A 72,089-nucleotide genomic window follows, 5' to 3' on the forward strand; every position below is an offset into this window, starting at 1 on the left:
ACCGGTTTAGGGAGACAATCACAGACTGAGAAAACATGCTAGCATGCGGTCGACAAACTAAAAGCAAAACCTTTCTCAATAAAGCATAGCCAACTGACATGACATCCTGACAGAGAAATCATAAGCCAACATAAATTTGTATCTTTATAGTTTTTTTTAAATATACCAGCTGTTTGTGTATGATGAAGAAAAGCTGACATTTGTTGGCCCAGGTCTGTTGGATAATGGATATTCAATCTTTAACTCAATTAAACTTTATAATAATTTGAGGTATTATTTTTCTTGGTAAACAGGTTTCTTATATTCAATAATTTGCATTACATTACTATGATATGAAATGAATTTATTAATAACCAAGCCCCCATCTTGTAATATTGGGAGTTTTTGAAAGGTTAAGATTGCCAGCAGAGTTCATAAGGCTGACACAATGGCAGGAGTGATGCTTTCATAGAAAGATCAAGAACAATCCACACACGCAGGAAGGAAAGTCAAGGGTGGACATTAGGATGATTGATCTCCCCAAGGATCTGACCTTGGTGGCGCCTGGATCTTAAATAGCCAGTGGGTGGATGTGTGAGAAATGAATCCAGAAGATATTGTTGCTGCATCATTATTATCTCCTTCTTCTGTTTCTTTTTCAGCCCTTCTTACTTAGGTACTGGTGATTGTCTTCTCTTTTAAGAGAAACAATGTGTTATGTCTGGAAATAGGAATTTAGATTATCAACAAACAAAAGCAACATTGCCAGTAATCAACAGTAGCGTGTCAAGGGTGTATTGGAAATGTCAATGCCTACAGTCTTTGCAGTCAACAATTTATTAAGTATTTATAGCATTTCTTCACAATCATAAACAAGAAAGATAATTGTCCTTGTCCTACTCCGGCCAGCGTGACATGAATGAAGCAGACACCAAGTCGGGTTCACGCAGCAACTTTACTTCAGGCTTTTTCTTTTACAGCTCTCTTCCCCAGCAGCTTCTTCTTAGGGCAAGGGCTAAACTACTCTTATTCTACTACTACTGGCTTCTACCTAGGGCAAGGGCTAATCAAACTCTCTTCACTACTACTGGCTTCTTTTACAACAGCTAGCTTCTACCACTTAAAACAGCAGCTTCTACTACTACATCCTTCTCACAGCAAGGGCTAAACTCTTCTCTGTACTCGTGCTTACTCACCTCCTTCTAGGTCCACCCCACCTCATCCAATCAGAATTCACACATGCTCCAGGCACGAGCTTAGGTCATTCACAGATAGGCTGACAGGCCTGGATCACAAGGAACTGTACAGCCTGGCAGGCAGCCCACACATGCAGCCTCACTGTGCATGCTCGGGCAAGGCAGTAAACAAGTGGGTTTCACAGGGCCTGCAGATACACCCACTTCCCACAATAATGATAGAAAGAAGGAACCCAGTGTTCTCCACGGGACCTGAGACAGAATTATAGATGTTCTTCTTTGTATCTAGAAAGATTCTGATAGGTATTTTAAGAACTGATTGGTAATAGTAAACTTGTGATTGGTGGCCATGGTTTCTTTTACTTTGGTTCTTAAAGTCTTCTTGTTAATAAAATCTGTAAGTCATGCAAGTCACTTTCTAACACAGGCATAATGAGGGTGAGAAGAAATGTTCAGGTGTGTGTGTTTGTGTGTGTGTGTGTGTGTGTGTGTACCTTGTGAAATGCAATGAGCACTCAGAGCAGGATGCACAGAGCACAGGAAAAAAATTGTAAACAACTTACAGAGAGGTCGATGTTACAATAGAAAATTACTTTAAGTATACTAGTGACACCAAGCTCAGCATTTGTGTGTGTGTGTGTGTGTCTGTGTGTGTGCGAATGTGTGTGTTTGTGTTTATGTGATGTGCTGTATGTGTTTGTGTATATGTGGTGTGCTCCCTCTGGGTGTGTGTGTGTGTGTGTGTGTGTGTGTGTGTGTGTGTGTGTGCTTTTGTGTTCAAGCATGCATGTGGAGTTCAAAGACAGAGAACAAGATTTTAGGGAATATAAACATTTTAAGAGGGATTAGATATTGTCAGGTTCTGATATAGTATTAACCTGTGACCCTATTCCTTAGGTTTCTCCCATAGATACAGTAGATCGGCTAGTATAAAGAAAAGATGTCACAATGGGAATCTATCTAATGATTCCCTGGTATTAAACAGTTGGTCTTGTAATTGTCAGAAGCTACGGGCAAAATGAGTTTGAGCCACTTTAAGGAGAACTTTGGCATCTTCAGCCACTGTATCAAGGAAATGAAATTGTAGGTAATAGGTTTTCCTGAAGTAAAGACCTGCTGCAGGAGCCCACCATTAGCTGAGGCAAATTTCTCCACACAGTTCAAAAGCAGTTCTTCTAATGTTTCCTCCTTACATTTCAACAAATTAGGAGATTTAAGGTTTTTTTTTCAGCAGTTCAACAGGCACTTGGGCATCCTTAGCCATGAACATTAGGGATTCATCATCGACTCCAAAGAGGTCACGATAGTAGTCTAACCTCTTCTTCAGCCTCTCCTTATCCAAGTCCTTTAAAATGCCCACTACAGGAACAGTCGCCAAAAGTCCATCCTTCATGGCCTGCAACCAGATATACTGCTTAGTAGAGTTGTACTTTTTTTGAATGGCTGCCTCAGTTATATTAGGCAAGGAAAGCAGAAAGTTGTGGCGCTTTTCAGCAGGAAGGCCTTAAGCAGGGTGTCCATCAGGACTGGAAAATCATAGTCAGACAAATTGTGGTTAGATATCAAGAAAACCTGAGGTTCATCAATTTTACTCCCCCTAAATGTATCCAGATAGTAATTTCGGACCTGATTCATGGTGTTTTCTCTGTTGAAGTTATGTGGTTTGGATTTCTTTTCATTGTCTAGATCACAGTCCACCTTGCTTCTCACGAAGTAGTAATTCTTTTTCATGATTCTGATTGCTTTGGCGAGGTCTAGTTCTAACTTTGTAAATCGAAGGAAGAAACAATAATGAAGAACTCATACTTTTTGAACTCTACTTTTTCTAGATAATCTTTTGGTTGAAATTTCAGAGTTCCAATACCAGGCAGGTCCCATAATGTCAAATTTCTAACTTTGGGGTGTTTGTATGAAGACACCTTCATGGTTGTCTCTGTCACCCCCACTTCAGCTGCACTTTCCTCTTGGTCTTTAACCTCTCTCAAGGCATTGATGAGGCTGGACTTCCCTGCTCCAGACTCTCCTGTCACTGCAATATTTATTGGGGTATTATCAATATTTTTAATGCATCACTAATTACAGAGTTTGCCCTCTGAAAGTCCCTTTCAAGCATAGCTCTATTGAACAGGTGGTTTCCTCAGAAATGATTTTGGTTTCTTGCTTATAATTCCTAAAATATTCAGTGAAGCTGGACTCCAAATTTCCTTTGTCCTCATCCTTAGGTATATGAGAGAAGAGTTGACCCATGATTATGAGCATAAAGGCACTGAAAGAAGAAGAAAGAGTAAGATGCAAAAGATTGAAAATGCCTTTGTGCTTCTCACTGTTTTCTCTATGTCTCAGACTTAGTTATGTTCTGATGTTGAGTAACATATATATGCCAGGGGGCATGCCAGTGGGACATTTTCTTTCTTTCTTTTTTCATTCTTTAATCTTTTTTTTATAGTCTAGTCTTTGTAAGTTCCTGGTCTGCTCTCAGACTATTCAATATTCCACACCTCCTCCCCAAGACCCAGTCTCGAAGAGGATGTCCCCACCTCCACCCAACCAGACCACCACACACATACAGCAGAGAACTGCCAGAACTTGACTAGGTGAGAGAAGATGCATCTAAGCCCCAAGGGACTTGAGGCCCCAGGCACTGGGACATGCTATTTTTTTTTTTTTGATTGAGGATTGATGTGGGAGGTCCTTCATTGTGTGCCTTCCAAAATGTGGGAACTTAATCAACATACTTCTAGATTTTCAAACTCAAAACCAAGTAAAAATGAACAATAATCAACATCACTGTTTAATCAACGCCAAATCTGTAATGATCACATAAATATTTGTCTCTTTTTTTATTTTATTTTCAAAAGATGTCAGTAAGTGCAGGTAATACATTTGGTTGAAATAATTTTTAATTTGCCTAGAATTTCCTTTCCTTCTGTCATTTTCATGGATTGGAACTCCTCTTGAAGACTGTAAACTTGTAATAATCTAAAACTTGTTTTCCCTTAAAGTCCATGTTAAAATCCATTTATCAGTAAAATATTTAAGTGTCCTCATTCATCATTTAGATCCACTGTTTTCTTTTAAACTGTTTATTTCATGAGAAGAATCCAACTGTGCACTGCAGATACATAGGGCCCTTGTTAGAGTGCTTGCTCAGTATCAGTAAGGCCCTAGGCTCAATCCCCAAGTCTTGGGCTGTCTTCTCATGTTAGGACTTTGTACATAGTGAGTGCTTCCTTTTCTTGATGCTCTCCCGATAGCTATCTGGTTATTAATTTTATTACCTTTCTGTAGGCTCTATTTCGGTTAGGCAAGATTCAGGAAAGGACATAAGCTGTTCTCAACTCTTCAGTTTTTCCCTCCCATCCTTTTTTTTTGCCTAGCTCCTAGTTTTGTGATGCAGACTCCAATATAATAGGCATCTGTAAGGTCTTCCCAAGGAAGATGAACACAGCAGACAAGAAGGCTATGGCAATAATTAACTAGGAAGCAAGATCAACCGGAGACACAACAAACCTCATATACGTTGAAGAGATACTCTGCTACCTGACCCATCCATTACAACCATCCTAGGGAGAGGAGTAAGAGGCAAGCAAATCTATTGAATAAGTTTGTGTGTGTGTGTGTGTGTGTGTGTGTGTGTGCATATATACATATACATACACACACACACACACACATACATGCATATTACCAAAATCAACATCCAGATCATCTCCCTTAGGTCTATCTCAACTTGAATGATAGGCTGTATCCATGCAAAGCCAGTTCTGCCCAGCTCCCACCAAAGCCCCTCTAGCTTCCAAGCTGAGGATTTCCATTGTCTGGGCATACTCCTGAATGCCTTCATTCCTATGAAATCTTAAGAGAAAATGGATGAGGGTTAGAAGTTCATGCCCACTTACCAGAAACTCCTGTGTCCACTGGATTTGTTTAATGTAGTTCAGCTGCAGGGAGCACCCTTCACTGTGCTCCAGGCTCTTCACATGAGACCCACCCCTGCTTTATCAGGAAGGCAGCAGATTCAACTGAGCTATATAGGTTGTACACATCCTTCTGGCTTATGCCCCTCCCCTCTTTGTGTGTGTTGGCCAATCATGGAGGAGCATAGATCTAATTACTTTTCAGAATTTCCTGCATTTCAAAGACGATGAAAGTGAAACAAAAGAAACAGCTGTTTTTCATGCCAGAAACACTTAATTTCTTGGCAGAAAAAGAAGAGCAGTGTTAAAATAACAGTGGGAGACATGGAAACTGATACGGCATGAAGAAGCAGTTTACTATGTAGGCTGAATTGGAACTCTTGAGTTCTTCTGATCCCTGACTCCACAAACGCAGCCTAAGCTAAAGTCACACAACACATTGTCTGGGAGTCTGTGCAGGTGCTAATTTTAGTCTCACTCTAGACACAATCTGTCTCCTCCTCTTTGACTACAACCTTATTTCCCTACCATTGTAGATTTACATTCCTTAATTCTTGTTGTCAACTCCTCTTCCCTGTTGGGATTTGGTCTGCCTAGGGCTTGACAGGTCTTACACATGCTGTCACAATCACTGTGAGTTTAAACATGTAGCTTTCCTGCAGTATTCAACAGACACTGTTTTCTTCTATTTCCACCAACTCTGGCTCTTATGGTCCTTTAACCGCCCCCTCCACAGCCATTCCTGTGCCTTTGGAGGGAGACCTATGTATATTTCAATTAGTGCTGGGCATTTATTGATGTCTTATTCTCTGCACCTTGGCCAGTTGTGGATATCTGTATTGATTATGATCTGTTGCATATATGAGCATCCATAAGGCCTAGGGATGACTTAATCTATAGGTATAATGGCAAATCATTAGAGGTTGGTTTGATGTATTCATTTAGCAGAATAATGGAATTAATTTCTAACTGAGGGCATATGACCAGTATAGTCTTAGTTTCTTGCCCAGATATAGGCCCAAGTACAGGTTTCATCTTTGGGAGTAATAGTAATTCCAATCAGGAAGTATTTGGTTGCTACCATGACATTCTTGTCACTATTACATTAGTGATTGCCTTAGTTAGGGTTTTACTGCTGTGAACAGACACCATGACCAAGGCAAGTCTTATAAAGGACAACATTTAATTGAGGTTGGTTTACAGTTTCAAAGGTTCAGTCCATTATCATCAAGGTGGGAATATAGCAGCACCTAGGCAGGCATGATGCAGGAAGAGATGAGAGTTCTACATCGTCATCTGAAGGGAAGACTGATTTCCAGGCAGCTAGGATGAGGATCTTAAAGCCCACACCCACAGTGACACACCTAGTCCAACAGAGCTACATTATCTAATAGTGCCACTCCTTGGAATGAGCCTATACAAACCATCAGAGTGGTTATGATTTATCTGGTCATTACTGAGGCTCACTCAGTTCACACCTGGGTATTTATTTTTCATTTTCATCTCTGGAAGTGTGGCTAGAAAATTCCATCACTGTGAAAGCAAACCAGTACCTATAGAGCCAATATCAGTAAGTCAGTGTCAGCTTGATTTCCTCATGCTCTATAACTCAGGCACATAGTGTTGTTCACTAATACGGCCTTACCATTAAGTTCTGCAAGGTAACCAACAGTACTGACAATGTCTTGTAATGGCCAGGGATGACTTCACTGGCCAATGGGTACAAAAAAAGCTCAGTAATTCCTGGGTCTGGGCTTTTTATTAGTTACACATGATGTCTAGTACGAGCATTATTGTCCAAGTAGAAAGTGACTCCATCTTCTTTTGAAGAAATATGTATATTGACATATTTATAAAAACCTTCTACTTTAATAGGTTACATATAACATTTTGAAAATCTGATGTTTTTATGTATCTTTCCTTCCCCTTCTCTACTCTTCCTTTCCACCTCAATTTAATCGGTCTTTACCTATAATTATCTTTTAATTCTTATCTTTCCTCTCTTGGAAGTTCCACTCCTTATGTGTGCATGTGTGTGAGTGTATAGTGTGTGTATATTTTGGAAATCCTGTGCAGTAGTAGATTTCCATTTGGAAAAGTCTTTACTTCCCTCCAACTCTCCTTCGTCTACCACATCCTCCCCTTCTTCTCCAATTTAAATCTTCCTATTCTGTTGTTCTCTTTTAACCTTTCCTATCAGAGTGTCCTATCTCCCCTCTATTGAAAGTCCCACTCCACAACTCCATAGTAATGTCAAAACTTCGGTGGGTATTCCAAATGGAGCACACATATCTAAAGAGTGAAGACTCAAATACACAGAAAGAGAAATGAAATGGTTCTTTCCCTCTCTCAGAATGGGGCTTCCAGCCCCATTCACTTCCCCATGAATTTGACAGTTTCAGTTTGCTTCACAGATTAGTAATATTCCATTTTGTACAGTGTCACACTTCATTATCAATTCCTCAATTGATTGGCATCTATATTCTTCCCATTTCTTGACTTGTATGAGAAAAACAGGAATGATGGCTGAGCAAGTAGCTCTGTAGTAGGAGATAGAGAAGTTTGAGAATATTTCCCAGGGCAGCATGGCTGGACTGATATGGGAAACCCATTTCCCTTTTTGTGGAATTTCCACACAAATTACCTTGGTGGCTGCACAGGTTGGCACTCCCCTTTGCCTTTATGAGTGTACTCCCCCATTCACCCCCACACTCCTGCCCCACTGCTCCAACATCCACCTACGCTGGGACTTCAAACCTCCACAGGATCAAGGGTCTCCCCTCCGGCTGGTGTCAAACAAGGCCATGCTCTGCTATCTGTGTTTCTGGAACCATGGACCCCTCCCAGTACACTCCTTTGTTGATGGTCTCATCTCTGAGAACCAGCCAACACTGTTCTTCATATAGGGTAAGATTCCCCCTCCCCCAGCTATTCCAGTCCTTTTGCTAGCTCCTCAACCAGGGTCTGTGAGCTCAGTCTGATGACTGGCTGTGAGCATCTACATCTGCATTGGTTAGTTGCTTGCAGAACCTCCCAAGGAACAGCCAAACCAGGTTCCTGTCAGCAAGTGCCTCTTGGCACCAGCAACAGTGTAGGGGGTTGGTGTCTGCAGACAGGAAGGATCCCAAGGTGGGGCAGTCCACAGATGGTCCTTACTTCAGTCTCTGCTCTATTTTTGTCCCTGCCTTTCTTTTGGACCAGGACATTTCTGGGTTAAAAATTTTGAGATTGTTGGGTGGCCCCATCACTCGACTGGGGACTGTGCCTATCTGCTGGACATGGTCTCCATAGGTTCTATTGCCCCTTCACTGAACATTTTAGCTAAAGAGATCCCTTTTGGCCCTGGGAGCCTCTGGCTTCTCTGGTATCTGGGACCCTCCAGTGGCTACCTCCATTTCCTCACCTCCCCTACTACATATTCAATTTCCTGACTCTCTGTACCTCTCTTCTATCTCCTCCAGGACAGGATCCTGATCCCTTTTTCCCTCCCCCTCCTGTCTCCCCCCCTCAGGTCCCCCTCTCACTCCACCTTTCACAATCATCCTGTTAGCCCCTCTAGGCAAGACGAACATCCACACTCTGGTCTTCCTTCCTTCTAAGCTCCATATGGTCTGTGGGTTGTGTTGTCGGCATTGTGAGCTTTTGAGATAATATCCACTTATCAGTGAGTACAAACCATGTGTGTTCTTTTGTGTCTGGATTATCTCAGTCAGGATAATATTTTCTACTCCTATCCATTTTCCTAAGAATTTAATGAAGTCTTTGTTTTTAATAGTTGAGTAGTACTACATTGGGTAAATGTACCACATTTTCAGTATCCATTCTTCTGTTGAGGGATATCTGAGTTGTTTCCAGCTACTGGCTATTATAAATAAGGCTGAAATGAACATAGTCAAGCATGTGTCCTTGTTGTAATTTGGAACATCATTTGGATATATGCCCAGGAGTGGCATAGCTTGGTCTTCCAGAAGAACTATTTTCAATTTTCTCAAGAACTTCCAGATTGATTTCCAAAGTGGTTTTACCAGCTTATAATTCCATCAGCAATGGAGGAGTGTTCTTCTTTCTCCATATTCTCACCAGTATCTGCTGTTGCCCGAGGTTTTGATCTTAGTCATTCTCATTGGTGTGAGGTAGAATCTCAAGGAATTTTTGATTTACATTTCTCTGATGACTAAGGATGTGGAATATTTCATTAAGTGCTTCTCAGCCATTTGAGATTCCTCACTTGAGAATTCTCTCTTTAGCTCTGTACCCCATTTTTAATAAGGTTATTTGGTTCTTTGGAGTCTAACTTTTTGAGTTCTTTGTATATATTGAATATTAGCCCTCTATCAGATATACGGTTGGTAAAGGTTTTTTTTTTTCCCAATCTGTTGGTTGATGTTTTATCCTATTGACAATGTCCTTTGTCTTACAGAGGTTTTCAATTTTATGAGGTCCTGTTTGTTGATCATTTATCTTAGAGCATGAGCCATTGGTATTCTGTTCAGGAAAATTTTCCCTGTGCCCACATGCTACAGGCTCTTCCCAACTTTCTCTTATACTAGATTCAATGTATCTGGCTTTATGTGGAGATCCTTAATCCACTTGGACTTGAGCTTTGTGCAAGGTGATAAGAATGGATCAACTTGCATTTTTCTACATGTGGACTGCCAGTTGAACCAGCCCCATTTGTTGAAAATGCTGTCTTTTTTCTACTCAATAGTTTTAGCTCCTTTATCAAAGATCAAGTGACCATAAAAAGTAACATATAGAGACAAACCTATCAGAATTATACCAAACTTCTCACCAGAGAATCTAAAAGCCAGAAGATCCTGGGCTGATGTCATACAGACCCTAAGAGAATAAAATGCCAGCACAGGCTACTATTCTTAGCAAAACTCTCAATTTCCATAGATGGAGAAGCAAAGATATTCCATGACAAAACCAAATTTAAATATCTTTCCACTAATCCAACCCTACAGAGGATAATAGAAGGAAAACTCCAACACAAGGAGAGAAACTACACCCAAGAAAAAGCAAGATGTTAACCTTCTCACAACAAATTGAAAAGAAGAGAACCACACAAACATAAGTCCACCTCTAACAACAAAAATAACAGGAAGCAGCAATCATTGGTTCTTAATATCTCAGAAGATGGAGAGATCACCAGTACTCAGCAGGATTAATATAGCAAAACTGTCCATATTACCAAAAGTTATCTACAGATTCAATGCAATCTCCATCAAAATTCCAACTCAATTCTTTATAGAGGTAGAAAGAGCTAAACAGAAAATTCTCAACTGAGGAACCTCAAATCGCTGAGAAGCACTTAAAGAAATATTTCACATCCTTAGTCGTCAGAAAAATGTAAATCAAAATGTCCCTGAGATTCCACCTCACATCAATGAGAATGACTAAGATCAAAACCTCGGGCAACAGCAGATACTGGTGAGGATATGGAGAAAGAACACTCCTCCATTGATGATGGAACTATAAGCTGGTAAAACCAATTTGGAAATCAATCTGGCAGTTCTTTAAAAAAAAAAAAAACTGAAAATAGTTCTTCTAGAAGACCAAGCTATACCACTCCTGGGCATATATCCAAGTGATGTTCCAATATACAACAAGGACACATGCTCCACGATGTTCATTGCAGCCTTATTTATAATAGCCAGTAGCTGGAAACAACTCAGATATCCCTCAACAGAAGAATGGATACTGAAAATGTGGTACATTTACCCAATGTAGTACTACTCAACTATTAAAAACAAAGACTTCATTAAATTCTTAGGAAAATGGATAGGAGTAGAAAATATTATCCTGACTGAGATAATCCAGACACAAAAGAACACACATGGTTTGTACTCACTGATAAGTGGATATTATCTCAAAAGCTCACAATGCCGACAACACAACCCACAGACCATATGGAGCTTAAAAGGAAAGAAGACCAGAGTGTGGATATTTCAGTCCTGCATAGAGGGGCTAACAGGATGATTATGAAAGGTGGAGGGAGAGAGGGACCTGGGAGAGAGAGAGGAGGGGGAGGGAAAATGGGCAGGATAGTATACTGGAGGGACAGAAGAGAGGTAGAGAGGGTCAGGAAATCAAATAAAAATATGTAGTAATCAGGGCTGAGAAACTGGGGGTAGCCACTGGAGGGTCCCAGACACCAGACAAGCCAGAGGCTCCCAGCACCCAAAGGGATATTTTTAACTAAAATGTGCAGTGAAGGGGCAATAGAACCTAAGGAGATGACCTCCAGTAGATAGGCACAGTCCCCATTCGAGGCATGGGGCCACACATCCATCTCGTTTTTAACCCAGAAATGCTCTGGTCCAAAGGAAAGACAGGGACAAAAATAGAGCAGAGACTGAAGGAAGGACCATCTGTGGACTGCCCCACCTTGGGATCCTTCCTGTTGCTGTTCCTACACTGTTGCTGGTGCCAAGAGGCACTTGCTGACAGAAACCTGGTTTGGCTGTTCCTTGGGAGGTTCTGCCAGCACCTAACCAATGCAGATGTAGACGCTCACAGCCAATCATCAGACTGAGCTCACAGACCCTGGTTGAGGAGCTAGCAGAAGGACTGTAGTAGCTGGTGGGGGTTGCAACCCCATATGAAGAACAATGTTGGCTGGCCAGACCTCCAAGTGCTCCCAGAGATGAGACCATCAACCAAGGAGTGTACAGGGAGGGTCCATGGTTCCAGAAACACAGATAGCAGAGCATGGTCTTGTCTGACATCAGCAGGAGGGGAGACCCTTGATCCTGTGGAGGTTTGATGTCCCAACATAGGTGGATATGGGAGCAGTGGGGCAGGAGTGTATAGATGAATGGGGGAGAACCCTCATAAAGGCAAAGGGGAGGGTGGAGAGTATGGATGAGATGGGGTATTGTGGAAGGGTATTAGGGAAGGGAGATATCATTTGAGATATAAATGAATGTAATGATTAATTTAAATTTTTTAAAAATAAACTTCAAAAAAAGGAAGTTCTTCTGTACTACCCATTCTATCAAGCTTATCCTGTATTGTCTGATTAACCTGAATACGTAATCTTTCTATGGAAATTCAACCTATCAGTCCTTTATTTAATTTCCCATTTTCTCCTGTAATTTTACTTTATATTTGATATAAGACCACCATCCTTTCCTTTCACTTTTATAGTATTCTGTGGCCCCATTTAGCAACACACAAGCATTGCTTAAACAAGGGCAATCTTCTTTCTTTTTCTACAATAACAGAAAAAGTCCTAATCAGATAACCCTGCTCAGAAAGCCAGACAGTTCAATGAGCAAAAACGTTTCTCTTTGTCTTTGTCATAAACTCTTGTTTCAATATGATCCCTATCTTTATTATAGTCCTATAAAAGGTAGAACATCAGAATTCCTGAAACTGCTTGCTTTGCCTTCAGGAGGGTACCACTGACGTGGGCATTGGTTGTATAGCCAAAATCTTTTCTTGTCTATGTTATTTCCAGGTTTCTGAAGCTGGACATCCATGGAAAGAGTGACATGAAATCCTAATGATTCAGTTATGGTTTGTCAACTCCTGAAACTTCCTAAGGTTTTCTTCTTTAATGTTTTTTCCCTCAAATCCTATGTGTCCTGCTTACTAATTCTGCTTTAAGTAATAGGTTGTGTGGAGAACTCAATTTACTTCACAGCTGATTCTCCTAGGGAGCCCCTATTAATTTTATTCTTATTAACACCCACATTGATAAGAATTGTTACATTTTCCCAAGCCCTAACCTCCAGTGAGGGCCCCTTAACAGCAAGGAATTCAAATATGAACCATGTCAGAAACACAAGCAAAAGTTGTGCAGCAAATTTCTACCAAGGGCAGTGATTGGTCAGTACAGTTGTCTGATCACAGGACCTTTGTCAAGCAGTGCCTGAAGGACACTTGGCATGGCCATTGGCCCTCTCCTACCCAGCCTATGATATGGTAGCTCAGTTCTACACAGAGCAAGTGACTGCAGGGAACACACGGAAGAGACTCCATGGCCTTTTATATACTAAATTGGAAATAACCTATTTCTTTTTTATTTTGCTTGCTAAAATCAAGTTTAGCCTACAAGCTAAAGAATACTACTTCCTTTATTTTTCCCTTTTGGCTTTCAAAATTGATTTCATGATTTAGCTTAACAACACCTTAATGTCCCATCCAGCAGGACTTAGTTATTCCATGTGTTGAGGAGGGCCAAGGCCTGTAAGAGAAATGGGTGGAGAAAAGGGAGCGATACCAAACAAAGAGTTGTCAAGGTCTGTTTAATGGAGGCTAAGAGCCTGGTTATAAGCACACAATGAGAAAAAATAGGGAGGGGTTGAGGCGTACAATAAAAGTACAGACAAAGGGATGGACATCTAGGGTAGATGCTGATTGCAGCCTTCAAACATCTTGCAGTTTATCTTGGAGTGTCTGCCCTATCTAAATAGTCCCAGGCACCAAAAGGAGACATGAAGGAGGAGGTGATGCTGGCTTTATCTAAACAGCCCCAGGCACCAAGTGGAGACATGAAGGAGGGGGTGGCATAACTCCCATCAAAGGGTCAGCCGGATCTTCAGGGTGAAAGTTGTTGAGGGTCTGGTTTCCCACAGTTTGGTCTGTCACATCTCCCCCCTTTTTCTTTATTAAAGTTAGGGGGTGGCCATGAAAAGAGGGTCAGTGGGGCACCTGTCTTAGGCCTTTTTGTGGCTTGAACCCACGTCTAGCACTGCAGAAACTAGACCTTTTCAGGTCCTAGAAGGGCAGGGCCTCTGTCTTAGGCAATGCAGGTTGCAACCACTCCTGGCATCAAGTCTTATTCCTATGGCTTAATCAGGCCATTGGTAGTCGTGATGGGCAGCCAGGCAGTGGACCCGCAATAATCCTGTCATGGAGTTACCCTTCAGCCAATAGGCAGTGTGCATCTGACCACAAGATCCCATCATTGTAACTCCACAGCTTATGGCCCTCAGCCACTACTAGGATCTGGAGGTCACCCCCTCCATAATTGTCATTTCTACAGCTTATGCAACCAAGAAGGCTCCATTTCTGCAGCAAGGGTGGAAAACTGAAGGCCAATGGCTGCCCTCTCTGCATTGTTGGAAGAGAGGTCTTCCGCTGAGTCTCGGATGTCTAGTCGATGGTAGTGGATTGCAACTGTTTTAAGACAGAATCAATCTGTAACTTAACAAAACTGGTTAATCTGTTAAGAGCCCAAGGGCCAAATGACAAAAGTAACAGAATGCCCATGAAGGGTCCCAAAAGGCTGGGAAGCAAGGTGGAGAGCCAGGGTTTGATTACACACGTCAAACAGGGGTGAGGGGGGAAGCATCTGGGGTCCCAAAAGACGCCAATACCAGATATTTGGCCAAGAGTCAGCCCTTCTTTAGACTCCAGATGCCATCTCAGAAAGGAAGTATCATTGGTGGCAATCGCCTCCCCAAAAAGGGCTATTCCTTCATGAAAAGGAGGCTGGGATGAATAACAAATCCAACAATCCCTAGCAAGAGTAGAATTGGCCTCATGAATGGCTTGTAAATAGGCATTAATCATGGTAACAGTAAGTTCTGCCGAGGAGGGTGGGACTGCAGGGAGTATGGGTTGAAGGAAGGTGATGGGATATTGGTATAGTCCTCAAAGCCAGGTGTGAGGTCTTTATACTCCTAGGGCAAGGGCTTTCACACTGAAGTCATGTTCTAATTAGGGAGTTCCACTCTAGCTAACCATCTCATGAATAATGCAATACTCTAAAACCACAGCCTGATCTACTTCCTAAACCATTGTAAATTCCTGTATATGGGAGCAACTTGGCTTTTATTCTAAGTGATAGTGTGGGGGGACTTCTACTAATAAGTAATGTAGTCTGCCATGTATAACTATAATAAGAATTCTAAACTTACATTGCTGAGCTTGCCCTGAGATTTCTAACTCTATGTAGTAGATAGTAAAGCTTGATTTCTTCCATATCTGTCTTAAAATACTAGAGGCAATTCTGAATATCACTAAATAGTCAACATTCTTACTGAATTCCAACCTCACAGTTGGCTCAAGGACTACCTAGGGCATTGGTGAAGACCAGGAAGCAAAGTTCGATTTTGCTTAGATATTTGGCAAGTCATTGCTTGTAGGCACCTATAACAAAACAATAATGGAAGGAAGCACCACAGATTCATTCACAAGGACAAAATTGGAGCATACTTGCTATGGAATGCCACAGTTCCAGGAGACTAAGTTTCCACGAAATTCTTTGCCTCAGTACTGCATCCAGGCTTTTGGCCTGTCATGCGTGTCACTTCTGGAATGGATGTAGCAGTTCTGCCTTTTTTTTTTTTCTAATATTTTTTAGATGAAGTTCCATAATGTCCCACCTCGGAAAAACTCTAAAGATAAGTGGAAACACAATTACTAATAAAATAATGCCAATATTAATAGCAAGTAGGATTACATATTGAACCCAATCCAGGAGATTCAATGCATTTAGGTTGCTTTTTAAATCTCTGGCCAATTCATCAATTTTCCAAGTGTGCTAGTGACTTTTGTTAATATCTGAAATTTCTGCCTTTGTAGCCTTAATATTTGCTATATCCTGATCTATTGCTGAGACTACTACTTCTAAGACATTAACCTTTGCCTCCAATTTTTTATCTATAATAAGTTGCTCTGACAAAGCTATGGAAATATTCTTATGCATATCATTAACAAAATGAGCAGTATGCAGCTGCTGATCAAAAGCTGTGGTAGATATTGAAGTTAAAGTTGCAATTAAAGCAGTACATCCTAAAATTGCTCATTTGACATTTTCCAAGTTTGCATTCCCAGATTTTTAAACCAAGGATCATTTCCTAACTCTAACAGGCAGCAAAACATAAGCAGGTCTCTTTAACAAAACAATAACAGCAGATTAATTAGGATCTACACAATTAGTTAATTGATAAGAATTACAATGAATATGAAAAGACTTGTCAAGATTGGTGATCTTAACTCTTAAAATTATCTAACAATATAGCATATAGGTAAGGTACACAAGCTTTCACAGCTATAGGGGAGTTGGCCTGAATGGCCAAAAACAGTGTCTCTGATGAAATCTTGTCAAATACACTGTAGCAGTCCCTCTGCCTCACGAGTCATCATTTTTAGTTGTCCCCAAGTTGACACCAGGTCGGCTCTCCTTGCTGTAGCCCATGGCAGAGATAGGAAGTTTCTTCATCTTGTTTACAAGTGGCTGCTCTCCTTAATTCCTCTTTCTCTATGTGCTCAACACAGCTTTCTTGTCACCACTGTCACGGCACTCAGGAACTCACAGGTCATCCTATCACATGAATCATTCTGGAAGCTAGCATGCTTCTGCAGTGTGGCCTCCCTTCCCCCAGCCTGGAACTTGCTTGCTCAAGGGTGGAGCTACCGGCTCACTCGTCCTGCCACGCCTACTGTTGGAACCTGCCTTTGCCGCCTGGAGGCACACACGTGTTCGCCCTGCTACTGGACTCTGAGTTACTTGGCGGGATATTGGGTTCCCTCCCCCTTCCTTTATAACTGAGTGTCTGGAAATAGTAAAATTGAGCCTTGATCAGAACTTGTTGTCTTGGCTCCATTGTTTCTTCCGCCCCCGTCTAGATTCCTCTCTTTTCAGCGAACTGCCATTCTCAGTTGAACCGTTCGTGTTGTGGACTGCGGGAAGGCCACAACACTGCAGCATTCTGTGGAAAAAAACAGAAACATCCCCTCTATCCCCCATATTGACTTTCTGATCAAGATCATGTCATGTGCCAATAAGTGGATCCTTTTCATCTCACCAAGACATGATTATGTCTAGTTTTAAGATACTATAAGGCATTTATTAAGTTCTTTGACATCCAAATTTAAAAATTCTTAAAAATAAAAGTATGATTTAAATAATGTGCATGGGGGTATAATTTCCCCTTTTCTTTCTTTTTTAAGAAGAAAGAGTTTTTAAAGTTCCAATAATACCTTGTCTTTGAGAATTATTAAATTGTTGACAAAACATCTCAAATACTTGACTCTTATAGTCAGTTTTAATATAACGTGGGCAGTGACTAATTACACTTTCCATTGTTTCTCTTGAAGAGCAGTTGTAACTGGAATGCTTGAAAAGTTATTACTAGTCACATGTGCATAATTTATTTATTTATTAATCAGAAATGAGAGCATTCATTTGCAGCACTTGATTAAGTCCTCAAGAATTAACACCATTCTGTGGAAACAGGAACTGAGGACACCAAGAGCAAATCTTTTACAATTTGACATGCACATTCTCCAAAAAATACGAAAATATTATCTTAAACCATTACTGTTTTGAATATATAAAGAACGAGATTATATAGCCAATCCTTCTTATGTAACACCTGTAGTCTGCCTGAGATATAAATCTAGCATGGCATTGCCTTAAGAGGTCTTGTCCAGGCAATCCAGAACAATTTATTAAATGTCTAAAGGCAGTCTTCTTAAAACAACAGCATTTTTACTCATGAGTAATATATGCATAAGCAATTGCAAATTTGAGAATTAATAGCATCTGACAGGCGAACAATCTTAAGCAATTGTAAGCTCTGAAATATAATATTGACTATTAATATACAACTTAAAGTTTGATTGTTCAACATTTTAAAACACCATCTACAGCACACAATTTAATTATCTGTGTTGAAACAAGAGGAAACTCAAAAGAATAAACGTGTGATCTAATTCACATATACCTTTTTTCCCATAGAGGGTTTGTTTTTAACCACAGTAATTGGGATGTATGCATGAATTTATAGAAGGTACAGAAGCATGCATAAAAACAATTTCTAGAAAAAAGCACCTGGGAAGCTAGGGCGCAGGGTCGGCAGACACTCGCCAGCTACCCACAACACCCGCCACAGGATCTTAAGACTTCTGGTGAGTGGAACACAGCTTCTGCTCCAATCCAATTGCGCGCGGGACCTGAGACTGCATTAGTTAGGGAAGCAGAAACCAGCCTGAGTAGGGCCACAGGCCTCATCCGGCTGGATCAGCACCAGGGGAGCTAGAGCGCAGGGTCGGCTGACACCCGCCAGCTACCCACGACCCCCGCCACAGGATTTTGAGACTGCTGGTGAGTGGAACACAGCTTCTGCTCCAGTCCAATCACGAGGGACCCGAGACTGCTCTGGTTGGGGAGGCAGAAATCCGGCCTACATAGGGCCACAAGCCTCTTCCGGTCAGAAAAGCACCTGGGAAGCTAGGGCACAGGGTCGGCAGACACTCGCCAGCTACCCACAACACCCGCCACAGGATCTTAAGACTTCTGGTGAGTGGAACACAGCTTCTGCTCCAATCCAATTGCGCGCAGGACCTGAGACTGCATTAGTTAGGGAAGCAGAAACCGGCCTGAGTAGGGCCACAGGCCTCATCCGGCCGGATCAGCACCAGGGGAGCTAGAGCGCAGGGTCGGCTGACACCCGCCAGCTACCCACGACCCCCGCCACAGGATTTTGAGACTGCTGGTGAGTGGAACACAGCTTCTGCTCCAGTCCAATCGCGTGGGACCTGAGACTGCTCTGGTTGGGGAGAGAGAAATCCGGCCTACATAGGGCCACAAGCCTCTTCCGGTCAGAAAAGCACCTGGGTAGCTAGGGCGCAGGGTCGGCTGACACTCGCCAGCTACCCACAACACCCACCACAGGATCTTAAGACTTCTGGAGAGTGGAACACAGCTTCTGCTCCAATCCAATTGTGCGCGGGACCTGAGACTGCATTAGTTAGGGAAGCAGAAAACCAGCCTGAGTAGGACCACAGGCCTCTCTTCCTGCTGGACCAGCACCGGGGTACCGCCAGCTACCCACGAACCCAGCCACAGGATTTTGAGACTGCTGGTGAGTGGAACACAGCTTCTGCTCCAATCTTTAAACAGTGACAACGACAACAACTAACCCCAGAGATTACCAGATGGCGAAAGGTAAATGTAATAATCTTACTAACAGAAACCAAGACCACTCACCATCATCAGAACCCAGCACTCCCACTTCGCCCAGTCCAGGGCACCCCACCACACCGGAAAAGCTAGACAAGGATCTAAAAGCATATCTCCTGATGATGATAGAGGACTTCAAGAAGGACTTTAATAACACACTTAAAGAAATACAAAGGAACGCTGGTAAACAGGTAGAAGACAATAAAGAGGAAGCACAAAAATCCCTTAAAGAACTGCAGGAGAACACTGCTAAAGAGTTACAAATCCTTAAAGAAAAACAGGATAACATAATCAAACAGGTAGAAGTCCTTAATGAAAAACAGGAAAACACATCCAAACAGATGATGGAAATGAACAAAACCATACTAGACCTAAAAAGGGAAGTAGACAGAACAAAGAAAACCCAAAATGAGGCAACACTGGAGATAGAAACCCTAGGAAAGAAATCTGGAACCATAGATACCAGCATCAGCAACAGAATACATGAGATGGAAGAGAGAATCTCAGGTGCAGAAGATTCCATAGAGAACATCGGCACAACAATCAAGGAAAATGTAAAATGCAAAAAGATCCTAACTCAAAACATCCAAGAAATACAGGACACAATGAGAAGACCAAACCTACGGATAATAGGAGTGGATGAGAATGAAGATTTTCAACTCAAAGGACCAGCAAACATCTTCAACAAAATTATAGAAGAAAACTTCCCAAATCTAAAGAAAGAGATGCCCATGAACATACAAGAAGCCTACAGAACTCCAAATAGACTGGACCAGAAAAGAAATACCTCCCGACACATAATAATCAGAACAACAAATGTTCTAAATAAAGATAGAATACTAAAAGCAGTAAGAGAAAAAGGCCAAGTAACATATAAAGGCAAGCCTATCAGAATTACACCAGATTTTTCACCAGAGACTATGAAAGCCAGAAGATCCTGGACGGATGTTATACAGACACTAAAAGAACACAAATTCCAGCCCAGGCTACTATACCCAGCCAAACTCTCAATTAACATAGATGGAGAAACCAAAGTATTCCAAGACAAAACCAAATTCACACATTATCTCTCCACGAATCCAGCCCTTCAAAGGATAATAACAGAAAAAAAACCAATACAAGGACAGGAACCACGCCCTAGAAACAACAAGAAGGTAATCCCTCAACAAACCTAAAAGAAGACAGCCACAAGAACAGAATGCCAACTTTAACAACAAAAATAACAGGAAACAACAATTACTTTTCCTTAATATCTCTTAATATCAATGGACTCAACTCCCCGATAAAAAGACATAGACTAACAAACTGGCTACACAAACAAGACCCAACATTTTGCTGCTTACAGGAAACTCATCTCAGAGAAAAGGATAGACACTACCTCAGAATGAAAGGCTGGAAAACAATTTTCCAAGCAAATGGCATGAAGAAACAAGCTGGAGTAGCCATTCTAATATCTGATAAGATTGACTTCCAACCCAAAGTCATTAAAAAAGACAGGGAGGGACACTTCATACTCATCAAAGGTAAAATCCTCCAAGAGGAACTATCAATCCTGAATATCTATGCTCCAAATACAAAGGCAGCCACATTCATTAAAGAAACTTTAGTAAATCTCAAAGCACACATTGCACCTCATACAATAATAGTGGGAGACTTCAACACACCACTTTCACCAATGGACAGATCATGGAAACAGAAACTAAACAGGGACACAGAGAAACTAAGAGAAATTATGAATCAAATGGATCTGGCAGATATCTACAGAACATTCTATCCTAAAACAAAAGGATATACCTTCTTCTCAGCACTTCATGGTACCTTCTCCAAAATTGACCACATAATTGGTCAAAAAAGAGGCCTCAACAGATACAAAAATATTGAAATTGTCCCATGCATCCTATCAGATCACCATGGACTAAGGCTGATCTTCAATAACAAAATAAATAATAGAAAGCCAACCTTCACGTGGAAACTGAACAACACTCTTCTCAAAGATACCTTGGTCAAGGAAGGAATAAAGAAAGAAATTAAGGACTTTTTAGAGTTCAATGAAAATGAAGCCACAACATACCCAAACTTATGGGACGCAATGAAAGCATTTCTAAGAGGAAAACTCATAGCTCTGAGTGCCTCCAAAAGGAAATTAGAGAGAGCACACATTAGCAGCTTGACAACACACCTAAAAGCACTAGAACAAAAGGAAGCAAATTCACCCAAGAGGAGTAGACGGCAGGAAATAATCAAACTCAGGGGTGAAATCAACCAAGTGGAAACAAGAAAAACTATTCAAAGAATCAACCAATCAAGGAGCTGGTTCTTTGAGAAAATCAAAAAGATAGATAAACCCTTAGCCAGACTCACTAGAGGGCACAGGGAAAGCATCCTAATTAACAAAATCAGAAATGAAAAAGGAGACATAACAACATATCCTGAAGACATCCAAAACACAATCAGATCCTTCTACCAAAGGCTATACTCAACAAAACTGGAGAACCTGGATGAAATGGAGAAGTTCCTAGACAGATACCAGGTACCAAAGTTGAATCAAGATCAGGTTAATGATCTAAACAGCCCTATATCCCCCAAAGAAATAGAAGCAGTCATTAATAGTCTCCCAACTAAAAAAAGCCCAGGACCAGATGGGTTTAGTGCAGAGTTCTATCAGACCTTCAAAGAAGATCTAATCCCAGTTCTTCACAAACTATTCCACAAAATAGAAACAGAAGGTACTCTACCCAACTCATTCTATGAAGCCACAATTACTCTGATACCTAAACCACAAAAAGACCCAACAAAGATAGAAAACTTCAGACCAATATCCCTTATGAATATTGATGCAAAAATCCTCAATAAAGTTCTTGCTAACCGAATCCAAGAACACATCAAAACAATCATCCATCCTGACCAAGTAGGTTTCATCCCAGGGATGCAGGGATGGTTCAATATACGGAAATCCATCAACGGAATCCAGTATATAAACAAACTCAAAGACAAAAACCACATGGTCATCTCGTTAGATGCGGAAAAAGCATTTGACAAGATCCAACACCCATTCATGATAAAAGTCTTGGAAAGATCAGGAATTCAAGGCCCATACCTAAACATGATGAAAGCAATCTACAGCAAACCAGTAGCCAACATCAAAGTAAATGGTGAGAAGCTTGAAGCAATCCCTCTAAAATCAGGGACTAGACAAGGCTGTCCACTTTCTCCATACCTATTCAACATTGTACTTGAAGTCCTAGCCAGAGCAATTCGACAACAAAAGGAGATCAAAGGGATACAAATTGGAAAAGATGAAGTCAAAATATCACTTTTTGCAGATGATATGATAGTATATATAAGTGACCCTAAAAATTCCACCAGAGAACTCCTAAGCCTGATAAACAGCTTCGGTGAAGTAGCTGGATATAAAATTAACTCAAACAAATCAATGGCCTTTCTCTACACAAAGTATAAACAGGCTGAGAAAGAAATTAGGGAAACAACACCCTTCTCAATAGTCACAAATAATATAAAATATCTTGGCGTGACTCTAACTAAGGAAGTGAAAGATCTGTATAATAAAAACTTCAAGTCTCTGAAGAAAGAAATTATAGAAGATCTCAGAAGATGGAAAGATCTCCCATGCTCATGGATTGGCAGGATCAACATTGTAAAAATGGCTATCTTGCCAAAAGCAATCTACAGATTCAATGCAATCCCCATCAAAATTCCAACTCAATTCTTCAACGAATTAGAAAGTGCAATCTGCAAATTCATCTGGAATAACAAAAAACCTAGGATAGCAAAAACTCTTCTCAAGGATAAAAGAACCTCTGGTGGAATCACCATGCCGGACCTAAAGCTCTACTACAGAGCAATTGTGATAAAAACTGCATGGTACTGGTATAGTGACAGACAAATAGACCAATGGAATAGAATTGAAGACCCAGAAATGAACCCACACACCTACGGTCACTTGATCTTCGACAAGGGAGCTAAAAACATCCAGTGGAAGAAAGACAGCATTTTCAACAAATGGTGCTGGCACAACTGGTTGTTAACATGTAGAAGAATGCGAATCGATCCATTCCTATCTCCTTGTACTAAGGTCAAGTCTAAGTGGATCAAGGAACTTCACATAAAACCAGAGTCACTGAAACTTATAGAGGAGAAAGTGGGGGAAAGCCTTGAAGATATGGGCACAGGGGAAAAATTCCTGAATAGAACAGTAATGGCTTGTGCTGTAAGATCGAGAATTGACAAGTGGGACCTCATGAAACTACAAAGCTTCTGCAAGGCTAAAGACACCATCAATAAGACAAAAAAACCACCAACAGATTGGGAAAGGATCTTCACCTATCTTAAATCAGATAAGGGACTAATATCCAATATATATAAAGAACTCAAGAAGGTGGACTCCAGAAAGTCAAATAACCCCATTAAAAAATGGGGCTCAGAACTGAACAAAGAATTCTCACCTGAGGAATACCGAATGGCAGAGAAACACCTGAAAAAATGTTCAACATCCCTAATCATCAGGGAAATGCAAATCAAAACAACCCTGAGATTCCACCTCACACCAGTCAGAATGGCTAAGATCAAAAATTCAGGTGACAGCAGATGCTGGCGAGGATGTGGAGAAAGAGGAACACTCCTCCATTGTTGGTGGGATTGCAAGCTTGTACAACCACTCTGGAAATCAGTCTGGCGGTTCCTCAGAAAATTGGACATAGTACTACCGGAGGATCCAGCAATACCTCTCCTGGGCATATATCCAGAAGATGTCCCAACCGGTAAAAAGGACACATGCTCCACTATGTTCATAGCAGCCCTATTTATAATAGCCAGAAGCTGGAAAGAACCCAGATGTCCCTCAACAGAGGAATGGATACAGAAATTATGGTACATTTACACAATGGAGTACTACTCAGCTATTAAAAAGAATGAATTTATGAAATTCCTAGCCAAATGGATGGACCTGGAGGGCATCATCTTGAGTGAAGTAACACAATCACAAAAGAACTCACACAATATGTATTCACTGATAAGTGGATATTAGCCCAAAACTTAGGATACCCAAGATATAAGATACAATTTGCTAAACGCATGAAACTCAAGAAGAATGAAGACCAAAGTGTGGACACTGTGCACCTTCTTAGAATTGGGAACAAAACACCCAGGGAAGGAGTTACAGAGACAAAGTTCGTAGCTGTGATGAAAGGATGGACCATTTAGAGACTGCCGTATCCAGGGATCCTTCCCATAATCAGCTTCTAAACGCTGACACCATTGCATACACTAGCAAGATTTTGCTGAAAGGACCCAAATATAGCTGTCTCTTGTGAGACGATGCCGGGGCCTAGCAAACACAGGAGTGGATGTTCACAGTCAGCTATTGGATGTATCACAGGGCTCCCAATGGAGAAGCTAGAGAAAGTACCCAAGGAGCTAAAGAGATCTGCAACCCTATTGTTGGAACAACATGATGTACTAACCAGAACCCCGGAGCTCTTGTCTCTAGCTGCATATGTATCGAAAGATGGCCTAGTCGGCCATCAATGGAAAGAGAGGCCCATTGGACTTGCAAACTTTATATGCCCCAATATAGGGGAATGCCAGGGCCAAAAGAATGGGAATGGGTGGGTAGGGAAGTGGGGGGCGCTATGGGGGACTTTTGGGATAGCATTGGAAATGTAATTGAGGAAAATATGTAATAAAAATATTAAAAATCAAAAAAAAAGAACTATAAAGACACAAGTTAATGTTGGCTTATGATTTGAGTGTTTCCATGATATCATTGGGCAGATCGATGTGTGACCACGTCCTATGATCTCTTAGATACATGCTGGAATATTATCAGATTGCCTCACTCCAATCTCTAAATCCTTAAAAGGAATACAGTTAACCTTGGATAAGATTTTCCCTCGGGTCCAGGCTGTTCAGTCAGTTGTGTACCACCTGCCTGAACACCCATTCTGACCCAAAGATGCTGTATTTTTCCACTGCTTTAAACCAACAAGCATGAACCTAGGTGGAAAGGACTTACATTGTGATTCTCCTGATGCCTACTGCTGTTAAGGTTGCAGAGTTTCCTGACTGTTGGAATCTGCACCATGATTGTTTGTTGGCTCACAATTTTATTGTTTGTTTTCAACCTAGGCAAAAATATTAGCCAGAATTAATCAAGAAATGAGAGAAATAAGAACAATTGTTCTGCAAAATACAGCTGCTTTACACTGCCTGTTACTTAAAATAATCTTAGTTGTCAGCAATTTACTGGAGTGTGCTGTTTAATATCTCTGATTTTTCTCATACTATTGAAAAACAAACTGATGACCTACATCAAGAAACAGATCAAAACCCCTCAAACAAGTGATTGTTGGTCAATATGACTAAGATGGTTCTCACCTTTAATTGGCCCTCTAATATTATTTCTACTGGTTATCATAACAAGGCCCTGTATGCTCTAATGTGTTACAAACTTGATCTTCCTTTAGGTAAGCAATGCTACAATTACTGTTACTCTTTGCTAGAACCATTGCTAGAATCATTGCTGGCTTTACTAAAGGCAGTCACTTATCAAGGATGTGACAGTAACCTATAACTCAAGGGGGAATGAAGAATGGCCTGACTCCATTTGATAGGCAGGAGCCATTATACTGTATTGTTAATGATAAGTTTCTATCACTGTTTCCTTGACCTACCACAACCCATGGCCTTGACTTGCTTTAAGGAACAACCAAGTTAGGGGGAACACCCTCCCTAGTTATGCACCAGCCACTTGGTAATGGCTGCTGATTTTGGTTTGCCTCGGTTTTTTTTTTTTTAACTGTTCTGTACTGCCCTACTGCTCCATTGTCTTTGATAAAACTTCTTTGCAAATACGCCTGACTTTACTCGTCCAAAGGGACCTGTCTTAGATAGGGAATCCATCGCTGTGAAGAGAAATCATGACCAAGGCAACTCTCATAAAGGAAAATATTTAAATGGGGGTGGCTTATAATTTCAGAGGTTGAGTCCATTAGCATCATGGCAGGAAGCATGGCAGCACCTAGGTAGGCACATGTGGTGCTAGAGGAGATCAAAGTCTGACACCTTGTTCTGAAGGCAACCAGAAAGAGACTGGCTCTTCTGCAGTCTGCCAACTGGAGGGTCTCTTCCATACAGGAAAGAGCTTCCAAGCACACCATAAAAACAGTGCATGCACTTTCTCTAACAAGGAGGATATTCCAGAAGATGATAGAAAAAGGAGAATTCAGAAGGAATGTATACTATGCAACACAGTGAACCAGCAAATAACAGCCAGAGTCCCTCAACCTGCTGGAGAAATCAGGGTCCCAGTACTCAGTTAGGCAAGGAGTCAGCAAGTGGCAAACAGACATAACACAAGAAAGTGCTGGATTTGAATGTAATTTCTCAAAGCAAGCATCAGACTTATATTGCAGAAGAAAAAAAGGAAGTTGGGTGATACATTAAAGTCATCCAATGCATGACTCTTTACCAAAAATAGAGAAATGTATACATAAAAGCTGACAGGAACCAACTGGAAAAAATCAGTGTTTACAACTAGGATAAAAATCAGCCTTACCTAAGGTCAGCTTATTCTTAGAAGCCAGAGGCAAGGGCTTTATGCCCTTGCCATAGTTCCAATTCTAGTCTATTGTATAATCCACTTTCTTCCTAGGCCATTGTAAATTCCTTCATATGGGAGTGACTCAGCTGTTATTCTATTTACTCTAGTTCCTCCTTAGAACACAACCCACTTTCTGTCTAGGCCACTGTAAACTCCTGCATATGGGGGTGACTTAGTTGTTATTTTAAGTATCTGTAGGGAACCTCCATTTATTTGAGGAGCCCACCAACTTTCTTCTAATATGTAATGTAGTCTGCCATACATGACTGAAATGAGAATTCCAAGTTTACTTTGTAGAACTTGCCCTAAGATTTCTACTCTAATCCAGTAAACTGCAATGCCTGATTTCTTTCACTATCACTTTTTCAACACTGGAGGCATTTCTTCTGAATTAGTAACATTCTTATAAAATTCAAAACCCAAGGTCGACTCAACATTGCCTAGGATATTGGAACACTGGTGGAGGCCAAGAAGCAATGTTCAATCTAAATTAGCTATTTTTCCAATTATTCCAAGGAGGCACTTATAATAAAACAATACTGAAACAAAGCATGCAACATCCTTCACCAAACTTTCACAAGTACATATCTGGACCACATTGTGTTATGGGACTCCAAAGATTCCAGGAAACCAGTTTCCATGAAACTTTTTGCCTCAGGACTTCGGCCATGCTTTTGGACTTGTCATGCAAACTCCACTGGAGTAGGTGTGGCACTCAGCCATGTTAAATGCTGCTGTATTCACAGTAACTAGAAAATAGAAACAACATAAATATCTTTCAACCAGTTAGTGGATGATAAAAGTGTGGTGTTTATACACTGTGGAATTCTATTAATCTTTTTTTTTTAATGAAATCATCGACATTGCAAGTAAATGGATGGAAGTATAAAAGATCATATTGAATAATGTGATACAGACACAGGAAGAAAAATGCTGCATGTTCCCTCTCTCATTTGGTGACCATTACCAGTTTAGTTGTCTGAAAGAAAATGGCCCCCATAGACTCAGGGAGTGGCACTGTTGAAAGTGTGACCTAATTGGAGTAGGTGTGGCCTTGTTGGAGAAAGTGGGTCACTGCATATTTCTGTTTTCCCTACATGATTCCCATCATGACAGCGATGAAATAACCCCTGAATTGTAAGCCAGTACCAGTTAAATGTTTTCTTATAGAGCTCCCATGGGCATGGCATCAACTCACAGCAATAGAACCCCTAACTAAGACAGGCTGTCTTCCTTATATTGGCCATTGAGACGTGACTAAAGGGTTGGCGGTGTAAATGATCAGTAGGATATTTTTTCCTTCAAGGGCCAGGTCCTTCATTTCATCCCTGGATATCACCAGATGAAGAGGAAGAAGGAAGAGGAAGAGGGAAAGGAAAAAAAATGTTGAGATCCTCATACTATCAGAATAATCCTCACCAGCAAATCCTGAGTTAAAAGAACCATGACAAACACTGATCTTCAGTGTCCCCAAACAAAATTGTGATATGTGTGTGTTATAGAGAGAGATTTATTTTCGTGTGTGTGTGTGTGTTTACATGCACCTTTGTGAGTCTATCACCACCATGTGGGTACAGGGGACAGCAGAGGTCATAGAGAATCAGAATCTATGGAATTGGAGTTACACATGGTTCTGAGTCACCTGTTAGTGGTGCTAGAAAACACATCCCAGGTTCCTCTGCAAGAACAGTAAATGCTCTTAATGGTGGAGCCATCTCTCCAGTGCCTACAACATGTATTTCTACTAGTGTTAAGCTAATAACCTGACCTTACTTGCTATCTATCCAGGAGATCTTTCCTGAGGAGCACATTAGACAACAGACTGGATTATGATTAATCACAGACATTGTCCCTCACTTGATTCGAGGAAAGGAAAACAAGTTTCAGTAAAAGCTTTGCTTTGTCCCCAAAGGTTGGTTTTATCATATGGAAAGCTTTAATTAATCAGTGCCTGAATATCAATAATTTTTAAGTGATGGAAAATACTTCCTCTGTGCTGGCTAGTTTTGTGTCAACTTGACACAACCTATAGTTATCTGAAAGGAGGGAACCTCAGTTGCGGAAGTATCACCAGAATATCTAGCTATAAGCACACAAGCCCATGGGGGCATTATCTTAATTAGTAATAGATGGGGGAGGGCCCATCCCATTGTGGGTGGGAATACTCCTGCATTGCTAATCCTGGCTTTAGTGATGAACAGTGATGTGGAAGTATAATCCAGTTAACTCTTCCCTCCTCTGGACTCCTTGCTCATAGTGTTTCATCACAGCAGAGATAAGCCTAAAACAACATCCTATGTTGTCTGTGCAAATGACTTAATTGTTTAGAGTCTCAGTTACTTTTGTTGAAATGTTAATAAACACCACCCACTCCTGGATTTGTGGAGAGTTGTAGCAAAGGGATGGGAGTGTAGATCTCCATGTGGGCAGTCCTGATGAGCTGTGTACCTTCAGCCACACTGACTTTCCAACCCTATCTTCTCATTCCCAGTGGTCCAGTTCTCTTTCCAGTCCACTACTATAGTGTGAATGACTGAAGAATATGACACCATAATAGTTATAGGGCCAAATAGGGTTATAGTAAGATGGCAAAAATGGGGGGAGGGATGAGACTAAAACTGGCAGTGGCACAAGACCCAGGAATTATGCTATGTCACTTCAACTCAGGATGTGTTTGTGGAATCAAGAGTTAATTGTGAGGTGTGTGTGAGTTGAACCACCAAAAACACCTTGGGGAGGAAAGGAGTTTATTTGGATTTATACTTCTATATCACTGTTAATCACTGAAAGAAGATAGGATAGAAATCTGGAGAAGGAGCTGAAGTAGAGGTCATGAAGGGCTGCTGCTTACTGGCTTGCTCAGCCTGCTATATTATAGACTCCACGACACCCAGCTCAAGGATGACACCACCCACAATGATCTGCACCCTCCCTCATCAATCACTAATTAAGAAAATGTCCCACAGGCTTGCCTGCAGCACAATATTAAGGAAACATTTTCTTAACTGATGTTCCCTCCTCAAATGACTTTAGCTTATGTCAAGTTGACATAAGACAATCTAGCACAGGGGTAAGAAGAAAATGAGTTCTAAGGGGCCATGGAGGATCTTTCTATCTAGGCAGTTAAGTTGTTTGTGGAGCTACTGTCACTTGCTAGAGTGGTGTTAATACAGCTTTGTTTTTAACACAATTTCTACTTACTGGAAACAATCCCATTTAGAGGAATGAAAGCTAGTTTAGTTTCACTTTCCTGTTCTTGGAAAAGCCTGGTATTCTAGATGCACCCTCCCCTGTGATTGGCTAGCACACTCTGAAAGGGAGACAAAAGCCAGCTGAGTACAAAAATCCTGCCCAATTTTCTTGCTTCTGCTGAGAATCAGAAGTAGACTCAAGCCAAGAGCACACCAGAGGGCTATTCCTCTCCGGAGCAGTGAGTGCATCCACTGGACACAGGATTTTCAGGTAACTGAGCATCCAGATCTGATTATTAACTATCATCTTCTCTTTCCTAAGGAGCCTGTGGGTAACAAGACATTTAGAGACATGGCCTCAGAGCTGGGATTCTCAGTTGGAAAGCTATTGGGGCTTTGACTGGAGGTAGTGAGGACTTGTTTATAGATGTTCTTTAGACAGACCTAAACTGAATGTCCTAAGTATTATTTAAAATTTACCCAGTTTGCTGAAGGGGTGGTTTTGCTTCTTTGTTCTCCACTCCCTCTAACAACTGAAAATGAACCTTAAAGTATTTGTGTGATGAAATGTCTCTACAGAATATATGAAAATTGTTGTGTCTCGATGTTAAGTCCTAGGACTATTTTCTTGCCTCTCTCCACCCAGTTCAACAGATTTACTGTAAACTCCAGTGGAAGCTGAACTGAAGGAAAAGATGCCACACTGTGCAATGTTTCTGCTATAACTTGCTGGGGAGCAATTTTAGGATTTGTTTGTTTTGTTATAAAAAAATTTCTATTTACTGTATGGAGATGTCATAGGTGGATTTAATACTTTGATCATCTTTACCCATCATTCCCTCTTTTCTCAGTTGTATTCTGTCTGGGACTCTTCCCCTTTCCAATGACTGCCACTCTGTTTTCTTGGCTTTTTTTTTTTTTTTAATACTCCACTGATGTTAGGGTTGCTTGCATGTTCTGGATGTAGAGTTTAACTGGATTATGGACAACTTTCAAGTAGCTACATCTCTAAAAAGAAAAAAAAAATGACACTCCCTCCCCCACCAGCCATTATTTGAATATTAATCTACTATCTCCTTGACTAAGGATAAGGCCTCCTGTGCCCCTAGTCTCATGAATGCTAAAATGTCAACGGGCTAGATCTCATGTAAGTCTTGTACAGCTGTAATGAGTCCAAATTCTAACAACGGGCTAGATCTCATGTAAGTCTTGTACAGCTGTAATGAGTCCAAATTCTAAGTGGCAATAATAAGACATTAAGTCACACCACTCCCAGGTCCCCATCTCCTGGCTCTTCCACAATGTTTCCTGAGCCTGACTAAAGAGAAGGATTGACATAGATGTCCCTCCTCCCTGGTCTATTTAGGAAGGAGCACTCAACTCTCTTATTCTCAGCCCTTTGACCAGTTATGAGATGATGCTTTAAAACCCTACCCACTGCAAAAACAAAGCAAATGGGACACAAAAAACTGCAACAAAACCCTTGTCTCTGGCACAATCAGAAATATGCAGAAGGTGACTTGACAACAAGTCCATTTACCAAAACAGCAGTAGTAGATGCTTTGGACATTTTTAACTGAGTAATCCTCTTTAATTTCATGGGTTTTAGTATAGAACTGGGGTGCTATGAAGGCATGCATCCTTCTGCAGTAATTGATTTTCATATCACTGTAATTTGTTGTGTTCATACACAGGTCAAAGACATTGAAGATCATTTTTTGCTGATATTTTCCTCTTATTGTAGTAGTAATTCTTTCAGAAATTTGTACAATGCATTTTACTTATTTTATTACATTTATTTATTCATTTTATGTATATTCATGTACTGAGCCTGGATGCTCACATGCCATAGCATGCATATGAAGGTCAAAAGACAAGTTGTGGAAGTCACTTCTCTCTCAGTACTATACGAATTCTTGGGACTAGAACTCAGATCACCTAGCTTAGTGACAAGTACTCTTACCTGCTGAGCCATCTTGCTTACCTAAGACAAACTTCAGTGTGTAATTCGAACTGGGGATGAGGACTAAAAGAATGGGAAGCTTTTGTGAAAAGATCTCCAGCATCTTTTACCTTCATGACTTCCTCCCTCTCCTCAGGCTAAATACAGTGTGTTCAGGGTTTTTGGTTGCCCAAGTAGATATCATTGTTTTCATTTTTGTCAGAATCTAGTCAGTTTTTGTGACTGGCCAAATATATTACTGAATAATTATTTTCAGTAACTATTAGGAAAGCTTAAATCTGCCTCTCTCTAAACCCTCCATTAGTTTTATCTAAAGTTGATTGAGTATAACCTGGATACCTGTCCAGCGTGGGGTACAAAAGTCAGAGGGGACTAGATCATGGAGTCTCATGGAGTCATCTTGATAGTTCAGTAGGAATTACCTAGCCAGGAAGCCTGGTGCTGAGCAGCGACCCCACCTGTGCATGATGTGTAATGTATCTGTAAAACTGCCATTTTTCTGACTATGGGGAGCAAAGCTTTGACTTTGTCACCACTGTTGCTTGGCACTTTGTTGTGTTGCTAACAGCAGTGCTAAGGCTGAGGGCCTGTCCTCGTTAGCAGTCACATGTCAGGAGAAAACACAAATAGGTATCATAAGGAAACATAAAGTTCAGATCATTTTTACATGAAAGCTATATATGAATTTAGGTATTAAGATATTAAATCCTAAAACATTAAATAAAAATGTATGCTCTACTAGTCCCATGAAGTTCTGTTGAATCCAATGTTTTTGTAACTCATCACAGCCTTTACATTATGGCTCTGATGAATGCTATCTTAATTAAATTCTACTTTTTTTCTCGGTCACTATTGCATATGTCAGAAAGATTTTGCTGAAGTGACCCTGTTATAGCTGTCTTGTATGAGGCTATGCCAGTGCCTGGCAGATATAGAAGTGGATGCTCACAGTCATCTATAAGATGGAACAGGGCCCCAAATTGAAAAGCTCCCCCAAGGAGCTGAAGGGATCTGCAACCCTATAGGTGGAACAACAATATGAACTAATATAAACTAACCAGTACCCCCAGAGCTCATATCTCTAGCTGCATATGTAGCACAAGATGGCCTAGTCAGCCATCACTGGGAAGGGAGGCCCCTTGGTATTTCAAACTTTATATGCCCCAGAACAGAGGAAACACCAAGGCCAAGAAGTCAGAGTGGGTGGGTAGGAGAGCAGGGCAGAGGGAGCGTATAGGGAACTTTCTGGATAAAATTTGAAATGTTTATAAAGAAAATATCTAATAAAAAAGAAGTTAATAAATAAATAAATAAAATTCTAATTTTGTAAGTGAAAACAAAAGCATATCAAGATCTTAAGGGAACCTTCTTGATATAAATGAGACTGGATTTTTATATTTGTTCCTGTGTAGTAAACTGTGATCTTGGGAATTTTTAAAACCCTTTAATGATCCATGAGCTTTTTTAGCTTTTACAAAATCTTTATGGCAGATTATACTTTGGGATTTTAGTTTGTTTCACCCCTTAACCTGGATCCATCCTCGTAGAACAGAACCAATTTACAAGCTAAAATTCCTTTTTTTTTCAACATTTTCTTTAAAAATGTATCCACCTACTTATGACCCTTTAAGCACTTTTCTCTTATTTATTGAATCCTGTTTTTATTTTTTTTAATATTGTAAAGCATAATGATATAAATAAACAACTAAGGTATTTGTTGCCTCAAAGACCTGGCAAGGTTGAAATGATTGCTTTATCACTGGGTCATAAGTATAATTAGACCAATTTGTCAGAACAGGCCCCATGGAGCTGTTATCAATAATGAAGTTAAGTCCCCTATTGCAACAGTCAGGGCTCTGGAAAGAAGCAGAAAACAGAACACACAGATACCTTAAATCAGAAGCCATGCCACTCATATCCTCAGAGGACAAAAGAGAATAGATGTGTGCAGTTAAATTAGAATTCAGATAAGTTTTAACTCGAAACATTTATAAATCTTAAGAAAGAAAAACAAATCTGTGGATGCTGTTCTGGGCAGTTTCCTTTTGGGGGGGGGGAGGAAAGGATTTATTTAGCTTGCACTTTTATTTTTTTTTAATTTTTAATATTTTTATTACATATTTTCCTCAGTTACATTTCCAATACTATCCCAAAAGTTCCCCATAGCACCCCCCTCTTCCCTACCCACCCATTCCCATTCTTTTGGCCCTGGCATTCCCCTATATTGGGGCATATAAAGTTTGCAAGTCCAATGGGCCTCTCTTTCCAGTGATGACCGACTAGGCCATCTTTCGATACATATGCAGCTAGAGACAAGAGCTCCGGGGTTCTGGTTAGTACATCATGTTATTCCAACAATAGGGTTGCAGATCCCTTTAGCTCCTTGGGTACTTTCTCTAGCTTCTCCATTGGGAGCCCTGTGATACATCCAATAGCTGACTGTGAGCATCCACTCCTGTGTTTGCTAGGCCCCGGCATAGTCTCACAAGACACAGCTATATTTAGGTCCTTTCAGCAAAATCTTGCTAGTGTATGCAATGGTGTCAGCATTTAGAAGCTAATTATGGGAAGGATCCCTGGATACGGCAGTCTCTAAATGGTCCATCCTTTCATCACAGCTACGAACTTTGTCTCTGTAACTCCTTCCCTGGGTGTTTTGTTCCCAATTCTAAGAAGGGGCACAGTGTCCACACTTTGGTCTTCATTCTTCTTGAGTTTCATGCGTTTAGCAAATTGTTATCTTATATCTTGGGTATCCTAAGTTTTGGGCTAATATCCACTTATCAGTGAATACATATTGTGTGAGTTCTTTTGTGATTGTGTTACTTCACTCAAGATGATGCCCTCCAGGTCCATCCATTTGGCTAGGAATTTCATAAATTCATTCTTTTTAATAGCTGAGTAGTACTCCATTGTGTAAATGTACCATAATTTCTGTATCCATTCCTCTGTTGAGGGACATCTGGGTTCTTTCCAGCTTCTGGCTATTATAAATAGGGCTGCTATGAACATAGTGGAGCATGTGTCCTTTTTACCGGTTGGGACATCTTCTGGATATATGCCCAGGAGAGGTATTGCTGGATCCTCCAGTAGTACTATGTCCAATTTTCTGAGGAACCGCCAGACTGATTTCCAGAGTGGTTGTACAAGCTTGAAATCCCACCAAAAATGGAGGAGTGTTCCTCATTCTCCACATCCTCACCAGCATCTGCTGTCACCTGAATTTTTGATCTTAGCCATTCTGACTGGTGTGAGGTGGAATCTCAGGGTTGTTTTGATTTGCATTTCCCTGATGATTAAGGATGTTGAACATTTTTTCAGGTGCTTCTCTGCCATTCGGTATTCCTCAGGTGAGAATTCTTTGTTCAGTTCTGAGCCCCATTTTTTAATGGGGTTATTTGACTTTCTGGAGTCCACCTTCTTGAGTTCTTTATATATATTGGATATTAGTCCCTTATCTGATTTAGGATAGGTGAAGATCCTTTCCCAATCTGTTGGTGGTTTTTTTGTCTTATTGATGGTGTCTTTAGCCTTGCAGAAGCTTTGCAGTTTCATGAGGTCCTACTTGTCAATTCTCGATCTTACAGCACAAGCCATTAGTGTTCTATTCAAGAATTTTTCCCCTGTGCCCATATCTTCAAGGCTTTTCCCAACTTTCTCCTCTATAAGTTTCAGTGTCTCTGGTTTTATGTGAAGTTCCTTGATCCACTTAGACTTGACCTTAGTACAAGGAGATAGGATTGGATCGATTTGCATTCTTCTACATGTTAACAACCAGTTGTGCCAGCACCATTTGTGCAAAATGCTGTCTTGCTTCCACTGGATGTTTTTAGCTCCCTTGTCGAAGATTAAGTGACCGTAGGTGTGTGGGTTCATTTCTGGGTCTTCAATTCTATTCCATTGATCTATTGTCTGTCACTATACCAGTACCATGCAGTTTTTATCACAATTGCTCTGTAGTAAAGCTTTAGGTCCGGCATGGTGATTCCACCAGAGGTTCTTTTATCCTTGAGAAGAGTTTTTGCTATCCTAGGTTTTTTGTTATTCCAGATGAATTTGCAGATTGCACTTTCTAATTCGTTGAAGAATTGAGTTGGAATTTTGATGGGGATTGCATTGAATCTGTAGATTGCTTTTGGCAAGATAGCCATTTTTACAATGTTGATCCTGCCAATCCATGAGCATGGGAGATCTTTCCATCTTCTGAGATCTTCTATAATTTCTTTCTTCAGAGACTTGAAGTTTTTATTATACAGATCTTTCACTTCCTCAGTTAGAGTCACGCCAAGATATTTTATATTATTTGTGACTATTGAGAAGGGTGTTGTTTCCCTAATTTCTTTCTCAGCCTGTTTATTCTTTGTGTAGAGAAAGGCCATTGATTTGTTTGAGTTAATTTTATATCCAGCTACTTCACCGAAGCTGTTTATCAGGCTTAGGAGTTCTCTGGTGGAATTTTTAGGGTCACTTATATATACTATCATATCATCTGCAAAAAGTGATATTTTGACTTCATCTTTTCCAATTTGTATCCCTTTGATCTCCTTTTGTTGTCAAATTGCTCTGGCTAGGACTTCAAGTACAATGTTGAATAGGTATGGAGAAAGTGGACAGCCTTGTCTAGTCCCTGATTTTAGAGGGATTGCTTCAAGCTTCTGACCATTTACGTTGATGTTGGCTACTGGTTTGCTGTAGATTGCTTTTATCATGTTTAGGTATGGGCCTTGAATTCCTGATCTTTCCAAGACTTTTATCATGAATGGGTGTTGGATCTTGTCAAATGCTTTTTCTGCATCTAACGAGATGACCATGTGGTTTTTGTCTTTGAGTTTGTTTATATACTGGATTCCGTTGATGGATTTCTGTATATTGAACCATCCCTGCATCCCTGGGATGAAACCTACTTGGTCAGGATGGATGATTGTTTGATGTGTTCTTGGATTCGGTTAGCAAGAACTTTTTTGAGGATTTTTGCATCAATATTCATAAGGGATATTGGTCTGAAGTTTTCTATCTTTGTTGGGTCTTTTTGTGGTTTAGGTATCAGAGTAACTGTGGCTTCATAGAATGAGTTGGGTAGAGTACCTTCTGTTTCTATTTTGTGGAATAGTTTGTGAAGAACGGGGATTAGATCTTCTTTGAAGGTCTGATAGAACTCTGCACTAAACCCATCTGGTCCTGGGCTTTTTTTAGTTGGGAGACTATTAATGACTGCTTCTATTTCTTTGGGGGATATAGGGCTGTTTAGATCATTAACCTGATCTTGATTCAACTTTGGTACCTGGTATCTGTCTAGGAACTTCTCCATTTCATCCAGGTTCTCCAGTTTTATTGAGTATAGCCTTTGGTAGAAGGATCTGATGGTGTTTTGGATGTCTTCAGGATCTGTTGTTATGTCTCCTTTTTCATTTCTGATTTTGTTAATTAGGATGCTTTCCCTGTGCCCTCTAGTGGGTCTGGCTAAGGGTTTATCTATCTTGTTGATTTTCTCAAAGAACCAGCTCCTTGATTGGTTGATTCTTTGAATAGTTCTTCTTGTTTCCACTTGGTTGATTTTGCCCCTGAGTTTGATTATTTCCTGCTGTCTACTCCTCTTGGGTGAATTTGCTTCCTTTTGTTCTAGTGCTTTTAGGTATGTTGTCAAGCTGCTAATGTGTGCTCTCTCTAGTTTCCTTTTGGAGGCACTCAGAGCTATGAGTTTTCCTCATAGAAATGCTTTCATTGCGTTCCATAAGTTTGGGTATGTTGTGGCTTCATTTTCATTGAACTCTAAAAAGTCCTTAATTTCTTTCTTTATTCCTTCCTTGACCAAGGTATCATTGAGAAGAGTGTTGTTCAGTTTCCACGTGAAGGTTGGCTTTCTATTATTTATTTTGTTATTGAAGATCAGCCTTAGTCCATGGTGATCTGATAGGATGCATGGGACAATTTCAATATTTTTGTATCTGTTGAGGCCTGTTTTGTGACCAATTATGTGGTCAATTTTGGAGAAGGTACCATGAGGTGCTGAAAAGAAGGTATATCCTTTTGTTTTAGGATAGAATGTTCTGTAGATATCTGCCAGATCCATTTGATTCATAATTTCTGTTAGTTTCACTGTGTCCCTGTTTAGTTTCTGTTTCCATGATCTATCCATTGGTGAAAGTGGTGTGTTGAAGTCTCCCACTATTATTGTATGAGGTGCAATGTGTGCTTTGAGATTTACCAAAGTTTCTTTAATGAATGTGACTGCCTTTGTATTTGGAGCATAGATATTCAGGATTGATAGTTCCTCTTGGAGGATTTTACCTTTGATGAGTATGAAGTGTCCCTCCCTGTCTTTTTTAATGACTTTGGGTTGGAAGTCAATCTCATCAGATATTAGAATGGCTACTCCCGCTTGTTTCTTCATACCATTTGCTTGGAAAATTGTTTTCCAGCCTTTCATTCTGAGGTAGTATCTATTTTTTCTCTGAGATGAGTTTCCTGTAAGCAGCAAAATGTTGGGTCTTGTTTGTGTAGCCAGTTTGTTAGTCTATGTCTTTTTATCCGGGAGTTGAGTCCATTGATATTAAGAGATATTAAGGAAAAGTAATTGTTGTTTCCTGTTATTTTTGTTGTTAAAGTTGGCATTCTGTTCTTGTGGCTGTCTTCTTTTAGGTTTGTTGAGGGATTACCTTCTTGTTGTTTCTATGGCGTGGTTCCTGTCCTTGTATTGTTTTTTTTCTGTTATTATCCTTTGAAGGGCTGGATTCGTGGAGAGATAATGTGTGAATTTGGTTTTGTCGTGGAATACTTTGGTTTCTCCATCTATGTTAATTGAGAGTTTGGCTGGGTATAGTAGCCTGGGCTGGAGTTTGTGTTCTTTTAGTGTCTGTATAACATCCGTCCAGGATCTTCTGGCTTTCATAGTCTCTGGTGAGAAATCTGGTGTAATTCTGATAGGCTTGCCTTTATATGTTACTTGGCCTTTTTCTCTTACTGCTTTTAGTATTCTATCTTTATTTAGAGCATTTGTTGTTCTGATTATTATGTGTCGGGAAGTATTTCTTTTTTGGTCCAGTCTATTTGGAGTTCTGTAGGCTTCTTGTATGTTCATGGGCATCTCTTTCTTTAGATTTGGGAAGTTTTCTTCTATAATTTTGTTGAAGATGTTTGCTGGTCCTTTGAGTTGAAAATCTTCATTCTCATCCACTCCTATTATCCGTAGGTTTGGTTTTTTCACTGTGTCCTGTATTTCTTGGATGTTTTGAGTTAGGATCTTTTTGCATTTTACATTTTCCTTGATTGTTGTGCCAATGTTCTCTATGGAATCTTCTGCACCTGAGATTCTCTCTTCCATCTCTTGTATTCTGTTGCTGATGCTCGTATCTATGGTTCCAGATTTCTTTCCTAGGGTTTCTATCTCCAGTGTTGCCTCATTTTGGGTTTTCTTTATTGTGTCTACTTCCCTTTTTAGGTCTAGTATGGTTTTGTTCATTTCCATCATCTGTTTGGATGTGTTTTCCTGTTTTTCATTAAGGACTTCTACCTGTTTGATTATGTTATCCTGTTTTTCTTTAAGGATTTGTAACTCTTTAGCAGTGTTCTCCTGCAATTCTTTAAGGGGTTTTTGTGCTTCCTCTTTAATGTCTTCTACCTGTTTACCAGTGTTCCTTTGTATTTCTTTAAGTGTGTTTTTAAAGTCCTTCTTGAAGTCCTCTACCATCATCATGAGATATGCTTTTAGATCCGTGTCTAGCTTCCGGTGTGTTGGGGTGCCCTGGACTGGGCGAAGTGGGAGTGCTGGGTTCTGATGATGGTGAGTGGTCTTGGTTTCTGTTAGTAAGATTATTACGTTTACCTTTCGCCATCTGGTAATCTCTGGGGTTAGTTGTTGTCGTTGTCACTGTTTAAAGATTGGAGCAAAAGCTGTGTTCCACTCACCAGCAGTCTCAAAATCCTGTGGCGGGGGTCGTTGGTAGGTGGCAGGTGTCAGCCGACCCTGCGCTCTAGCTACCCCAGTGCTGGTCCGGCGGGAAGAGGCCTGTGGTCCTACTCAGGCCGGTTTTCTGCTTCCCTAACTAATGCAGTCTCAGGTCCTGCGCGCAATTGGATTGGAGCAGAAGCTGTGTTCCACTCACCAGAAGTCTTAAGATCCTGTGGTGGGTGTTGTGGGTAGCTGGCGAGTGTCAGCCTACCCTGCGCCCTAGCTACCCCAGTGCTTTTCTGACCGGAGGGGCTTGTGGCCTTACTCAGGCCGGATTTCTGCCTCCCCAACCAAAGCAGTCTCAGGTCCCGCGTGATTGGACTGGAGCAGAAGCTGTGTTCCACTCACCAGCAGTCTCAAAATCCTGTGGCAGGGGTCGTGGGTAGCTGGCGGGTGTAAGCCAACCCTGTGCTCTAGCTACCCCAGTGCTGGTCCGGCCGGAAGAGGCCTGTGGTCCTACTCAGGCCGGTTTTCTGCTTTCTAACTAATGCAGTCTCAGGTCTCGCACGCAATTGGATTGGGGCAGAAGCTGTATTCCACTCACCAGAAGTCTTAAGATTCTGTGGTGGGTGTTGTGGGTAGCTGGCAAGTGTCAGCCGACCCTGCGCCCTAGCTACCCCGGTGCTTTTCTGACCGGAGAGGCTTGTGGCCCTACTCAGTCCGGATTTCTGCCTCCCCAACCAAAGCAGTCTCCGGTCCCGCATGATTGGACTGGAGCAGAAGCTGTGTTCCACTCACCAGCAGTCTCAAAATCCTGTGGCGGGGGTCGTGGGTAGCTGGCGGGTGTCAGCCGACCCTGCGCTCTAGCTACCCTGGTGCTGGTCCGGCCGGAAGAGCTAGCTTGCACCTCTGGGCAGTTTCTGTGCCCAGTCTTATTGCTTATGCTATTGTCCTGTGGCAGGGCAGGCTCAGAGATGAGCCTCCATTGTCTCTGGGTAGGAATATCTTATAGGGAATTAATCTTAACAGTTCTTGCTTCAATCTGTCTCAGGGAAACAACATTTAAGAGCAATTGTCCAGCAGCACAGGAAGAATACACATTAGCAATTCTGAAGGCAGCCTCACCTTTTACCAACAAATCTAAGTTATTTCTCAAAGATGTGTTTGTTATGTGAACTAAAACGTATTTTGGACTACTCTACCGGTTATAATTTAGCTTAATGCACACTGTAGTATGTGCTCCCACTCAAGACAATTTGGGTCCCATAAGTATTATATGAGCATAAGCGTACATGCAGACATGACACAATGTACACACGCATGAAAATATACATCAAACACATTTTAAGAAAACCATAAGAATAATATTATTAAATTTACCATGTCAGGATTTTTAAGGCTTCTACTCCGATGATTTTTTTTTCCATATTTCTAAGTAAGCTTCCATCTGAAATCTGTTCTTTAAAAGTTTTAACTTTCAGTTGAAAAACATTAGTAAACATATATGCTGGTATGTAGCCCTTACATTAAATGAGATAACTAAACAGGAAATGGTATGACACTGAAGTATTGGGATGGGGGGAGGGCAAGACTAGTCAACATGCAAACTCTTTAGTTGAAATTTGACTTTAGTGTTTATAGGACTGAGTTGAAAATCACATTTCTGGACAATCTGGAACATGAAAAGGAAACCATCCAATCAATAAAACAAAACAAAGTACATACACACACACACACACAAACACACACACACACACACTGAATACTTGATCCTTTATACAAATCTATTGGATGAGAAATTGCAACTCCTTATCATCAGGAAAGATGCCAGGTCTGGGGTTCAAGAAGCATACTGGGGTAGATAAGAAGTGCTGTAGATAGAAAAGGAAGACAATGGCACAGGAAAGGCTCTGAGATCAAGCCCACGTGGCAGAGTCCCAGAGAAAGAGGGGATGTTCTCTGTCATGTTACTGATGAGGAGCCTGTAGTGTGTGCTCCCACTCAAGCAGTCTATGAGTGTGTGGAGATCAAGAATCTAGAGGTAAAGGTGATTTAATCATGGAGACCTATCATTCCTGAAATTATCTAAATGTGGTTGTTTTACAAAATGATGTGGCCCTGGCTAACACTTTAGATTGCTAGAAGTTAGATGCAGAATTGCTTCCAATCCCCTCAGACCTCCTTTGAGACTTTCAGAGTCAAGTTTCCCTGACTAGCCTCCCATTCCAGATGAAGGGGACTCTGTTAGTCTACATGGAGACTGTATGGACAAAAATGTCAGTTCTCCAGACACAAGGCTCAAGATGCAATCTCAAACCTATGTGTGACACTCTGCATGCTTCCCTGATCCATCTGGTCTTTCTCCCTTTATCACAGAACTGTTAGCGGGCTCAAGCTCTGGCAACATTCTTAAGACTGGACCAACTTCTGAAGTTTTTAGAGAGGCAGGAAGCATTCCCAGGACAACCTAGCTGTGGGCAACTGAAATCCAGGTCATTGAGCTGCTTCCCTTTCCTGTTTTATTCCTGAAAGTGGAGACGGGTCTTTCCTGAAATAGGCAATTAAAAGCTTTCATCTGGGTACTACCAATGTGTGGCCTGATCCACTGAGTGCACCTCTTAGTGCAAAGCCAAATTAAACAAGCCAAATAGGACAAAGTGGACAAATACTTAGTACCTGAATCAGGCAAAGCTGGTACAGGAGTCATTTCCCAAGTAAAGCTCTAACTCACTCCCCAACAAAGAAAGCATGAGAATTTTATTTAGGGGGTCCATACATCTTCATATAGAGGTGTGTGAACTTTCAAAGATAAGCATTTTAGGATTACATTGCCTGAGCATGCTAACTTTAAAATGATGAACAGAACTACCTCTCAGAATCCTCAGATGTCACCATAACATTTTAGCTGACAATAAAGGAAAGGATGGCTTGAGGGAGCTGAGTGAAAGCATCTGTCCATTAAAGTGCCTGCCTTGTTTAGTCAGGAACAGATTGACACTTGCTTTTGCCCTTTCCTAACATCCATACATGGAGGCTGACGTCACAACACTGCACAGTATTCAGGAGGCACAAGCATTTTACAGGAATGCCAACTGCTTTACTGACTTTCCATCTCATGTTAGCTTCCTGTGTCCAATTTTTTTGGGTGTCATTTTTGTTTCTCAAAACAGGATTTCTCTGCTTCTGCTGCTCTGGCTGTCCTGGAACTCACTCTGTAGACCAGGCTGGCCTCAAACTCACAGAGGTCTGCCAACTTCTGCCTGTGAAGGTTTGGGATTAAAGGCAGGCTATCACTGCCAGCTTCTGTTCAGATTATGTATGAACCCAATAACAGAGTCTACTGGCTTCTAAGAGTAGAGACTTTAAACTTTGCTCATAGCATCTACCTCCTGGTTTTCATGACTCCGGGGGCTATGGAATTCTACCTAAATAAGTACCTGGAGCTCTGACTGCTGTAGAACTTAGTTATGCATGTCCTTCTATATCTGTTGTCCCCATAGTAGCTGATCCAATACCAACCAGTCCTCCTTTCCCCACTGGAATATTCATAAACTCAAACCTCTGGATATAGACCAAGTGTCAATACAGATTGTCTCATCCAAGTTCCAGGAGTTAGTATTATCTAAATCCATTCAGCCTCTTTCTCCCGACTTCTGCATATATTGCCTGTGTTCATTTGTAATTCTGCAGGTACCCTGCTTGTGCTGTCTCTGAACAAAGAATCCGCCAGCATGGGTTATGTCCCTTACAGTACTTTACCTGTATTGGCTGTTGTTATTCAGGGAAGCTAAGTATCTTTAAAGGAAACCAAACATATCCTTGTGACTTTGGTGACTGGACAGGCAGACATTAAACCCCATATAAATATGCATTACATTTTCCAAAGTCTGGTCCCATTCCTCCTTAGAAAGAGGCTTGGCCATTGGCCTTCAACCCAACTCTACTGGGAAATTTTTGTATATTACAGGTCAGGCTGGATCCATTAATAAATGTCAAATGAAGAGACTTCAGTAAAACAGCAAATTCAGAATGTTGAATAGCCTGAGCAGATAAATAAGGAACTGTGTGTGACAACCAGAAGCCAGAAAGTATAAGGGGCTGTTACCAGGTCTAAGCAGAAGGAATAAGAAGGGTAAGGAAGCATCTTCCTTTAAAATACCATAAGAACTGAGCAGTTACAAAGGCCAAATAGCTTAGATTATAAAGAATGATGGACACAGTTACAGACATGCAGCCCAAGTAGGGCAATGGGGAGCCCATGACCAGATACAGGTGAATTACACTGGAAGCTGGAAGGGGAGGGACCTCTGCTGGTATGGTCTACATTTAACAGAGGCACAGAGGAGCCTGAAAGGTAAAATGAACTTGTGAAGAGACAGTGGAGAATAAACCATTAAAGTCTCATGTGATGGTCTCAGCTAACTACAAAATGAATGACCCTACTCTGTCACTCATAGGTGAAACCTAGAGTAGCCAACCTCATAGAAGTGAAAAGGAGGGTGGTAGTCTGCCAGGCTGTGGGAAGAGTGAAATTGGATAATGTTAGTCAAAGACCCAATTGTGTAAAATGAACACCAGGGAGATTGAATACATAATTACAACCATTAAGAATGGTGTATGTAGCAATGTGCTAGAAATTTGCTAAAACATAAATCTGAAATTCCATGCACACCCTCTTTGTTCTCCCTTCTTTCTTCCAGAGCCTTTATTGCTTGAAGTCATGGGTCAGCTGTTCTCTTTAACTGAGAATATGTACCAATTTCTGGTCTCCATTTTTGCTGAATTTTTTAAGATATTTAAGAGAGAAGACATAATCATTCCTCAAGAAGTCACCACTTTGATTGAATTAAACATGAAAAAAGGGAACTATCAGGGGGTAAACTCTGCAATCTGTGATGCATTAAAAGAAATCGATAGTTCCCTGGTCAATGTGGCTGTCACTGGGGAGACTGGATCAGGGAAGTCCAGTTTTATCAACACCCTGAGAGGCATTGGGCATGAAGAGGAAGGTGCAGCTAAAGCTGGGGTGGTGGAAGAAACCATGGAGAGACATCCATACAAACACCCCAATATGCCCAATGTGGTTTTTTGGGACCTGCCTGGGATTGGAACCACAAAGTTCCCACCGAACACTTACCAGGAGAAAATGAAGTTCTATGAGTATGATTTCTTCATTATTATTTCGGCCACACGCTTCAAGAAAAATGATATAGACCTCGCCAAAGCAATTAGCATGATGAAGAAGGAATTCTACTTTGTGAGAACAAAGGTAGACGCTGACTTAAGAAACGAAGAGGATTTCAAACCTCAAACCTTTGACAGAGAAAATGTCCTGCGGAACATCCGCCTTAACTGTGTGAACACCTTTAGGGAGAATGGCATGGATGAGCCACCGATCTTCCTGGTCTCTAACAAAAATGTTTGTCACTATGACTTCCCTGTTCTAATGGACAAGCTGATAAGTGACCTCCCTGTCTACAAGAGACACAATTTTATGCTCTCCTTACCCAATATCACAGATTCAGTCATTGAAAAGAAGCAGCAATCTCTGAAGCAGAGGATTTGGCTGGAAGGCTTTGCTGCTGACGTAATGAATATCATCCCTTCTCTGACCTTTCTCTGGGACAGTGATTTGGAGACTCTGAAGAAAAGCATGAAGTTCTACCGCACTGTGTTTGGAATGGATGAAGCATCTTTGCAGAAATTAGCTAGGAACTGGAAAATAGAGGTGGATCAGGTGGAGGCCATGATAAAATCTCCTGCCGTGTTCAAACCTACAGATGAAAAAACAATACAAGAAAGGCTTTCAAGATATATTCAGGAGTCCCGTTTGGCTAACCATTACTTAGTTACTAAAAATCATCATCGTAAAGAAATATATTACCTGAAATATTATTTCCTTGACATGGTGACTGAGGATGCTAAAACTCTTCTTAAACAGATATGTTTAAGAAATAAGTTGCTTTCTAATTAAGCTGAAGTTCTGTAACTGTCAAAAAATTAGGATCAATGACAGAAAAACAAGATACTGATTCTGTAAAACATTATACTGGGTTTATCCAGGTTATTCAGGCTTTATTCACATTTAGTGATTATGTATCGACATTAGCTAGAGCAAGGGGATCAGATATGTATAAATAACCTGATAGCTAACAACTATCCCCTCACTTTGAGTAAAATCTCAGATCAAGTAATTTTACTTATATTTAAATTTGTTCAATATAAATCAACATCCATGTGCAGGGTTAGTATTGAGGTGTTTAGTGTTGTCAACTCGGCAGACTCTAGAGACTCATGAAAGAAGAGCCTGGGGTTTGCATTTGGGAAATTAGTTTGCTTATGTTAATTGAGGTAGGAAACCCTTTCCACTGTGGGTGGCACCTTTCCCTAGCTGGCAATCATCAACTGTGTATATGGAGAGAGGTGCTAAGTAGCAGCATATTTACAATCTTTCATAACTCTCCAGTGGTTTTTGTTGCTGTTTTTTGTTGTAGTTATTGTTTTTAAACTGTAGATGGAATGACACTAGCTGCCTCAAGATTCTGGACAATGACCTATATAACTTTAAACTTGATACTGTAGACTTTCTTGATAGAGTTTTAAAGGAGAAACCATACCTGGGGTAGAGCAATGGCTCAGTAGATACAGTAGACCTTGCAAGTCTGAAGACTTGAGTTCAGATACCCAGAACCCACATAAAGCCAGCTAAGCATCTGTGATCCATGCACTTCTATGGTGAGATGGGAGGCAGAATGAGAAACATTTTGGAAGATCGTGGGGCCAGCTATCCTGCCACATACAGCAGTAAATAAGAGGACCTAACTCAAGCAAGTTGAAGGTAAAAGCCAACACGAAAGCTCATCCTTTGATCTCTGCATACATGCAATGTCATGTTCATGCCTGATATCACACATGGAAATGCACACAAAAAAGTTTTGTCATTTAAAAAAAAAAGAAGGGAGGTTTGGGGCAATAGCTCATTGGTATAATACCTGCCTCACGCTCATGAGGCCTCAAATACATTCCCTAGAACTCCAGAAAAAGGCAAAAAGGGGATGAGCATTTACAGGGATGTCTTTGAGGTTAAGAGAGATGGCTCATTGGTAAAGAATACTGGCTACTCTTGCAAAGGACCAGGATATAACTGCCAGAACCCACAGAGTAGCTCACAGTTACCTGCAAATTCTGGTTCAGGGGATCAGATCTCATCTCCTCACCTCCACAGGGACCAGGAACACATTTATGTGGTACACAGACATACATGTAAGGCAAACATTCATACAAAGTAAATTAAGAAACATTTTAAATATGTAATTAAATTAAAAAGGGAAAGATAAATCACAGTAGCCTCAATAAGGACTAAGAATTTCACAAAAATCCTATCATCTAGTCAGAATCCTTGAGAAAATACTAAAGAAGCTATCTAATTCTATGCCAGAATTAGGGGACATGATGAAATTTCTCTGCTTTATAATGATTGGTATTTTGAATGCTGTGACATTAAAGGGCTGCTCTATTCCACATGAATAATAAAAGTCATTTAATAAATTCTTTCTGAAAAAAAGACATGTGTTGCTCCTTAACATCCCAAGAACCCATCATACCTTCCTTAGTATTACTGTAAGGTGCTGATTGTCTCATTACCCATACCCTAGTCTACATCTTATCTTCTTTGCAATGAAGTAAAATAAAAAGCACAGAACGGGAAACACAGAAGAAAGGGAAAATGTTTTTCAAAAATAGGTTGAATAGCTATAAACCTATGGAATAGGTTGAAGAATAGAATTTCTTCTTACACTTCTAATGACTAATGATTGAAATCCAGGTAAGAATGTGGTTAAATCCTCAGTGAAAGCATCATTCCTGGTGATGTCTTCACTTGGTCTTCCACAGGGTGTGTGCAGAGGATGCTTTCCTGTCTATTCTTCCTATGATCTCATCATTTGGGCTCCATTTGCATGACATAGTTCAACCACAGATACCTAACACAAAGATTTTCCACCAAACAGGATCCTACTGAAGGTTTGGACTATTTATATAAGATTAACATATTAATATTAAAAAGGAAAAACAATCAATTCTTAAAAGGCTATAGAAATTATGTTGGTGATTCAGTTACTTTCTATAGCTATGCCACACACACAAACACCAATTGCTCCAAAGTATTTTTTTTCTATAAAGACAGATACAGAGTTGCCAAAAAATATAGCTAATGAGAATCACCAGACAATCCCTGCCCCATTTAACAAATAAAACCAAGTGCCAGGCAGTGGTGGCACATGCCTCTAATCCCAGCATTTGGGAGGCAGAGGCAGGTGGATTTCTGAGTTTGAGACCAGCCTGTTCTACAGAGTGAGTTCCAGGACAGCCATGGCTACACAGAAAAACCCTGTCTCAAAGAAAAAAAGAGAAAGAAATAAAAGCAAAGAACAGGCAGATAATGCTTGCTGATAATATTTAGAGAACACTAGAATGCAATCCACAAGAAAAAGAATTATGGAAGAGGCAGGTGGATCTTTGAGTTCCAGGCCAGCCTGGTCTACAGAGTGAGATCCAGGACTTCCAGAGCTATATAGAGAAACCCTGTCTCAGAAAAAAGAAAAGGTAAAAAGAAAAAGTAAAATTATGTAAAATGGTGAGTCCCAATGATTAGGTCACGAAAATAGTAAATCACCTTGCATAGAATGCTAGTGATTCCCATCATGAACTTGTCTGAATATGGAAAGTCATCTTACAACTCAGGGATTGTAAATAGTAGAACCAAAATTGTACAAATCATCACTTTAGCGTCAAGACATTTTTTTCTATAAGGCAATACTGCAACCATAAATGGTTTTGAACTCCACAAGGAGTTGTAATGGAATACAGACCATTACACTGGTTTACATGGGTATCTCTACTTACATAGTTCCCTCCCCTATGGAAGCTATTGCTGCATGCTACCATTGTAAGACCAAATACAGCCATACCTCACCCTGACTTCCATGTGTGGTACACCCTCCAAGGCTGCTTAAGTGACTCACTCTTGGCACCACAAATTGTACTTACCTCTTTGGCTATTAGAATGTCATCATCTTGTGTGACCTACTGCAGATCAGGATCTCCAACATTGTTACCACATTCATCAAGTCCTCAGAATCATCAGTTATAATTTTGAGACACCAATGGTATCCAAATACAACAAAAGCCAATGCAGAGTTTATAATAATACCCAATATCTTCAGGAAAAAACATTTCCCTGCTTAATTCTCCAACCCAGTTAGTAAGACACAGGCACACCGTAGTATAATGATATTGTGATAATGATGGTATAAATTGAACAAAGTCCTGCCTGGAGAGAGAGACTTCCATGACATTCTATACCTTGGGCTAGCACAAAGGAGGTGGCAGATACCAAGAGAAACAGCAAAATGCCCTTCACTGGTGGGTGGAAAGTTCTGTGACAATGCCTATCACACCCCCACATATTAAGTGAACAAAGATCTCAAAGGTCAAGCAAACACCAGCTTGGAGTTCACCTGGTCACAAACTCACAGAAGCAAACAAACTTAGGCAAGACATAGATGGTGGAAAAAAAACAACCCAAGCCCTGCCCCATGAGGGGATCCAGCTGCTAAAGTCGATATATCCTGAAATATATAATTACATACAGAAATTTATGCCTGCAACCAGCAGGACACAAAACCTAACTGTTAACACCACACCCCAACTCACAGCCCACATCGCCTAACCCCCATAGAAACTGAAGATAACCTGGCATAGCAAGCTATTCTGCAATCTGTCAATATTAACTTCCAGCCAGAATTTGTCAAATATTGAAGACTACTGTACATTAATAAAGTAACAATTCATTAAGGATACATAATAGATATAAATATACATTCCCCAAGCTTTGGGGACTCCAATGAAGAAAATTTTTGGTTTTTCAGCAGAATAAACAAAATTGACAGACCTTAGGACAAAATAACCAAAAGAAGTAGAGAAGATACAAATTATATGACTTACTAAGAGAATATAAAACACCAAAACAGGTCTCTAATCAGCAAATATATGTGGACCTGGAGTTTTGCTAGTGAATTTGTTTATCATACAAAAGGCTGTGCAGGTGATCTATTTCCTCTGGAGCCATTTTGAAAATGGACTCCATTCAAAGAACTGCTCATTTTACCAAGTTGTCCAATTTTTTGGCAGATATGAACTGGATATTTTCCTATATTATCTTATCGTGATAGGGATGCTAAAAGAACTATACCTACAATTTTGATCTGTGAAACTAGTTAATATACTCTGATCTCATTTCCTCACCTCCACAGGGACCAGGCACTCATTTATGTGGCACACGGACATAAATGTAAGGCAAACATTCATACAAGAAAAGTAAATTAAGAAACATTTTAAATAAAATGTTTAACTAAATTAAAAAGGGAAAGAGAAATCACAGTAGCCTCAGTAAGGACTAAGAATTTCACAAAAGGCAGGGTCGGCTGACTCTCACCAGCTACCCACAACACCCGCCACAGGATCTTAAGTCTTCTGGTGAGTGGAACACAGCTTCTGCTCCAATCCAATTGCGCGCGGGACCTGAGACTGCATTAGTTAGGGAAGCAGAATACCAGCCTGAGTAGGGCCACAGGCCTCTTCCGGTCAGAGAAGCACCGGGGTAGGTAGTCTGCACAGGTGAGAGTGTGCACCACAGAAGCTGACAGCTTCTGTGACCTGCCAAAGCAACACAGCATCTGGGAAAGGTACTGTTTTGGGCCTTCTTATTCGGCCAGGAGGAGGTTCAAACACCAGATATCTGTACACCTTCCCTTTAAGAGGAGAGCTTGTCAGCAGAGAGTGCTCTAACCACTGAAACTCAGAGGAGAGAGCCTGCCTCCCAGATCTGCTGATAGGCGGTAATCAGAATCACCAGAAGAACAATCTCTAAACAGAGACAACTATAACAACTCCAGAGATTACCAGATGGCGGGAGGTAAACTTAAGAATCTTACTAACAGAAACCAAGACCACTCACCATCATCAGAACCCAGCACTCCCACTTCGCCCAGTCCAGGGCAACCCAACACAGCTGAAAAGCTAGACCTGGATTTAAAAGCATATCTCATGATGATGGTAGAGGACATCAAGAAGGACTTTAATAACTCACTTAAAGAATTACAGGAGAACATTGCTAAAGAGTTACAAGTCCTTAAAGAAAAACAGGTTAACACAATCAAACAGGTAGAAGTCCTTAAAGAAAAACAGGATAACACAATCAAACAGGTAGAAGTCCTTAAAGGAAAACAGGAAAACACATCCAAACAGATGATGGAAATGAACAAAACCATACTAGACCTAAAAAGGGAAGTAGACACAATAAAGAAAACCCAAAATGAGGCAACACTGGAGATAAAAACCCTAGGAAAGAAATCTGGAACCATAGATACGAGAATCAGCAACAAAATACAAGAGATGGAAGAGAGAATCTCAGGTGCAGAAGATTCCATAGAGAACATCGGCACAACAATCAAGGAAAATGTAAAACGCAAAAAGATCCGAACTCAAAACATCCAAGAAATACAGGACACAATGAGAAGACCAAAACTACGGATAATATGAGTGGATGAGAATGAAGATTTTTCAATTCAAAGGACCAGCAAACATCTTCAACAAAATTATAGAAGAAAACTTCCCAAATCTAAAGAAAGAGATGCCCATGAACACACAAGAAGCCTACAAAACTCCAAATAGACTGGACCAGAAAAGAAATACCTCCCTACACATAATAACCAGAACAACAAATGCACTAAATAAAGATAGAATACTAAAAGCAGTAAGAGAAAAAGGCCAAGTAACATATAAAGGCAAGCCTATCAGAATTACACCAGATTTTTCACCAGAGACTATGAAAGCCAGAAGATCCTGGACGGATGTTATACAGACACTAAAAGAACACAAACTCCAGCCCAGGCTACTATACCCAGCCAAACTCTCAATTAACATAGATGGAGAAACCAAAGTATTCCACGACAAAACCAAATTCACACATTATCTCTCCACGAATCCAGCCCTTCAAAGGATAATAACAGAAAAAAAAAAACAATACAAGGACAGGAACCACGCCATAGAAACAACAAGAAGGTAATCCCTCAACAAACATAAAAGAAGACAGCCACAAGAACAGAATGCCAACTTTAACAACAAAAATAACAGGAAACAACAATTACTTTTCCTTAATATCTCTTAATATCAATGGACTCAACTCCCCGATAAAAAGACATAGACTAACAAACTGGCTACACAAACAAGACCCAACATTTTGCTGCTTACAGGAAACTCATCTCAGAGAAAAAGATAGACACTACCTCAGAATGAAAGGCTGGAAAACAATTTTTCAAGCAAATGGTATGAAGAAACAAGCTGGAGTAGCCATTCTAATATCTGATAAGATTGACTTCCAACCCAAAGTCATCAAAAAAGACAGGAAGGGGCGCTTCATACTCATCAAAGGTAAAATCCTCCAAGAGGAACTATCAATCCTGAATATCTATGCTCCAAATACAAAGGCAGCCAATTCTTTAAAGAAACTTTAGTAAATCTCAAAGAACACATTGCACTTCACACGATAATAGTGGGAGACTTCAACACACCACTTTCACCAATGGACAGATCATGGAAACAGAAACTAAACAGGGACACAGAGAAACTAAGAGAAATTATGAATCAAATGGATCTGGCAGATATCTACAGAACATTCTATCCTAAAACAAAAGGATATACCTTCTTCTCAGCACCTCATGGTACCTTCTCCAAAATTGACCACATAATTGGTCACAAAACAGACCTCAACAGATACAAAAATATTGAAATTGTCCCATGCATCCTATCAGATCACCATGGACTAAGGCTGATCTTCAATAACAAAATAAATAATAGAAAGCCAACCTTCACGTGGAAACTGAACAACACTCTTCTCAATGATACCTTGGTCAAGGAAGGAATAAAGAAAGAAATTAAGGACTTTTTAGAGTTCAATGAAAATGAAGCCACAACATACCCAAACTTATGGGACGCGATGAAAGCATTTCTAAGAGGAAAACTCATAGCACTGAGTGCCTCCAAAAGGAAACTAGAGAGAGTACACATTAGCAGCTTGACAACATACCTAAAAGCATTAGAACAAAAGGAAGCAAATTCACCCAAGAGGAGTAGACGGCAGGAAATAATCAAACTCAGGGGCGAAATCAACCAAGTGGAAACAAGAAGAACTATTCAAAGAATCAACCAAATGAGGAGCTGGTTCTTTGAGAAAATCAACAAGATAGATAAACCCTTAGCCAGACCCACTAGAGGGCACAGGGAAAGCATCCTAATTAACAAAATCAGAAATGAAAAAGGAGACATAACAACAGATCCTGAAGACATCCAAAACACCATCAGATCCTTCTACCAAAGGCTATACTCAACAAAACTGGAGAACCTGGATGAAATGGAGAAGTTCCTAGACAGATACCAGGTACCAATGTTGAATCAAGATCAGGTTAATGATCTAAACAGCCCTATATCCCCCAAAGAAATAGAAGCAGTCATTAATAGTCTCCCAACTAAAAAAAGCCCAGGACCAGATGGGTTTAGTGCAGAGTTCTATCAGACCTTCAAAGAAGATCTAATCCCAGTTCTTCACAAACTGTTCCACAAAATAGAAACAGAAGGTACTCTACCCAACTCATTCTATGAAGCCACAATTACTCTGATACCTAAACCACAAAAAGACCCAACAAAGATAGAAAACTTCAGACCAATATCCCTTATGAATATTGAAGCAAAAATCCTCAATAAAGTTCTTGCTAACCGAATCCAAGAACACATCAAAACAATCATCCATCCTGACCAAGTAGGTTTCATCCCGGTTCAATATACGGAAATCCATCAACGGAATCCAGTATATAAACAAACTCAAAGACAAAAACCACATGGTCATCTCGTTAGATGCAGAAAAAGCATTTGACAAGATCCAACACCCATTCATGATAAAAGTCTTGGAAAGATCAGGAATTCAAGGCCCATACCTAAACATGATAAAAGCAATCTACAGCAAACCAGTAGCCAACATCAAAGTAAATGGTCAGAAGCTTGAAGCAATCCCTCTAAAATCAGGGACTAGACAAGGCTGTCCACTTTCTCCATACCTATTCAACATTGTACTTGAAGTCCTAGCCAGAGCAATTCGACAACAAAAGGAGATCAAAGGGATACAAATTGGAAAAGATGAAGTCAAAATATCACTTTTTGCAGATGATATGATAGTATATATATGTGACCCTAAAAATTCCACCAGAGAACTCCTAAACCTGATAAACAGCTTCGGTGAAGTAGCTGGATATAAAATTAACTCTAACAAATCAATGGCCTTTCTCTACACAAAGAATAAACAGGCTGAGAAAGAAATTAGGGAAACAACACCCTTCTCAATAGTCACAAATAATATAAAATACCTTGGCGTGACTCTAACTAAAAAAGTGAAAGATCTGTATAATAAAAACTTCAAGTCTCTGAAGAAAGAAATTATAGAAGATCTCAGAAGATGGAAAGATCTCCCATGCTCATGGATTGGCAGGATCAACATTGTAAAAATGGCTATCTTGCCAAAAGCAATCTACAGATTCAATGCAATCCCCATCAAAATTCCAACTCAATTCTTCAACGAATTAGAAAGGGCAATCTGCAAATTCATCTGGAATAACAAAAAACCTAGGATAGCAAAAACTCTTCTCAAGGATAAAAGAACCTCTGGTGGAATCACCATGCCGGACCTAAAGCTTTACTACAGAGCAATTGTGATAAAAACTGCATGGTACTGGTATAGTGACAGACAAATAGACCAATGGAATAGAATTGAAGACCCAGAAATGAACCCACACACCTACGGTCACTTGATCTTCAACAAGGGAGCTAAAAACATCCAGTGGAAGAAAGACAGCATTTTCAACAAATGGTGCTGGCTCAACTGGTTGTTAACATGTAGAAGAATGTGAATCCATCCATTCCTATCTCCTTGTACTAAGGTCAAGTCTAAGTGGATCAAGGAACTTCACATAAAACCAGAGACACTGAAACTTATAGAGGAGAAAGTGGGGAAAAGCCTTGAAGATATGGGAACAGGGGAAAAATTCTTGAATAGAACAGCAATGGCTTGTGCTGTAAGATCGAGAATTGACAAGTGGGCCTCATGAAACTGCAAAGCTTCTGCAAGGCTAAAGACACCATCAATAAGACAAAAAAACCACCAACATATTGGGAAAGGATCTTCACCTATCCTAAATCAGATAAGGGACTAATATCCAATATATATAAAGAACTCAAGAAGGTGGACTCCAGAAAGTCAAATAACCCCATTAAAAAATGGGGCTCAGAACTGAACAAAGAATTCTCACCTGAGGAATACCGAATGGCAGAGAAGCACCTGAAAAAATGTTCAACATCCTTAATCATCAGGGAAATGCAAATCAAAACAACCCTGAGATTCCACCTCACACCAGTCAGAATGGCTAAGATAAAAAATTCAGGTGACAGCAGATGCTGGCGATGATGTGGAGAAAGAGGAACACTCCTCCATTGTTGGAGGGATTGCAAGCTTGTACAACCACTTGGAAATCAGTCTGGCGGTTCCTCAGAAAATTGGACATAGTACTACCGGAGGATCCAGCAATACCTCTCCTGGGCATATATCCAGAAGATGTCCCAAACGGTAAAAAGGACACATGCTCCACTATGTTCATAGCAGCCCTATTTATAATAGCCAGAAGCTGGAAAGAACCCAGATGTCCCTCAACAGAGGAATGGATACAGAAATTATGGTACATTTACACAATGGAGTACTACTCAGCTATTAAAAGGAATGAATTTATGAACTTCCTAGCCAAATGGATGGACCTGGAGGGCATCATCTTGAGTGAGGTAACACAATCACAAAAGAACTCACATAATATGTATTCACTGATAAGTGGATATTAGCCCAAAACTTAGGATACCCAAGATATAAGATACAATTTGCTAAACGCATGAAAGTCAAGAAGAATGAAGACCAAAGTGTGAACACTGTGCCCCTTCTTAGAATTGGGAACAAAACACCCATGGAAGGAGTTACAGAGACAAAGTTCGTAGCTGTGATGAAAGGATGGACCATTTAGAGACTGCCGTATCCAGGGATCCATCCCATAATCAGCTTCTAAACGCTGACACCATTGCATATACTAGCAAGATTTTGCTGAAAGGACCCAAATATAGCTGTCTCTTGTGAGACGATGCCGGGGCCTAGCAAACACAGGAGTGGATGCTCACAGTCAGCTATTGGATGTATCACAGGGCTCCCAATGGAGAAGCTAGAGAAAGTACCCAAGGAGCTAAAGGGATCTGCAACCCTATTGTTGGAACAACATGATGTACTAACCAGAACCCCGGAGCTCTTGTCTCTAGCTGCATATGTATCGAAAGATGGCCTAGTTGGCCATCACTGGAAAGAGAGGCCCATTGGACTTGCAAACTTTATATGCCCCAATATAGGGGAATGCTAGGGCCAAAAGAATGGGAATTGGTGGGTAGGGAAATGGGGGGTGCTATGGGGGATTTTTGGGATAGCATTGGAAATGTAATTGAGGAAAATATGTAATAAAAATATTAAAAATTAAAAAAAAAGAATTTCACAAAAATTCTATCATCTAGTCAGAATCCTCGAGAAAATACTAAAGAAGCTTTCTAATTCTATGCCAGAACCAAGGGAGATGATGAAATTTCTCTGCTTTATAATGATTGGTGTTTTGAATGCTGTGACAGTAAAGGGCTGCTCTATTCCACATGAATACCAAGTCATTTAATAAATTACTTCTGAAAAAAATAAGACATGTGTTGCTCCTTGACATCCCAAGAACCCATCATAGTATTACTGTAAGGTGCCAATTGTCTTATTGCCCATTCCCTAGTCTGTATCTTATCTTGCTTGAAATGAAGTACAAATAAACAGCACAGAAAGGGGAACACAGAAGAAAGGGAAAATGTTTCTCTGAAATAGTTTGAGTGGCTATAAACCTGTGAACTAGGTTGAAGAATAGAATTTGTCCTCACACTTCTAATGACTAATGATTGAAATCCAGGTAAGAATGTGATTAAATCCTCAGTGAAAGCATCCTTCCTGGTGATGTCTTCACTTGGTCTTCCACAGTGTGTGTGCAGATGATGTTTTCCTGTTTCTTCTTCCTATGATCACATCATTTGGGCTCCATTGGCATGACCTAGTTCAACCACAGATACCTCCCACAAAGATTTTCCACCAAACAGGATCCCACTGAAGGTTTGGGCTATTTACATAGGATTAACATATGAACATTAAAAAGGAAAAACAATCAATTCTTAAAAGGCTATAGAAATTATGCTGGTGGTTCAGTTGCTTTCTATAGCTATGCCACACACAAACACCAATTGTTCCAAAGTATTTTTTTCTATAAAGAGAGATACAGAGTAGCCAAAACAGATAGCTAATGAGAATCACCAGACAATCCCTGCCCCATTTAATAAATAAAACCAAGTGCCAGGCAGTGGTGGTGCATGCCTTTAATCCCAGCACTTGGGAGGCAGAGGCAGGTGGATTTCTGAGTTTGACCAGACTGTTCTACAGAGTGAATTCCAGGACAGCCATGGCTACACAGAAAAACCCTGTCTCAAAAAAAAAAAAAATAGAGAAAGAAATAAAAGCAATGAACAAGCAGATAATGTTTGCTGATAATATTTAGAGAACACTAGAATGTAATCCACATAAAAAAGAATTATGGAAGAGGCAGGTGGATCTCTGAGTTCCAGGCCAGCCTGATCTACAGAGTGAGATCCAGGACTTCCAGAGCTATATAGAGAAACCATGTCTCAGAAAAAAGAAAAAGTAAAAAGAATTATGAAAAATGGTGAGTCCCAATGATCAGGTCATGAAAAGAGTAAATTACCTTGCTTAGAATGCTCTTGATTCCCATCATGAACTTGTCTGAATATGGAAAGTCATCTTACAACTCACGGATTTTAATAGTAGAACCAAAATTGTACATATCAGGACTGTAGAGTCAAGACATTATTTTTCTATAAGGTAATACTGTAGCAATTAATGATTTTGAGCTCCACAAGGAGTTGTAATGGAATACAGACCATTACACTGCTTTACATGGTGTCTTAGTCAGGGTTTCTATTCCTGTACAATCATCAGGACCAAGAAGAAAGTTGGGGAGGAAAAGGTTTATTCAGCTTACACTTCCATATTGCTGTTCATCACCAAACGAAGTAGGGACTGGAACTCAAGCAATCAGGGAGCAGGAGCTGATGCAGAGGCCATGGAGGGATGTTCTTTACTGGCTTGCTTCCCCTGGCTTGCTCAACCTGCTCTCTTATAGAACCAAGACTACCAGCCCAGAAATGGTCCCACCCACAAGGGGATTTCCCCCTTGACAACTAATTGAGAAAATGCCTTACATTAGTATCTCATGGAGGCATTTCCTCAACTGAAGGTCTTTTCTCTGTGATAACTCCAGCTCTGTCAAGTTGACACAAAACTGGCCAGTACAATTGACCCCTTGTCAACTTGACACTAAAACACATCACTAGTAAGCCTCAAACCTTACATTCTTATTCATCCCCAAGGTCTAAATAACTTTAAACATCCCACAGTCTTTATATATTCTTAAAGTTTCAATCTCTTTAATATATCTATCTCTTTTAAAATCCAAAGTCTTTTTACAATTAAAAGTCTTTTAACTGTGGGCTCCACTAAAATAGTTTTTTCCTTCAAGAGAGAAAAATATCAGGGCACAGTCACAATCAAAAGCAAAAATCATTCTCCAACCATCCAGTGTCTGGGATCCAACTCAGGATCTTCTGGGCTCCTCCAAGGGCTTGGGTCACTTCTCCAGCCATGCCCTTTGTAGCACACATGTCATCCTCTAGGCTCCAGATGCCTGTACTCCACTGCTACTGCTGCTCTTGGTGGTCATCAAATGGTACTGGCATCTCCAAAACACTGCATGGCCCCTTCAGTCCTGGGCTGTCATTTGCAACTGAGGCTGCACCTTCACCAATGGCCTTCCATGGCCTCTCACAGTGCTGAGCCTGAGCTGCTCTGCGTGACCCCTTTATGCCTTCAAAACCAGTACCACCTGGGTGACCCTTACACATTACCAAGTCCCGCTGCAGCAGGAGTACAACCTTGGCTATCTCTGGAACACAGACTCTTTGTACTTTCAGAAAATACTTCCCAGAAGATGTCACCTCAGTGATGCTGGTCTCTTCTTAATTTCCGCTAAATTTTTAGCTCCAGCTAACCAGCATCAATAATCCCAGTAATGCAAAGTTTTTGCTTTAGTAGTTCTAGTATCTTGTTAATCACAGTGGTTTCTTCAGCCCTAGTAAACCAGAACTACAGAATCTTCACAATCAAAACATCAATGGCCCTGAAAAGAGTCTTTAATTTTCCCTCTGAAATTTCACAAGCCAGACCTCCAGATTCTGCACTGTTCTCAACATTATCTTCCAAGCTCCTACACAACATTCAACAGAGATCTTAACAACAAATGGATCTTCAATCCCAAAGTCCAAAGTCCTTCCACAGTCCTCCCCAAAACTTAGTCAGGTTGTCAAATGAAGACCCCAATATTATGGTACAAATTTGTCTTAGTTAGGGTTTCTATTCCTGCACAAACTTCATGATCAAGTAGGAAGTTGGGGAGGAAAGGGTTTATTCAGCTTACACTTCCACATTGCTGTTCATCACCAAAGGAAGTTGGGACTGGAACTCAAGCAAATCGGGGAGCAGGAGCTGATGCAGAGGCCATGGAGGAATGTTCCTTACTGGCTTGCTTCCCCTGGCTTGCTCAGCCAGCTCTCTTATAGAACCAAGACTACCAGCCCAGAGATGTTCCCACCCACAAGGGGCCTTTCCCCTTTGATCACTAATTGAGAAAATGCCTTACATTTGTATCTCATGAGGGCATTTCCTCAACTTAAGCTCCTTTCTCTGTAATAACTTCAGCTGTGTCAAGTAGACATAAATCTAGCCAGTACACATGGGTATCTCTACTTACATAGTTCCCTCCCCTATGGAAGCTATTGCTGGATGGTACCATTGTAAGACCAAATACAGCCATACCTCACCCTGAATTCCATGTGTGGTACACCCTCCAAGGCTGCTTAAGTGACTCAGTCTTGGCACCACAAATTGTACTTACCTCTTTGGCTATTAGAATGTCATTACCTTGTGTGACCTACTGCAGATCCGGACCTCCAACTTTGTTACCACATTCATCAAGTCCTCAGAGTCATCAGTTATAATTTTGAGACACCAATGGTATCCAAATAGAACCAAAGCCAATGCAGACTCTATAATAATACCCAATATCTTCAGGAAAAAAAAAAAACTTTTCCTGCTTAATTCCCCAACCCAGTTTGTAAGACACAGACACACCTTAGTGTAATGATATTGTGATAATGATGGTATAAATTGAACAAAGTCCTGCTTGGAGAGACCCTTCCATGACATTCTATACCATGGACTAGCACAAAGGAGGTGGAGGATACCATGAGAAACAGCAAAATGCCCTTCACTGGTGGGTTGAAAGTTCTGTGATAATGCCAATCACACCCCCACATATTAAGTGAACAAAGATCTCAAAGGTCAAGCAAACACCAGCTTGGAGTTCACCTGGTCACAAACTCACAGAAGCAAACAAACTTAGGCAAGACATAGATGGTGGAAAAAAAGCAACCCAAGCCCTGCCCCATGAGGGGATCCAGCTGCTAAAGTCGATATATCCTGAAATATATAATTACACACAGAAATTTATGCCTGCAACCAGCAGGACACAAAAAAAACTAGCTGTTAAAAGCACCCCCTACCTCATAGCCCACATCGCCGAACCTCCATAGAAACTGAAGATAACCTGGCATAGCGAGCTATTCTGCTATCTGACAAAATTAACTTCCAGCCAGAATTTGTCAGATAATGAATACTACTGTACATTAATGAAGTAACAATTCATCAAAGATACATAATAGATATAAATATACATTCACCAAACATTGGCGACTCCAATGAAGAAAAAATTTGGTTTTTCAGCAGGATAAACAAAATTGACAGACTTTAGGCCAAAATAACCAAAAAAAAATAGAGAAGATAAAAATTAATAAGATTGGAGATGAAAACATTATTACTAATGAAACAGAGTTAGGTTACCAAGAAATACTTTGAAAACCTTCATTCTAAAACAACGAGAAAACTAGAAACACTTGGAGAGATTTCTAAATCTATATGACTTACTTAGAGTATGTAAAAAACCAAAACAGGTCTCTAATGAGCAAATATATGTGGACCTGAAGTTTTGCTAGTGAATTTGTTTATTATACAAAAGGCTGTGCAGGTAGTCTATTTCCTCTGGAGCCATTTTGAAAATGGACACCATTCAAAGAACTGCTCATTTTATCAAGTTGTCCAATTTTTTGGCAGGTATAAACTGGACATTTTCCTATATTATCCTATTGTGAGAGGGACACTAAAAGAACTCTGCCTACAATTTTGATCTGTAAAACTAGTTAATATACTCAGTCAAATGAAAAAGAACTTTTAAGGTGATCATGGAATTAAATTTTTTAACCAATTGCCTTAAAATAAGCAAATCACACTAGATTATCATACTATAAACCAAGAGGCTTTGTGTTAGTTAACTCAGTGTTTCTATAACAAATATCAGAATTATCATCATACAGAGAAAAGATATTTACCTTTGGCTTTTAGTTTCCATGTCTCTGGTCTGTGATTAGATGGCCCCATTGCTATGGACCTGCAGTAAAACCTCAGAGGAGAAAAAATAAAATCAGATCATGATAAGTAGCAATCCCAGTGTCCCCTCAACTGTGTACCCTTAATTACCGCAAACCTTCTTACTAGGCCCCATTACTTAAAGGTTCTACCAATTCCCAATAGCACCAGGCTGGTGACAAATGGGCCTTGCTTTGGGAACACTTAATCTGCAACTGTATTATTCCCCTACTTTCAGAACAGAGAAACAGAAGACAGGATCTCAGTGGAGCTTGAATGTTAAAGGATTGTTGGGTAGTTACAGCACTCACAGTTTGAAGATGATGGTAGAACCACCATTCTGAAACCAAGATGAACTTGGAAAGATGGTGAAGCAAGCCAATGGACTCTCCTGAAAGAGAATGTGCAAAGAGAGTCTGGCTAACACTTGACTTTAGAGACCCATGAGTCAGACTTTTTTTTTTTTCATATATTTGTTTATTCACTTTACATTCCAATATCTGCCCCCTCCCCTCCCAGGTCTACCCCTCACTCAGTCCCTTCTCCCACCCCCTTCCCCTCTCCTCTGAGAAGGAGAAGGCCCCTGGGTATTGCCTTACTCTGGCACATCAAGTCACTGCAGAACTAGGCGAATCCTCTCCCATTGAGGCCAAACAAGGAAGGCTTGTTTGTACAGGAACCACAGGCACACAGGTGATGGGTACAGGGACAGTCCCTGCTCCACTTGTTGGGGGACATGCATGAAGACTAAACTGTACATCTGCTCCATATGTGCAAGGGGCCTAGGTCCAGCCCATGCTGCAGACCTCCCGACCTGGAAAGTGTAGTAGTGGGGGCACAGATTGGGACACTAGGGATGGCTTTAAAGTCTGAGTGTCCCAGGGCATTCTAGCTCTCTAACTGTACTGAAATGCTGATAACTTCTAAAAAGTCCTAAAAACTTTCTTGCTCTTTCTGGGGGTAAAAGATTGCTGCTGGCTTAGATGATTAACACCTGTAGCCTAACAGCTGAGGATTAAGCAATGTGGCTTTGTTCTATCTCAGCAGCAACTGCTGGGCTCTAACTTTGAGCCTGCAAGTCAGAAGTTGCAGGAACAAGCAGGACCCTTAGGAGGTTATGGAGTTTATTCCTAAGTTGTAAAAAGTTTCCTATGAAAGCTATCTAGGGGGAAAAGAAGATCCTGAGTAGGGAAAGGCAAAAAATTTCTACTCTAAGTGAGGAAAAGCAAAAAACTGTCTTGTCTCTTCTCTTTGTCCTCAGTACTTATACATCTTTCAGAATAAATAATCACATGTTACAGAGTTCATCACAAGTTAATACAAAAAAATCAAATCATAAATTGAGATGGAAGTTTACAACAGAGAATGTTTACATGCATATCCATTACATATACATCCATACCTGTCTCAGCTCCAGAGGTTCACTGAATGTTTAAAAACATAACTAAGTTATTAGTAATGTGTTTATATAGATAAACCCAGTCGATATTTTATCTTATGTCATAGAACATATAATAAATCATTAGTTCCCTTTTTAAGGCCTTTGGTTAATTGTTTTACAACCTCCTGGAATGTGCTCTGAGTAGGAGAAAGTCTGGTTACCATCTAAGAGCAATTAACTGGCAACACTTGGGAGACTGGCAGAGTTCTCATTTCAGTTTTGACTATCAGTAAAGGACCTACTAGCATCCCCACTATAAAAGAGCTTAATAACCACAGACAGAATTTTAGGAATTCTTTTTTTTTTAAGTATTAGTTTATTTATTTTTTTTAATGAGGTATTTTCCTCATTTACATTTCCAATGCTATCCCAAAAGTCCCCCATACCCTCCCCTCCACTCCCCTACCCACCCACTCCCAATTTTTGGCCCTGTCATTCCCCTGTACTGGGGCATATAAAGTTTGCAAGTCCAATGGGCCTCTCTTTCCAGTGATGGCCAACTAGGCCATCTTTTAATACATATGCAGCTAGAGTCAAGAGCTCCGGGGTACTGGTTAGTTCATAATGTTGTTCCAACTCTAGGGTTGCAGATCCCTTTAGCTCCTTGGGTATTTTCTCTAGCTCCTCCATTGGGGGCCCTGTGATTCATCCAATAGCTGACTGTGAGCGTCCACTTATGTGTTTGCTAGGCCCTGACATAGTCTAACTAGAGACAGCTATATCAGGGTCCTATCATCACAATCTTGCTAGTGTATGCAATGGTATCAGCGTTTGGAGGCTGATTATGGGATGGATCCCTGGATATGGTAGTCTCTAGATGGTCCATCCTTTTGTCTCAGCTCTAAACTTTGTCTCTGTAACTCCTTCCATGGGTGTTTTGTTCCCAATTCTAAGAAGGGGCGAAGTGTCCACACTTTGGTCTTCCATCTTCTTCAGTTTCATGTGTTTTGCAAATTGTAACTTACATCTTGGGTATTCTAAGTTTCTGGGCTAATATCCACTAATCAGTGAGTAAATATCATTTGAGTTCTTTTGTGATTGGGTTACCTCACTCAGTATAATGCCCTCCAGGTCCAACCATTTGCCTAGGAATTTCATAAATTCATTCTTTTTAATAGCTGAGTAGTACTCCATTGTGTAAATGTACCACATTTTTTGTATCCAGTCCTCTGGAGTGCTGGGATCTGATGATGGTGAGTGGTTTTGGTTTCTGTTAGTAAGATTCTTATGTTTGCCTTTCGCCATCTGGTAATCTCTGGAGTTAGTTGTTGTAGTTGTCTCTGGTTAGATCTTCTTCCTCAGGTGTTTATGTTAGCCTCTATCAGCAGACCTGGGAGACTAGATCTCTCCTGAGTTTCAGTGTTCAGAGTACTCTCTGCAGGTAGGCTCTCCTCTTTCAGGGAAGGTGCCCAGATATCTGGTGTTCAAACCTGCCTCTTGGCAGAAGTTATGATGCACTCACAGAGGTCTTAAGATCCCGTGGAGGGTCTTGTGGGTAGCTGGACGGTAACAGCCGACTATGCGCCCAGTGCTTGCAGGACTGGAAGGGACTTGTGCCCCTGATCAGGCCAGTTTTTCCTCTTCCCTAATTAATGCAGTCTCAGGTCCTGCGCAATTGGATTGGAGCAGATGATGTGTTCCACTCACCAGAGGTCTTAAGATCCCGTGCTGGGTCTTGTGGTTAGCTGGTGGGTATCAGCCGACTCCGCACCCTAGCTACCCCGGTGCTGGTGGGACCAGAAGGGTGAATTTTAAGAATTCTTATAAGATCATTAAGACTTAAGTCATCGCTTTACCCATATAGCAAAACTATGAGTCAGCACATCTTCCTAGATCTACAGAGATCTGATCCAAAGGGGTGTGCTAATACCTAGTGATTGTTATATATGTTTGATTATTACAGGAACAGCAGAGTAATAGCAGGAATATTTCCTAAAATGTATTTCCTTACAGCCTTCCTGTGTTACTTGAGAAGGACAAATGTATCTATAAAGCAGTAATTTTTAGGGCATTGATTTTTAGTCAAAATCTAAAAGTAAGTTTGAGATGGCTCATGTCGTGTGTGGTATGTATGCCTGTGTGCTTGTGTACCTGTGTGTATATTGTGTGTGTGTGTGTTGTGAGTGTGTGCAAGTATGGGTTCACAGAAGCCAAAGGAAGATGCTAGGTGTCCTATTAGTTCACATTCCACCTTATTCATTTGAGAGAGGTTCTCTCACTGAATCTGGAGCTATGCTGATAAAAAAATCTTGATAGTGTGTGCAATGGTGTCATCATTTTGAGGCAGATTATGGGATGGATCCCCGGGTATGGCAGTCTCTAGATGGTCCATCCATTTGTCTCAGCCCCAAACTTTTTCTCTGTAAATCCTTCCATGGGTGTTTTGTTCCCAATTCTAATGAAGTATCAAACTTACACACTTTGGTCTTCGTTCTTCTTGAGTTTCATGTGTTTTGAAAATTGTATCTTGTATCTTGGGTATTCTAAGTTTCTGGGCTAACATCTACTTATCACTGAGAACATATCATGTGAGTTCTCTTGTGATTGGGTTACCTCACTCAGGATGATGCCCTCCAGGTCCATCCATTTGCCTAGGAATTTCATAAATTCATTCTTTTAAATAGCTGAGTAGTACTCCATTGTGTAAATGTACCACATTTTCTGTATCCATTCCTCTGTTGAAGGACATCTGGGTTCTTTCCAGCTTCTGGCTATTACAAATAAGGCTGCTATGAACATAGTTGAGCATGAGTCCTTCTTACCGGTTGGAACATCTTCTGGATATATGCCCAGGAGAGGTATTGCGGGAATCTCCGGTAGTACTATGTCCAATTTTCTAAGGAAACACCAGACTGATTTCCAGAGTGGTTGTACAAGTTTGCAAATCCACCAACAATGGAGGAGTGTTCCTCTTTCTCCACATCCTCGCCAGCATCTGCTGTCACCTGAATTTTTTATCTTAGCCATAATGGCTGGTGTGAGGTGGAATCTCAGGGGTTTTCTTATTTGCATTTTCCTAATGATTAGGGATGCTGAACATTTTTTCAGGTGTTTCTCAGCCATTTGGGATTTCTCAGGTAAGAATTCTTTGTTTAGCTCTGAGCCCCATTTTTTAATGGGGTTATTTGATTTTCTGGAGTCTACCATCTTAAGTTCTTTATATATATTGGTTATTAGTCCACTATCTGATTTAGGATAGAAAAAGATCCTTTCCAAATCTGTTTGTGGCCTTTTTGTCTTACTGATGGTGTTTTTTGCCTTACAGAAGCTTTGCAAATTTATGAGGTCCCATTTGTTGATTCTCGATCTTACAGCACAAGCTATTGCTATTCTATTCAGGAATTTTTCCCCTGTGCCCATATCTTTGAGGCTTTTCCCCAATTTCTCCTCTATAAGTTTCACTGTCTCTGGTTTTATGTAGAGTTCCATGATCCACTTAGATTTGACCTTAGTACAAGGATATTGGAATGGATAAATTTGAATTCTTCTACATGATAACTGCCAGTTGTGCCAGCACCATTTGTTGAAAATGCTGTCTTTCTTCCACTGGATGGTTTTAGCTCCCTTGTCAAAGATCAAGTGACCATAGGTGTGTGGGTTCATTTCTGGGTCTTCAGTTCTATTCCCTTGATCTACTCGTCTGTCGCTATACCAGTACCATGCAGTTCTTATCACTATTGCTCTGTAGTACAGCTTTAGGTCAGGCATGGTGATTCCACCAAAGGTTCTTTTATCCTTGAGAACAGTTTTTGCTATCCTAGGTTTTTTGTTATTCCAGATGAATTTGCATCTTGCCCTTTCTGATTCATTGAAGAATTCAGTTGAAATTTTGATGGGGATTGCATTGAATCTGTAGATTGCTTTTGGCAAGATAGCCATTTTTACTATATTTATCCTGCCCAACCATGAGCATGGGAGATCTTTCCATCTTCTGAGATCTTCTTTAATTTCTTTCTTCAGAGACTTGAAGTTCTTATCATACAGATCTTTCACTTCCTTAGTTAGAGTCATGCCAAGATATTTTATATTATTTGTGACTTTTGAGAAGGGTTTTGTTTCCCTAATTTCTCTCTCAGCCTGTTTATACTTTGTGTAGAGAAAGGCCATTGACTTGTTTGAGTTAAATGTATACTTGGCTAGTTTACTGAAGCTGTTTATCAGGTTTAGAAGTTCTCTGGTGGAATTTTTAGGGTCATTTATATATACTATCATATCATCAAAAAGTGATATTTTGACTTCCTCCTTTCCAATTTGTATCCCCTTGATCTCCTTTTGTTGTCAATTGCTCTGGCTAGGACTTCAAGTACAATGTTTAATAGGTAGGGAGAAAGTGGACAGCCTTGTCTAGTCCCTGATTTTAGAGGGATTGCTTCAAGCTTCTCACCATTTACTTTGATGTTGGCTACTGGTTTGCTGTAGACTGCTTTTATCATGTTTAGGTATGGGCCTTGAACTCCTGATCTTTCCAAGACTTTTATTGTGAATGGGTGTTGGATTTTGTCAAATGCTTTGTCTGCATCTAACGAGATGACCACGTGGTTTTTGTCTTTGAGTTTGTTTATATAATGGATTACATTGATGGATTTCCATATATTATACCATCCCTGCATCCCTGGAATGAAACCTACTTGGTCAGGATGGATGATTGTTTTCAAGTGTTCTTGGATTCTGTTAGCAAGAATTTTATTGAGGATTTTTGCATTGATATTCATAAAGTAAATTGGTCTGAAGTTCTCTGTCTTTGTTGGGTCTTTCTGTGGTTTAGGTATCAGAGTAATTGTGGCTTCATAGAATGAGTTGGGTAGGGTATGTTCTGCTTCTATATTGTGGAATAGTTTGTGAAGAACTGGGATTAGATCTTCTTTGAAGGTCTGATAGAACTCTGCACTAAACCGATCTGGTCCTGGGCTTTTTTTGATTGGGAGACTATTAATGACTGCTTCCATTGCTTTAGGGAATATGGGACTGTTTAGATCATTAACCTGATCTTGATTTAACTTTGGTACCTGGTATTTGTCTAGAAATTTGTGCATTTCATCCAGGTTTTCCAGTTTTGTTGAGTATAGCCTTTTGTAGAAGGATCTGATGGTGTTTTGGATTTCTTCAGGATCTCTTGTTGTCTCCCTTTTCATTATTGATTTTTTAAATTAGGATGCTGTCCCTGTGCCCTCTAGTTAGTCTGGATAAGGGTTTATCTATCTTGTTGATTTTCTCAAAGAACCAGCTCCTCATTTGGTTGATTCTTTGAATAGTTCTCCTTGTTTCCACTTGGTCGATTTTGCCCTGGAGTTTGATTATTTTCTGCCTTCTACTCTTCTTGGGTGAATCTGCTTCCTTTTGTTCTAGAGCTTTTAGGTGTGTTGTCAAGCTGCTAGTGTGTGCTCTCTCTAGTTTCTTTTTGGAGGTACTCAGAGCTATGAGTTTTCCTCTTAAAAATGCTTTCATTGTGTCCCCTATAAGTTTGGGTATGTTGTGGCTTCATTTTCATCAACTCCAAAAAGTCCTTAATTTCTTTCTTTATTCCTTCCTTGACCAAGGTAACGAGAAGAGTGTTTTTCAGTTTCCACGTGTATGTTTGATTTCCATTATTTATGTTGTTATTTAAGATCAGCCTTCGTCCATGGTGATCTGAAAGAATGCATGGGACAATTTCAATATTTTTGTATCTGTGGAGGCCTGTTTCATGACCAATTATATAGTCAATTTTGGAGAAGGTACCATGAGGTGCTGAGAAGAAGGTATATCCTTTTGATTTAGGATAAAATGTTCTGTAGATATCTGTTAAATACAGTCGTTTCATAACTTCTGTTAGTTTCACTGTGTCTCTGTTTTGCTTCTGTTTTCACGATCTGTCCATTGATGAAAGTGGTGTGTTGAATTCTCCCACTATTATTGTATGAGGGGAAATGCTTTGAGGTTTACTAAAGTCTCTTTAATAAATGTGGCTGCCCTACCATTTGGAGCATAGATATTCAGAATTGAGAGTTCCTCTTGGAAGATTTTACCTTTGATGAGTATAAAGTGCCCCTCCCTATCTCTTTTGATAACTTTGGGTTGGAAGTCAATTTTATTCGATATTAGAATGGCTACTCCAGCTTGTTTCTTTGGAGCATTTGCTTGGAAAATTGTTTTCCAACCTGTTACTCTGAGGTAGTGTCTGTCTTTATCCCTGAGGTTGGTTTCCTGTAAGCAGCAAAATGTAGGGCCCTGTTTGTGTAGCCAGTCTGTTTATCTATGTCTTTTTATTGGGGAATTGAGTGCATTGATGTTAAGAGAATTCAAAAAAAAGTAATTGTTGCTTCCTGTCATTTTTGTTGTTAAAATTGGGAATGTGTTCTTGTGGCTGTCTTCTTTAAGTTTTGTTAAAGGATTGCTTTCTTGCTTTTTCTAGGGTGTAATTTCCATCTTTGTGTTGTTGTTTTCCCTTTATTATCCTTTGAAGGCCTGGATTCGTGGAAAGATATTGTGTGAATTTGGTTTTGTTGTGCAATACTTTGGTTTCTCCATCTATTGTAATTGAAAATTTGCCTGGGTATAGTAGCCTGTTCTCTTAGTGTCTGTATAACATCCTTCCAGGATCTTCTGGCTTTCATAGTATCTGGTGAAAACTCTGGTGTAATTCTGATAGACCTGCCTTTATATGTTACTTGACCTTTTTCCCATACTGCTTTTAATATTTTATCTTTATTTAGTGCATTTGTTGTTTTGATTATTATGTGTCAGGGGAAATTTCTTTTCTGGTCCAGACTATTTGGAGTTCTGTAGGCTTCTTGTATGTTCATGGGCATCTCTTTCTTTAGGTTTTGGAAGTTTTCTTCTATAATTTTGTTGAAGATATTTGCTGGCCCTTTAAATTGAAAATCTTAATTCTCATCTACTCCTCTTATCTGTAGGTTTGGTCTTCTCATTGTGTCCTGGATTTCCTGGATGTTTTGAGTTAGGATCTTTTTGCATTTTGCATTTTCTTTGATTGTTGTGCCGATGTTCTCTATGGAATCTTCTGCACCAGAGATTCTCTCTTCCATCGCTTGTATTCTGTTACTGATGTTGGCATCTATGGTTCCAGATTTCTTTCCTAGGTATTCTATCTCCAGGGTTGCCTCTCTTTGGGTTTTCTTTATTGTGTCTACTTCCTTTTTTAGGTCTAGTATGGTTTTGTTCATTTCCATCACCTGTTTGGATGTGTTTTCCTGTTTTTCGTTAAGGACTTCTACCTGTTTGGTTGTGTTTTCATGTTTTTCTTTAATGACTTTAAATCTTTAGCAGTGTTCTCCTGTATTTCTTTAAGTGAGTTATTAAAGTCCTTCTTTATGTCCTCCATCATCATCATGAGATATGCTTTTAAATCCAGGTCTGGCTTTTCGGGTGTGTTAGGGTGCCCAGGACTGGCTGAGGTGGGAGTACTGGGTTCTGATGATAGTGAGTGGTCTTGGTTTCTGTGAGTAAAATTCTTATGTTTGCCTTTCGCCATCTGATAATCTCTGGAGTTAGTTGTTATAGTTGTCTCTGTTTAGAGCTTGTTCCTTTCATGATTCCATTAGCCTCTCTCAGACCTGGAAGACTAGCTCTCTCCTGAGTTTCAGTGGTTACAGCACACTCTGCAGGCAAGCTCTCCTCTTGCATTAAAGGTGATCAGATACCTGGCATTCAGACCTGCCTCTTGGCAGAAGATGAAGGCCGGAAACAAGGCTTGTCCCAGAATCTGTGTAGCTTCTGTAGTCCACACTCTTTCCTGCACAGAATAGTCTCGGCAGAGTCCAGGAACCAAGATGTCTCCCCCAGATGCTGTGGCAAAGCCCTCCCGGGCAGGGCAGACACCTATCCTCTGGCAAGGAAGGTGCCTGGATGCCTGGAACCCAAAATGCAGTCTGCCTGGGAAGCTCTGTGGCTTCTGCCTGACCCAAAAGATGTTAACCTCTGCAGTCCACACCTTCACCTAAGCAGAACAGACTCAGTGGAGCACCTAACATTTCTAAAATTTATATTTGTTTCACCAAGTCTTTAAAGCCCTCTATCATTGTATGTATTTAACATTGTAGCAAGTCGCCCCACCCCCCGGACCTTAGCATAACTGACATCATATGATTGAAGTGTCATTCAGCCCATAAAAGTCCACACATAAACAACACTACATACCTCAGCAAAAACAAAGGCCTAATTCACCAAAATCCATGACACTAGGAAAGTCCCTAAAACACTAACTTTGTTTTTTGGCTTCTGTAGTTTCAATTATGGTTAATTGTCCATGTTAACTGAAGTGTGTCAACTCAGGATGTGGGTTTTGTACTTAAAAACTCACCCAGACACCTGAACACCCAGTGCAGTTGGCAGCCATCTAATAAGGACTTTCTTTTGGCTTAAACCCAGATAATCATCTCTGGTGAATATCCCACAATAGCATGGATGCCCTCTATTTCTTTAAATCATTTCTAAGTTGATATGCTAACTAACATTTACTCTTCTTGCAGCCTTGGAATTCCGCCTTAACCTACCTCCAACTCAGAAACATTAGGGCAGTGGCAGACTTTTCTATGATTTGGGTAATCTTTGGTTACTGAGGCAGGTTTAAAGGAATTTATGGGTACCAGGCTGCCTTACTAAGTGAAGTCTTCCTTCCAGGTCTTCTACTTTTTCAGATAGTGAGGCTTTTGGGAGACCTCTAAGTCCAGAACCAACAAGGCCTGGGTGAAGCATTTGGGCTACAAATGGAGTTTTCACTTCAGTTTTCTTTCCTTGTGTCTTCTCTGGAGAACAATATTCACAGCATGTTTCTCTGATATTTAGGGTGATTGTGCTTTCAACAAATGCCTTGCCCATTCCAAAGTAGATGGGGATCACTGCTGGGGGGGTTAGCCTGTTCAGACCCAGAATTGAGAGCATTACAATTTTTCCCCAAAAGATGGTGGAATTTGCCAGACACTTGTTCTCTGGCTTCTGAGTTCAGGTCTATCTGATCTGGACTGAGGAGTCTGTGAAATGAATTCTCAAAAGTATCACAGGGATTTCTCAGGATTCTTCATTCACTAACCACATTAGAGATATAGGACGTTTTAGCCTGCAATCTTGCTGACTCAGTTTCCCTTTTTTTTTTTTTTTTTTTTTTTTTTGAGACCGGGTTTCTCTGTATAGCCCAGGCTGCCCTGGAACTC

At 40.4% G+C, this 72,089-nt stretch overlaps 1 protein-coding gene and 1 pseudogene across 2 annotated transcripts; one reads left to right on the forward strand and one right to left on the reverse strand.

The window, feature by feature from the left end:
* Positions 1–1,906: 1,906 nt before the first annotated feature.
* On the reverse strand, positions 1,907–3,422 carry LOC147000305 (interferon-inducible GTPase 1-like; annotated as a pseudogene).
* A 26,519-nt stretch (positions 3,423–29,941) lies between these two features.
* On the forward strand, positions 29,942–47,240 carry LOC147000306 (interferon-inducible GTPase 1-like). Of its 2 annotated transcripts, XM_085833701.1 has the most exons (3): positions 29,942–30,096; positions 43,644–43,808; positions 44,377–47,240. In XM_085833701.1, exon 3 carries the CDS (start codon positions 44,397–44,399, stop codon positions 45,648–45,650), a length of 1,254 nt encoding a protein of 417 aa, XP_085689827.1. In that variant the 5' UTR covers positions 29,942–30,096; positions 43,644–43,808; positions 44,377–44,396; the 3' UTR covers positions 45,651–47,240. The 2 variants fall into 2 exon arrangements, with proteins under 2 accessions (XP_085689827.1, XP_085689826.1); XM_085833700.1 differs by lacking the exon at positions 43,644–43,808 and having other exon boundaries at positions 29,943–30,096.
* Positions 47,241–72,089: the final 24,849 nt, after the last annotated feature.

Source organism: Mus caroli, unplaced genomic scaffold (assembly GCF_978045245.1).
Source record: "Mus caroli unplaced genomic scaffold, Mus_caroli_1 scaffold_19, whole genome shotgun sequence".
Lineage (NCBI taxonomy): Eukaryota > Metazoa > Chordata > Mammalia > Rodentia > Muridae > Mus > Mus caroli.

What these genes read in the sequence shown, in the direction of transcription:
- LOC147000306 (XM_085833701.1), top strand. Translation starts at nt 44,397, where the DNA reads ATGGGTCAGCTGTTCTCTTTAACTGAGAATATGTACCAATTTCTGGTC.